Source organism: Helianthus annuus, chromosome 7, assembly GCF_002127325.2.
Source record: "Helianthus annuus cultivar XRQ/B chromosome 7, HanXRQr2.0-SUNRISE, whole genome shotgun sequence".
Classification (NCBI taxonomy): Eukaryota; Viridiplantae; Streptophyta; class Magnoliopsida; order Asterales; family Asteraceae; genus Helianthus; species Helianthus annuus.
Window position 1 is genome coordinate 131,146,390 of NC_035439.2, and position 72,089 is coordinate 131,218,478.

Consider the following 72,089-nt stretch of genomic DNA (forward strand, 5'->3'; position numbering starts at 1 on the left):
CAAACAGTTTAAATAATCCATAAACACCAAATACTTAACAAGTTTAAAACAAAAATCCATAAACGGCTTCATAGTTGGGTGATAACATGTGATTCTAAAACATAAACTATAAAAAAACATAAACTATAAACAGTGCTTCATAGTTGTGAATTCCTATAAAAAAAATCTAACTATGATTCTTGGATCCGGTAATTGGGGTCACCACATAATCCGGTAAATTACCCACAATTCTACAAAACATAAACTATAAACAAAACAGTGAAGCACTGTTGTGAATTCCTAATTTCCTATAAACAAAACATAAACTATATGCTTGTGCATCAAAACATAGTTGTCAATTCCTCATAGTTGACACTTAGTCATTTACAGAAAGACATCAAAACAGTATATACAAAACATAAACTATAAAGCTTAAACTATATACAAAACAGTATCGACTCCATCTGATACTACAGACTCGAAATTAAACAAGACTCGAAATTAAACAGGATCCGGTAACTAAACAAGACTCGAAATTAAACAAGACTCGAAATTAAACAAAACAGTATCAACTCCATCTGATACTACAGTACATAAATTACCTTTTTTTGAAACAAGACTCGAAATTAATCAGGATCCGGTAATTGGGAGCGGCTGTGCGTCGTGGATGAGCGGCGGTGGATGCAGGCGTGGTGGATGAGCGGCGGTGGATGACAGGCGGTGGCGCTGGATCTAGATGATGTTGACGAAATACTTGAGAGAAATGAGAGAGATTAGGTCATTAGAGTTTCTTTTTTTTTTTTTTTTTTTTTTTTTTTTTGAACTGAAGAAGATTAAGAGCTATTTGAGTAAATTAGTACTGGCATATTTTTTATTTAATTAAAAGTAAAATCTTAACATGTCTTAACAGGTACATAACAGGTAAACAAGTATATAACCTGTTTAGACACGAAAATTAACAGTTTGTTTCGTGTCTACCTGTTTAGTACACGATACCTGTTAAGGTCGTGTAGGTTTGTGTCATGTATTCGTGTATTCGTGTAAAATTGCCAGCCCTAGGTAAGGGTGCTAATCACCCCAAACCACAGGGAGTAAAATTGCAGTTTACTCTATAAAATTATTATTTTTTTCTACAAGTTTTTATCTAAGGAAATATCTTGTCTGAAAATCGCTTTTAGTAATGAAATGATTACAACAATAATATTTCATCATCGTTATAATCTAAAATGGTATGAATTTTGAAACGCTTTTAGTAACTCTCAAACATATATGTTTGTTTTATAATACTATGATTTAATAAACTAAAAATAAAGCTGTAACCGTAGCAGCTAAGCTTAAGTTTGGACGTACTTAAGAAAAGAAAGAAAGAAAAAAGAATCCGACAAGGTTGAAGCAAACGATTATGAATAGAATCTATAGATAGTAAAAAAATGGAGGTTGCATCCATGTTCCATGACAAACCTGTAATCACCATGAAACCTAAGAGAGAGTTCGGGAATCGAATCTGGATCTATTGTACGATAACAAGGCACTTAGCCAAGCCTTATCGTAAGTAACCAACAAATAAATATAAAATGGCTCTTTCATTTTAAAATAAAAGAAAGTGACTAGGGCAACCGTCCACACTATCCAATCAAACAAAACTATTGTATACACACTTCTCTTTACAGGTATGCATAATGATATATGACTTTTGTTGTTAAGACTTACTCGTAATAAGACCTGCGCGCGTTGCGACGTGGGTACTTTGCAAATATCGAACAGATTAGTCCAAGTGTTATGTGATGTGTTAACCATATGAAAACGCACGTTTTGACGTATCCGATTGAAGTCAATGAATCCTATAGTTGCATTGCGATTAGATTAAAGCGTAACGTAAATTGAATTTATATCGTACAATCATAACGTATTACAAGCGACCCGACTAACCCGAATTTATATCGTCAAGCCAAAAACTCTCGAGGGGTCAAAGTGGCATTTACAAAGTTCATAAAAAGTTAAGTGGTTAAAAATTACATTTCCTAAACTTAAGGGCTAAGAAAGGGTAAAGATAAAATTTGATAAAGTTTTGGGTAAGAAGGAAACTATAACAAAGTTGGAGCTGAAAAGAAAACTATCAAAAAGTTGGGGTGTCTAAAGCAAACTATTTATAAAATGGAGTAGTAGTTTAGGGACTAAATTTGTCATTTTATGAAACTTTGAAGGTACCAAAGTCAAAGGGCTAAAATTGCAACATCGTGAAAGTATGGGGGATGGGGAGGCAAAGCAGGTGGGGTTTCCACAGACTTTGTCTTTTGACGGGTGGAAACATAAAGTAAGACAAAACACGATTCATAAAATACAGTGTGTAAAAGACAATTACAAAAAAAAAAAATGTAAAACACAAAGGTAGACACAAAGTGTAAAACAAAATACCTAAGACATTTCGTAAAATACAATGCATTGGCGTTTGCAAAAGTAGAAGTTGTAGTCTAGGGGTTACAATTGCAGTTTTTTTTTAAAGTTGGGCGCGTGTAAAAATGGAATAATAAGAGCTAAGAGGGTGTTGGTGGAAATGTATAAAAGATGACGGGGTGTTGGTGGAAATGTAAAAAAAGAGGGTTGGTGCGTAATTATGTAAGAGCTAAGAGGGTGATGGTGGAAAACCAAAGTAGAGAGGTTGGTGCTGACAAAGTTTGAAAGATGAGTTGTGGTTTTGAAAATTCAAAGTAGAAGGTTTAAGAACTAAATTTACCATTTTATGAAATTTTAAAGGTTATAAAGTCAAATGGCTAAAATTACAGTATCATAAAAATAGGAGGGCATGAAGGCATAGTTGAAATAGAGTGTGAAAACTGTCATACTGATGCCACGATCATTCCCGTATAGTTTCCACATATTAAGGAGGTTTTTACTTTCGACGCCCGACAAAGGTTTTTATATTGATAAAAAAGAAAAGAAAAGAAATATAAATGTAATATGCTTTTCTTATGCTTCCACGCCTCATATCCGTGTGGTACACCATCACAATCACGTTATGGCCATGCGGGGTTCTAAGCAGTGATGAAGCTTGAAAATATTTACTAGGGGTCAGAAGTTACCATACCTAAAAATCTATATAAGTAATTTTTTTATAAAATCGGGGTCGAAAACGTATATACCTAAAAAATTCTATACGAAACATACATACATAACACTACTACTGAGCGAAAAGTTCAGGGGTTCGGACGCCCCCCTCGACCCCTTGAAAGTGCCGCCCTGGTTCCAAGCAGTGGCCGAAAGCCACATAGGGCCACAACCCCTTCCACTTCTCCACACCCCCATAATCTTATTCAACTTTTCATAGCAAAGTCTTGTTTAGCTTGACAAATGTACATACAAAATATAGAATAAACAAAATAGTGTATAACAGAGTACTTAAGATGATAAATGTAAAATGTATTGCATTTTTAAACAAGAAAATACTCGCTATAGAAATAAACAATAAGTATGGTAAATTAATAATCAAGAATTAAAATATATACTTAAAATCAAGTATGAATAATATTTTGTTAAGAGAAAATATGTTGAAATATAATGACAAATTGAGTCTTCTAACCTTTATTTACAAAACATATGATATAATTCGACTCTCCTACTGAGAAACAACAATAGTCTAGTGTTACTTTTATACTTTAACATGTTAAAACTCTCGTGTTCTCCCAAAAGCTAGCATACACCATCATTTAAAAAACTGAATGGAGGATACAATTCCCCCCTACGACCTCGACCCATCATGACATCGTTGATGATGGCGAATACCTGACACTTGGATTGTAATAAAACACAAAAATAATTAGTTAACAATACGATAAACCCAACTATAGATGCCAAATTCGGACCGAGACAGTCATTTATTAGTTGGAATATATTTATAGACCACAATCTAAGATTAGGGGTGTAAATAAGCCAAGTCGCTCTTGGAATATATTTATAGACCACAATCTAAGATTAGGGGTGTAAATAAGCCAAGTCGCTCATGAGCTACTCATTGGCTTCCTAATTGCTTGAATCGAGACGGAGCTTAAACGAGCTCGAGCTTCACATATCAGCTTGACTAGGCTCAGGGGGCTAAACGAGCTTATTATCTATACAAATTTTCTTTAATAATTATTATATGTGTAAAATTATGATAAATATAACTAAAATAATACATAATGTGTTACCTAAGAAAAACTGTAATTACAAATATAAAAAAAACTTATAAATAAACAATTGATAATAAACGAGTAGAGCATGAGCCGAGCTTAAGCTTTAGAGACGAATCTCTAAAAGACTCAAGTTAGAGCTTATTAGGCGAGCTCGGCCTCGGCTCGTTAAGCCCCTACTAAGATAAATGTTTCTATACAGAATATGTAGTTCAAGAATTGCATTTCTTAAAAGCCAGGTGATGGAAAAAAGGACAAGATGTGGACTGAACAGGCCCCACAGGCCAAGCTTACCTAAGCTCAGGCCCATACATTAAGCCCACTCCAGCGGTTATCAGTTACTACCAGGGTTATAGAGTATTTTTGGTTTTATAAGTTTATAACACCATGAACTATAAATCAAAAACAAAAGATTGAGATGAGAAGTCACCTGTATTGTGGTGAGCCATGCAGTTAATGCGGTAAAATATCCGATATCGGTGATTTTAATATGATGCAGAATTTATATATATATATATATATATAGAGTGCGGTTAACATACATTAGGCCTTATCGTACTTCACGTACGCGAGCATAGTAACCGTCAGATCAGGTCCGTGCGTGATTAATCATTCCCATGCGTCATTATTTGAACATGCGTGATTTGAACATGTGTGCGTAATAACGCACAGAACTACTCTCCATGCGTGATTAGGTCAAATTATAACATCTCATGCGTGATTAGGTTCCATTTATAACGTGCGTTATTTCGTCGCGTACGTTTTGTAGGATAAGCCGTAATGTACATTATACTTTCTCTCTCTCTCTCTCTCTATATATATATATATATATATATAGTGTGAGGTTCATTGGGGAACAGCGGGGAACCGACTCAAACGAACTCCGATTGGACTCATTCCAGCGGCGTTGGAACCGTCTCGTCGAACCCTAACTAGGACCTTTTAACCCTAAACCCTAAATCATAACCCCTAAACCCTAAATATATTAGGGTTTGGCTTTTAGGGTTTAGCTTTAGGGTTTAGCCTTAGGGTTTAGCTTTAACGTTTAGCTTTAGGGTTTAGAGTTTAGCTTTAGGGTTTAGGGTTTAGCTTTAGGGTTTAGCTATAGGGTTTAGCTTTAGGTTTAGCCTTTAGGGTTTAGCTTTTAGGGTTTATAGTTTAGATTTTACGGTTTAGCTTAGGTTTTAGCCTTATTTTTTAGCTTTAGAGTTTAGAGTTTAGGAGTTAGGATTTAGGGTTTAGGGTTAAGAGATCTTAGTTAGGGTTCGACGAGCCGGTTCCAACGCCGCTGGAATGAGTCCAATCGGAGTTCGTTTGAGCTGGTTCCCCGCTGTTCCCCGCTTTTTAAGTGTTCCCCAATGAACCTTCCCCTATATATATATATATATATATATATATATATATATAGGGAGAAGATCATGCGAGAACCACCTCTTATTGTGAGAACCCCGAGAACCAATGTGAACACACAAAAAATGCCTAAAAATAGCTAAAAATCAAACAAATTTTTTTTGAATTTTTTAATATTTTTTATAAAAAAATCGCTACTTTTCGAAGCCAAAAAAAAAATTTAAAAAAAAAAATTTTTTTTGGCTTCTAAAAGTAGCGATTTTAACATAAAAATATTAAAAAATTCAAAAAAAAAAATTTTAGATTTTTTTTTGATTTTTTTAGATTTTTTTTAGATTTTTTTAGGTTTTTGGGGGTTTAGTTTTTAGCATTTTAGCTTGGGGGGGGGGAGTTTAGGTTTTTGGGGGGTGGGGGAGGCGGGTTTAGTTTTTTTTTTTTTTTTTTTGGGGGGGGGGGTGGGGTTAGGTTTTTTTTAGGTTTTTATAGCTATTTTAGGTTGTGTTCACATTGGTTCTCAAGGTTCTCACAATAAGGGTGGTTCTCGCATGAGCCGCTCCCTATATATATATATATATATATATATATGTATATATATATATGTATGTATATATATATATATGTATGTATATATATACTAGGTTATCACTCGCGAACTTCGCGGGTAGGAAAATTTACTTTATATTAATCAAACTATGTTAGAAAGTTGTTTTATAATTGTTTTGAATTGAAAGTTGTAGTCATTAGGGTTGCGAACAAACTTGTTTTTTTAATTGTTTTGAATTGAAAGTTGTAGTCGTTAGGGTTACGAGTAAGGTTAGAAACTTTGGGCAAGAACCGGAGGCAGAAATTTGCCTCACTGAATGACCCACGACAAAAAAAAAACTTTTATTTATTATAACAGATTATTAGAACTTTATTAATATTTTGTCCGTTCTTTATTATAACACTACACATATACAAAAAAAAAATAAAAAAAAAAACTATAATGAATTCTCCAAGCCTTTAACACCACCATTGTCACCAACCTTTGAAACACACAAACACAATATCTTTTGATATGCACAATCACATTGGTTGAGTACCACACATATAGGCCAAACAGGTTGAAAGTTGACTGTAGTGCAATCCAAATTTCAAATGCATAGTTTTCAAATGTATTTATTATTGTTGTAATATTATTTACGTAACTATATTTGACCTATTAATTATTATTTACAAAACATACTAAAAGTGGTTTTTGAAACTTTAAAAGTTAAACATATGAGGTAAAATCTTACTTCATAATAATAGATTGTCAATTTGTAAACAAAATTATTAACTCAAAATTATAAAATAAATCTATCTATGGAGTATGCATTGGTAAACATACACAACATACTCAAAATTACAGAGACAAATTTCAATAGTTTGTTTGATTTGCAAAATATTTTATAAATTGATATTAACAAACGGGAAAAAATAAAGATAAAATATAAATTATTAATGTTTAGTTTATTAACAAATTCGAAACCTTAAATTTTTACCTACTTTGATTTTAAAAATATCAGAAAGTACTCACGGTTACGTTATTGATGGTTTTAAATTCAATTTGTTTGTTTTTAAAAATAAATTAATTTGGAAATTCAAATTGTTTGTGTAAAAAAATATTCATGTATTGATCAAATAAAACGTTGTATCCAAATGACTTGTTTTTGTATAATAAAACATAAATGATATTAGTTTGTATTGATACAAAAATTTCCATGATCACAACATCAAACGGAATTTGATCCATTATACGAAACACCTAGTAAAATGGAAACGTATAATAAAACATAAATGATATTAGTTTGTATTGATACATGAAAAAGAGATTGTGTATTACTTAAAAATTTTGCAAGGTACCTGGTTGAAGAAACCAAAGAATAGATTGAAAGTTGATATGTAATGGAGATGTATGTTGTAATTTATATAAAATGATATTATAAATGGAATGTTCTTTTATGATGAGAAATTTAATAAGATACATTTTTAAATCCTAGACTTAATAAGATACCTTTTTAGGTTTTAACAGCACCAAAATGAACAGATTTGACAACATGGGCTTCAAGATCTTGACTAAGCATGTACGAACACATGTCCTTCGCATAATCATCCCAAATAGTCAAATCAACCTCAACATCTCTAAAAAAAGAATATAGGCAATTAGTTTCAGATTAACAAAATTAGGTAATATTTATAAAATATAAAGAAAAAAAATGTAAATTGTATTACTCGAGATCTTGAAGCTTAAGATTGAGGCGTTTTCAAATTAACATGAGATTTAACACTTACCTGCATAACCCAACTTTGATCAAAACAAAACCTCATTTTCAAATAGAAAACTGTGACAATAAAAATAAGGATTTTTTTATTAGTACTCAACAAATGATCGTTAAATAATTAATTAAAAGTGTAATACCATAGAACAAAACAAATATTATATTTATTTTGATAAAAAATAAAATATCTACATCAAAATTATTTGTCATTCTATTGTAGTTTCCATTTTACTTAAAAATGATTGTCAATTAATAAAGAAACAAATTTATCTAAAATTAATTTGGATATGTTATTGCATTATAAATGGAAATATTAATTTACAAAACTTTGGAAATTACAAGTAGACAAAATCGACCAAATAATTTAACATAAATAAATTATCATTGTTTTGTTAATTATTATAAATATTTATAAGTTTCCTAGAATAAATAATAAGTTAATAAAAATATAAGATATACATCTAGAAATAAGTCAACATACAAATTCAAACATCAACTTATTTGGTAATTTGACTGTTATGTTTTATCGTATGCAAGATATACTCCCTCCGTCCCATTTTAAATGTCCAAATTTCCACTTTTGGTTGTCCCAATTTAATTGTCATTTCCAAAAATGTAAATATAATTTCCAGTTTTGCCCTTACCATTACAAACTTTCATTTTTTGTTGTCCCAAAAAATAAAATACTCAAATATTTCTTAAATTGTGTGAATGTGGGTCCTATGACATCTAAAATGGGACGGAGGGAGTATTCAGTTGTTATATTTTTTAATAAAAATATATAAAACTAACATTCGTATTGAAAAAAAATTATATATTCGTATTAAAATAACATATGTAGAGGTTCGGATGTTCGCGTTGGATACTTGGATATTAAAAAAGTAATATGATTGGAAAAAAGAGTAGTACCAAAATTATGTTCTAAATTAAAACAAAAATTAACTTGTAAACTTTCTTACAAAAGAGGGCATGTTTAAGTACTAATTGTCCAAACAGAAAACATAACTGACATCCAACTTGGGCCATACGAAGATCAAGTAGAAACTATGCAAACAACTGTAAACCCACCATCAACTAATAACTACCAGTTCACGAAAACATATACAAAACCAACTAACAACCACAAATGCAAACAGTCACGGACGACCTCTTTCTTTGTCGTCTTGTGTACAAATTTGGTCAAAATCAAAAGCTGCGAAGACTTGACATATTTAAAGAAAAGAGTAGCGCCATGTGTATTTGATTTGATTTCAAGAAAGCCGACCACTTGGAAAAACCATACCTGTAACCATCTCCATTCTTTTCCGCTATCGTCTTCATGTTTGTTACCTCACATCTAATGTTTTGGATTGAAACATCACGAAGGTTGTGAAAAGAAAGAGACAACTCATCGGAAATAGCAGACGGTAAACGCTGAAAGTCACAAAACAAAAAATTGTCAAAGTAATCTAAAACATATGCTTATTACTTGAATAAAATATATAAATTTTAATAATATGAAAACACATACCATTATGTTCTCGACGACTTTGGTGAACTCAATGATTGAAATTGTTTTCGACCTTTTCAATGTAGAACGTTTACGGCTAACAGATGTGGTTTCAGCAGCCATAAACTTATCAACAACCACATATTCATTTTTGTTTCTAAACTTTGAACGTGTACAATGAGCGATAAGAGACTCATCGGACACCAACATAACTACTTTACATTTCTGAGTGGCCTAATAAGTTCAAATAAAATAATAATTAGTTCTTTTTTAAGAAATAAAATTAAAAGTAAAAAAGTTATATATGATACTATACCTTCCTCTTTATCGGCAAAACAATTTGACCAACATCAACTTTATATTTCGGAATGGTTTAAAACAGGTAAATAAATACATAAGTAACTATCATAATTCGAACAAAATATCGAATCAGAAATACTCACATCAGAAACAACTATGGAGGACAGACTCGGTTCAGAAATAAAAATATTTGTTTTTCGTGTAGGATCAACCTATAAAACAAAAGAGTATAAAAATTATTAATATAGAATGAATTAATACATTGAATTATATAATACTTAAGTAATCAGATATACATGGGAGTTATTCTTCGGTATCAAAAATTTGTCCAGGTCCATCTCAAAGTTGCTTTTGTCCTGAAAAAAGGTAAACGTATAAATAAAAAAAATGTAAAGTAATCAACTTAAATTCATGAAAATATAATTAAGTAACTGAACCAAAACCTTTAAACTTAGATTTTCATCAACAACAACATTTGTTTTCCCCTTCGGATCATCGTAAGAAACATAAAACATTAACGGTTTAAAATGAAAAAATATAGGTAAAACAATTCAGTTAATTACAAACTCCTATAAATGAACACAAACTTTTAAACTTTGATTTTTATCACAAACAACACTTGCTTTGCATATCGGATCGGTTTTTTTATCTCAATCATCTTTGAACTACATATAAGGGAAAAGTGTTTAACAATATAATAAGAATAATAATTAAATTTAATAAAATACGAAAAAAAACAATGACAAAAAATTACCTTCTTCTTAAGGTCTTCCATTTCAAGTAGAGATGAGAAAAAGTTATCAAACTTCGAATCATCGATATCCTACACAATTAACAATAAACAAATGTATAAATACAAAAAAAAATTATTTATGATAAGTTTTAATAAATTAGATTAAAATATAGGGGTTTACATTGAACACGGACTCAAAACTTGCCAACTGAAATTTGTCGTCTTCACATTCCACAACAACACTTTCCTGAAAGTCAGTTTCGGCAGTACTACACTTCTCCTTATGTTCGGACTACAAAAAAAGATAAAAAATAACAATGTGTGAAATTCAAGATCTACTTGTAAGCTCGCGTTAATAACTAAATAATAGTATAGATGTATAATTCTAACCGCAATAACCAAATCATCACCATCATCACCATAGATGGAGTCATCCAAAACAACTAACTCAACCTTGTTGTTCTGAATTTGAGTACTGGTTTGATGATTAAAGACTGAAAGCTCGAAAATTTTATTTCCAACCATTGAAAAGACAAAGATAGATCGGCTGTCTAAGGCAAGATCGTTTACCATCTTAGAACATCCATGAGTAAAAACACAGCTGTCAGTTAATCCGTTCATCTTAACGTTCCAAAATCTATCTCCTAAATAAAGAGTTGATTGACCACCTTTGAAATTTTTCCCATAAAATTGCCTCCAAAATTCATCAGCCATGACCTGCATAGGCAGTGATAATTAAAAATTAATTTAAAAACCAATATACAAAAAGAAAATATTATTCATCATACTGATTGTATAATATACTACTTACAATAACGTCTTTTGTCAGGTGTGATTTTGGATATAAAGCAGTATTGATGAACAAATGATTTAAACACCATTAGAAAGAATGATGATTGTCCAAATGACTGAAACATAAGATAGTTATTTTTTCTTATACAACTATCCCGAACAACTTTGGTGAAGCCATCAGCAAGAACATGGCCAACATCAGTTTTTTTCAGTCTTACAAACCATAACTTGTTGCCATCAACAATCTTAACTGAATCTTTGTAAGGTAGTTGGTCTCCCCAAATCATTGAAGCAAAGTCATTAGGTATTTGCTATGAGTTTAAAAAAAATAAAAAAAAAGACAAACATCAGTTTACTAAAAAAAGGATTAGTATTTAGAATACCAATAACCGTACCAAAAATATCTGGTCATCTTCCTGAATAAGCTTTAAAAATGAAGGACTGTTGTTCATTGGATCCATGTCTGAAAATTAAATATGAAGGTTTTTTACAAAATTAAACGATAAAGTATTTATAGAAACACAATCAATATTTCTCAAAAAGCTTTAAAACTTATCTCAATAGTTTTGTTATTACTGATTCACCCACTATTGTTGGTAGGGTAGCCAATGCAGATGCAGCTTGTATTCTTATCTTGAAAATAGAATAATTACTGAGCGAAGTAAAAGAATACAAAAAACTGAAGGAGCCCCATGCAGAGCAAAGTAAACACAAAATTCAACCACCTATTAGTTCATCAAAGCACTTATTCTGCAATCCAAATAAAAAAACTCGGTAAAATAAGTTTAAAATATACCTTCACATTATGTTTTATATCCAAGTCAAAACACAAAATAATACATTGAAAGAAATTATAAAGCAAGAGAATTCAAGTAATAGAAATATTGAATTTTGATGTTAATTACCTTAGCTCTATCCCCTGTAAGCGGAAGAGAATAATCAATTAACAAAGAAACCTTCTTATATCACTCCATCAATTCTGTCACATTAAAGATGAATTAAGTTAATTGAAAAAGGAATGGCTAAATGGATGAAACACATTAATGGTTTACTTCCAAATTTAAATTTAAAAAAAAATGATTGACTTCCAAATTTAAAATCAAACACATTAATGACAAACTTCAAAATTTAAATTTAAGATAATGATTTTTTTTTTTTTTCCTCAAATCTGTTTTAATTTTTCATTCATACTTGCCAAGTTACATCAAAACAAAAGGTAGACGGGCAACAAGCTGCGCCGCCACCCCTTTCTGAATTGCAAACCCTAATCTGCCAAAGACAAAATCCCGTCCCCCTGGTGCCGAGCAATTGTTGCGGATGACCTGTTGGACCCTGGTCAGGAATTGGATAGCTTCTGGCGCTAGGGAGCCAAATGTGTCAAAGGCAAAAGGGACAAAAACATGCTGGTTCTCTGCACAAGCTTTAGCGTGCTTGTCAACTTTCTTCGATTCTGCTTTTCTTGCTGCTTGTCCAGCTACAAACCCGTTTTCCCTTAAACCAACCAGAGGGGAAACCCCCGTGAGGTCAACACAAGCATGTTTCCCCCTAGCCCACCCAAAGACGAGCAGATCTGCTGGTCGCAGAGTAGATCTCCCTTCCATAGGGTCCGTAAGGAAATTCACAGGAGCCTCTTTCTTAGATGAAATCCCAGCTCTTCTCAGGATGTCCCACAAAACATCTCGCACCCAGTCATGCCGATATTTGAACCCAGGGAGCTCTTTACAATGCACTGCGTGCTCTCCGTATTTATCCATACAAGCTTTACGACATATTGGGCACGTTTCATCTTCTGGATACATAGGGATCATCAGCCGGTATTTAAGGATTGCTCTGTATTCTACTGCTGACATACATTGTCCCAGCCCCTCAATTGGGATAACAGTCAGAAAATCCTGAGCATGGGGACCCTTCAGACACTCCCACACCGCCCTCTGGCGAGATGACAAATCAAAATTTTCTCCCAGTCTTTGAGCGATTTTGCTAAATAGAGCATTCGCCAAAGTTGTTTGTGGTTTCGAGGGGGCGGTGTCCTTTTTAGAGAAACCGCCGATATCAAAGTCTGGGAGATGGACATTTAATCGTTCAAGCGCCTGCAGATAGTCCCCGTCGAGCCCGACAACCCCACTGTTCCGAAGGATATGATCCTGTAGTTCCCAAGACTGAGCTCTGGACGCCACAAAAGCATAAACCCCAACATCTCGAGCTGAGAGCAGGCCCAAACCACCTAGACGCATTGGCAGTGATGCCAAACGCCATTGGAGGTCCCCAAAGAATGGGCCACCACCCACGACTATGTCTTCTATAGCCTCTCGGAGGCCATCATCGAACCGGAATGATGCATCCTCCATCAAATAAGGTTGACAAGTTCGCAGCCCGAAAAGTAACTTAGCAACCCCCATGCAAGATCTTAGCAGAAGGAGTTCACATTGAGGGTCCCTAAGGCATGGCAAGAGTTTCATGAGTTCAACCGCCCCCGTCGCCCGCCGCCCTGCCAACTCGCCAACAAAGCTAGGGTCACGGCTAACAGCTCCACCCAGTAGCTTAACCCCCCTCTCTGGTCTGCCAATCCCTTTCGGGAAAAGCCCGTCCCGAAGTTTCTGCCCATCACATGTCGGCCAATAAACCTCTGTTTTCTTAATGTTGAGGTAAAGTCCTAGAGATGACCCTTCCTCGTTAATAATATCTAATGCCCTAGCAACCTCTGTCGCATTGCCGATAATCGTCCCATCATCCAAGTACCAAGCATGAAACGGAAGGTTACATCGGTCCTGCACCCTGAGAATGAGTGGGTGTAAGGCAAGGGAAAAGAGAAGGGGCCCCAAGGGATCCCCTTGTTGCACTCCAGTAGTAGCCCCCAATACACTCATTACCAACATACAACGGTTTGTTAGAGTGAAAAACCTTAACAAACGAACACGAAAAAAGCCTTGTTTGTGTTCGTTTGGTTCGTATACAACCCTAATTTAAAGTGAAGTTTTATAAAATCTTGATGTGTCATTTTTGCATGCTTATTCGAAGTCTATGTTTTGATATTACTTTTTATTTTGGGCTTTTTATATATTTCCCCCTCCTAAGCTGCCTTATATGTTTCATACAATTTGTTTTTCAACTCTTTGACATTTTTTTTCAAATTGTACTTCATTTTAAAATCTTATCCCTAAGGTTTTCATTCACCTCTTTTATATTTGCAAGTGCAATGATGCATTTGTCTGATCACAAAATTTTCAAGACCCGAGGTGATACCTTAGCTGCAGCCATCATGGCACAGTCACATTCATCCTCACACACTCTACCATCCCATGGGTCAGCAAGAGGTTCCACAGTGGTTCAGATTCTTTCTTCTCTAACAGCTGTTCACCAACAACAGCAGTAACCACTACTTCAGCAACTTCTTTTTTTGGTTCAGCTCCCTCTCATAAGTGAGGAGCCTACCATGAAGTTGGGTCAGACTTAACTCTTTGAAACCTACAGAATTTCTGGTCACAAAAGCTATAGTGTCCCGCTTGTCTGGTAATGATCTAAGCAACCTACTATTTAAAGTGGACTTTGCAAATTCAACATTAACCGGTTTAAGTTCACTAATGAGACAACGAAATCTTTCAAACTGTTGGGTTAGTGACTTTCCTTTGACATGACAGAACGTTTCGTATTGCTGGTTTAAAACCTCCTTGTTGTTTTCTATAACCTCTTCTGTTCCACCGAACTTCTCTTTCAGTGCATCCAAAAGCTCTTTGGCACTATTACACTGTAATAGTCCAGCATATATGTCATTTGGAAGAGCTGAAGCCACAATGCTAAAAGCCTTTGCATCTAATTCAATTTTTTGAAAATCCTGATCTGAGTAATTTTCAAGGCTTTTAGGCACTTGGGCCTTGGGATCTTCCGTGCTTGGCACCATTGGAACATGAGGTCCAAAGATGACAGACTTCCAACAGTCGGTGTTTTGCTGAGCTAACACATTTGCATGCTTATTCTAAGTCTATGTTTTGATATTACTTTTTATTTTGGGCTTTTTATATATTTCCCCCTCCTAAGCTGCCTTATATATTTCATACAATTTGTTTTTCAACTCTTTGACATTTTTTTTCAAATTGTACTTCATTTTAAAATCTTATCCCTAAGGTTTTCATTCACCTCTTTTATATTTGCAAGTGCAATGATGCATTTGTCTGATCACAAAATTTTCAAGACCCGAGGTGATACCTTAGCTGCAGCCATCATGGCACAGTCACATTCATCCTCACACACTCTACCATCCCATGGGTCAGCAAGAGGTTCCACAGTGGTTCAGATTCTTTCTTCTCTAACAGCTGTTCACCAACAACAACAGTAACCACTACTTCAGCAACTTCTTTTTTTGGTTCAGCTCCCTCTCATAAGTGAGGAGCCTACCATGAAGTTGGGTCAGACTTAACTCTTTGAAACCTACAGAATTTCTGGTCACAAAAGCTATAGTGTCCCACTTGTCTGGTAATGATCTAAGAAACCTACTATTTAAAGTGGAGATTTAGAGAGAAGACTTTCTAGAGAATTTGTTAGTGCAGTTGTCTGTCGACTACATCTTTGTTCGAGTCTTAGAGAGAGAGAGAAAGACAAGTCGTTATGAGTTTTCACTACGAGATTGACTACGGCAATATCCAAGGGGGAGATTGTTGATGCATATTTTGTCTATCGCCTTCGTCAATCCGGTCAATCCAAGTCATAGTGAAAAGCCGGGAAAGAATCAAGTGCATATTGTCATATTTAGTTAGAAATGGCAAGGTGGCAAACTTGTAATTAGTGGGAATTCTCACTAAGTAGCCTTGACCATATAAATAGGTAGTTATGTCATATTTTTAGATAGACTTTGAAAGATGCTTGGAAGACTTTGAGTTAGAGATTTAGAGAGAAGACTTTCTAGAGAGAGAAAGTAGAGAGAGAAAGCTGTAAATCTGTGATTCGTGTATCAATCTTGTCAAGTTATCAATGGAATCACGTTAAAAGTACGCTATAGTGTGTTCGGTCACGTTCGTTCACGGATTCCGCACGTGAAACGAACGTTACGCAATCGAACGGTCGCCAAACCGATCCTACAAGTGGTATCAGAGCTAGGAGCTCGATTGCTTGATCAAACACGTTGTTTTCGTACTGATTTCAGCCGTTTCAAAGCAGATTCAGATCCAATTTCGTCGATTTTTCATATTCTACTCGTTCTTTTCTGAAAAACGTTAAATTGAACAGGTAAATACGGTCCGTTTCGTCTGATTTTTGGATATGTTGTGCGTTTAGACCCGATCTACAACCCTACCAAGTTTCAGCTCGAAATTCCGAGCCGTTTAGGAGTTATTGCGATTTTTCTGTTCGAATTTGCGTCACATTTCAGGTCTGGTTCGCTTTTACGAACATTTGTCGTGGATCGCTCATGAGAAATGTCTGAACCGCTCGAAATTGTAGTCTGGATCGCTCGTAAATTGATTGGTGTGAACCGCTTGTATGTCACCTTCTGAATCGCTTTTGTGTCATAAACATTCTGAATCGCTCTAACGTCAAGTTCTGAATCGCTCAAAGTGTCACAACTTTCTGGTCCGCTCATAACCAACATTCTGAACCGCTTTTAGGGAATTCACTGAACCGCTCCAAGTGTCAGTCTGAATCGCTTTTAGAAATTCTCTGAATCGCTTATGTGACAGAGTGTGGTTCGCTCTTAGGACGTCTTCTTCACGTGAACTGTGTCTGAACATTACAGGTTGTCGGCCATTTAAAAAATACTCATCATATCACCGCCCCATTATCGGAGAACAGGTCACCAACAAATTGTTTGATTATTTGTGTTGACCGACCAAATCAAATGGCAGCTCATTGAGTTCACTGCACAACCGTTAAATTACCCAATCATCTTTTGATTGTTGTTAGTCAAATAAATGTTGTAAAAAAGGTTGTCGGCTGCATTATATCAATTTAACCCACCGCCCAACCACCCAATCCAAGCCCATTAGAACCGCCCAAATTGTCAAATACTTGCCGCCCACTTCAGCCAATAAGCTCACACCGGCCCATGTGCTCATTCTAGCCACTGTTGCACCACCCATATTAATTTGAAGACCAAATCTCATTGGTTAAGCCCACCACCCATCACCGACATTTATCATTGATCACAAGTGCCATTTTTAGCCAAGGTATCGCCCAAGTGACCCAATCAAGATTAAAGGAGGTTATTTTTTTAACATCGAATATCCGAAAAAGAAACATGACAATAGTGTTTAATGAACAAGAGAATCATTATTTCGAAAGATTTAATGATTGGCATCACGGATTTCTAGATGAGGGTTATAGAAAAGTGAGCAAAGATGGATGGGCAAAAAGGTTCAAATATTTCGTGTGTCTGAAAGACGAAACGTTGGAAGATCTTGAAAAACGATATGGAGTCTTACTTGAATATCTAAAAGAACATGAGATATTTCTATCAAATAGTGAAAAGATAGAAAAGTTTGCAGATGCATTACCTGTCGAGTGGAGTGAATGTTTGGAAAATTTGAGAAAAGATTCAAAGTTTTCAAAATTACATCTAAACAAATTCATCAGCAAACTTAAAGCTCATGAACTTGAAACCAGAAAGAAAAAGGTAGAAATGATCAAGGTTTTGGAGGTTAACATGCTAGATCTGGATTCAGATGTGATTGAGGAAATACACAAAAGGGTTACTAAATGTATCAGGGCAAAACATGTGCTGAAATACGATTTCAAACGAGGTTGTTATATTGATAATAATGGAAATCCTTTTGATTTCGTTAAATTGTTTTGTGCAGGTACATTGATAGCAAAGGAAGAAGAAACTTCAAAAGTTGAAGAATCGGTGAAGAATGAAACAATGTGCTCAACATGCGATAACTTTAAGACTGACAATGACAAACTTGTGAGAGACATAGAATGTTTGACATTTGAAGTCAAAAAGTTGAAAGACGAGAAGCACGTTGCTGAAAACCAGATTCTTTCTCTGGAAAAAGATTGTGAGAAGTTGAAAGCAGAAAATGACAAACTGTTGATTGATTTTAACAGTTTGACTTTGAAATATCAAGAATTTGAGGGGCAAGTGAAAATTCTTGAAGATGGGAAAAATGTGTTTAGTAAAAACAACATTGAAAAACAAAAGATGATAAATTCCCATCTTCAGAAGATTGTCGAACTTGAAAAAGAAGGTGAAAGCGCTCAAAAGAGAATCAAAGAGTTAGTGAAAGAGATTGAAAGCAAAAAGAAATCGTCAGAAGATGAGGATTTCTGGATAAAGCTTGAAAACAAGAATCTAAAAGCCAATGAATCAAAATTTCAGGAACAGATCAAAATTTTGATAAATGAAAAGTCTGTTCTTGAAAGTTTGAAGGTTGAGAATGACAATTCCATCAAGTCTCATCTTGAGAGAATATCTCAGCTTGAGGAAGAAGCTAAGAATTCCAGGACCAAGATAGATAAACTTGAGAAGAAATTGATCAGTTTTGCGACTAAATCTGACAAGTTGAATATTCCTTGTCCAAAACCGATCAATTCAGTTCCGATGAGTGAAAAGGCTACGAACTTTGACAAAGTCAAAGTCAAAGATTGTGATGATAAAACTGATGAGGAAAATGAGAATTTTTATTCAGCAGATGAGTCTGTGACAGAGTCTGATGATGAAAATGTTAAGAAAGAAAAACAAAAATTGTTTTTAAAGTTGAAAGAAAAATTTCAGAAAACTGTTATGCAATCAACTGAAAAAGGTGAATGCTCTAAGCAAAAACCTGTGAAGAAGATTGTAAAACAGAATCAAAACTTTAAAAATGAAGGGAAAAACTCATCAGTGCGATCATCCAATCAAAAGAAAAAATTACAAAAAATAGAAAATGAAAATTCAAAATTTGTTGTGTGCAGAACAAACCACAGTGCAAAAGCGTCAAAACCAGCACATTTGATGAAGGAATATCACCAAGCCAGACAATGTTATGATCTGAGCGTTTGGTGTGAAAGTGGTAACTGGTATGATAACAGGGTGTGCTATAGTTGTGGATATCAGGGGCATATCGCTGTTAACTGCCAGTATTGGAACTATGAGACCAGGAGGTGCTATAATTGCAATATCAGAGGTCACATCGCCAGAGATTGCCCAAGGAGATCGCATGAAAGATTGAGGGCTAATTCTCAGAAATTGGCAAAGAAACCAGTCACTGTCAAGCCAAAGGAACTGAGAGTTTCAGACCAGAAAGTCAAAGAACAGAAGGTCCAAGAACCTAAAGTTCAAGAAAAGAAAGTGAAGCTTTCTCAGGGGCAAAAAGACAAACTGCGAAAGAAGAGGAAGAAGGCCAGAGAATATCTCGAAAAGATTTTGTCCTCGGGTTCACCCGACAGATCGAAGAAGAGTTCTGATGAATCTACTCCCTCGGTTGCAAAGACAAGCAAAAAGAATTCATCAGATACAAATCTGGGGACAAAAGAGGAGAAAAAGAAGAAAGTGAAATTTTCACTTCCTGGCAATGAATCTGTTTCTTCAAAAACAAAGGAGCCACATGTCGGCGATGAATCTGACTCATTAAAGTCAGACAAGCCACATTCAGGCAATGATTCTGGTATGGTAAAACCAGAAGAGCCATGTGTTGAGGTAAAGGTCGAGAATTCTAGTTTAACAATGGATGAGAAAAATTTTCCACCATTGTTGAATAAGAATTCAAAATCACCCAAGGCTGGTCAGGCTTGGGTGAAACTATTCAAATAGAAAAAACCTGACTTGCCGGAGATCCCAGGTTGGTAAGCGTGGATCATGAATCGGCATCTTTCTTGAATTTTATTCGGTAACGTCAATCATGCAAACGGTAAAGAGGTTTGGTTATGTTTGTGAATGTTTTACAAGTGGTACAGAGGATTTTGGACTGCATATGGTAAATCAAGGACATTAACTTGTACTTGGATTTTCCTACTTTTGTGTAGAAAACAAGATGATGAAGTAACCCCGTACCTAAAATGTTTGGTAAACAAACTAAGTTTTCCGGAAAAGCCATTTTGATTAAAACAAACTTAAGTGTTTTGAAATCATAATGGGAAAATAGTTTGTTGTGAGGGGGAGTTCTGATTGTTTATGCCAGGTGGATGGAGAATTGAAGTGATTCTCATCAGGTTGTCAAGTTTGTACAGTTTGTTTCAAATTTTCCCAGAAAATCAAAATTGAAACATATTTTGATTTTAGGGGGAGAATAATTTTAAAAAAATTAGAAAATTTGAAAATGTCAAAAACATTGAAAAAGTCAAAACGAGTTTTGTTGTGAAAAAGAGGAAATGATAGTAAATCAGTGGACTATCACAGCACGCTAAAGAAATGTAATGCCAAATGTGATAAACGGTCTCACTGATGATGTGACGATAGGTTTTTGTACATTTAGTAGATTTATTCGGGATATAAACCTAAAATTTCAAACATGTGAAATTCGTGGGGAACACTACTTGGATATATAGGTAACCCCTGAAATCTCGTTTGAAAGGTCTCGTATTCTGATATACTAGGTGTTTATACTCTATGATGTCTGGGGTATTATTCCGGGACTTCTGCTGAACGGTAGTTCTGACCTAGTCCTTGGCTAATACTTTCCACAAAATGCTTGAAATATAGCATAAAGCCCTCAGTTGATTAGACAATAAAATTGATAATCATCTGTTGTAGCTGAAAAGATCCTCTAAAGGGGACAACACTGCTAAGTCGAAGCTGATATCTCTCTGCTGAACGGAAGTTCTGACCTGAGATCCCTCAGTTCTCGCATCTTTCCCCTAATTTATGTACAGACATCATTGTAGTGTTCATATCTGTAAGACTGAATATTGGGATTCTGGATACGGGAGTATATTCAAGAGGTGGGACACATGAATTGAACTAAGTTCATAAAATACCTAAATAGTATCCTGAATAGATTGAAAATTGTATGAAAATTTAAGAGGACAACTATATCGTCAATCTATGTGAATCGTTTAGAACTTAAAACGATTAAAAGCTTAACGGTGCTTGTGTTATGTCTCAAAAACTGATATGATCCTCTTGCACAAACTCACAAAAATATGTTTGTACATATTTCATTTCTGCATTTAATTTCTGTCTTTTCATTTACATTTCATATTTTGAAAAATCCAAAAAGATTTTCGACAACTGATGGTGAAGAGCTGATTTTCAAAATCTCAAAGGCTAAACTTGATGAACAGACAGGTTGGTTAAATCGTTTGAAATGTTTAAAATGATTCATTAGGTTGAATCAGTAATTGAAATGTTTCAAATTTGTGAAGCAGTGGTTAATTGTAAACGGTATCACATGATTAAGTTGATTCATTAAATTGAATCACAATTATTCTGTTTTGTGATAGAGTGGTTGAGTTTTGCAGGTTTCTGATCCTGTTGCTACAGATAGCCAGGAGATATATCAGAACCAGAGATGATGAACTGAACAGAGAGAAGCCAGGAGATAATTTCGATGGTGGTAACAAAATCCCAGACAACTATCCTAGCAGAGTGATAGGGGGAGTCTGATGAAGGTTATAGCCAAAGAAAGTTAGATCCAGGCAGAATTCTTGAAGAAGACCGAACTATATCCGAGAATGTTATGTTGAAGACTCTCACTGAAGATTCCGTCAACATTCAAGGGGGAGTTTGTTAGTGCAGTTGTCTGTCGACTACATCTTTGTTCGAGTCTTAGAGAGAGAGAGAGAAAGACAAGTCGTTATGAGTTTTCACTACGAGATTGACTACGGCAATATCCAAGGGGGAGATTGTTGATGCATATTTTGTCTATCGCCTTCGTCAATCCGGTCAATCCAAGTCATAGTGAAAAGCCGGGAAAGAATCAAGTGCATATTGTCATATTTAGTTAGAAATGGCAAGGTGGCAAACTTGTAATTAGTGGGAATTCTCACTAAGTAGCCTTGACCATATAAATAGGTAGTTATGTCATATTTTTAGATAGACTTTGAAAGATGCTTGGAAGACTTTGAGTTAGAGATTTAGAGAGAAGACTTTCTAGAGAGAGAAAGTAGAGAGAGGAAGCTGTAAATCTGTGATTCGTGTATCAATCTTGTCAAGTTATCAATGGAATCACGTTAAAAGTACGCTATAGTGTGTTCGGTCACGTTCGTTCACGGATTCCGCACGTGAAACGAACGTTACGCAATCGAACGGTCGCCAAACCGATCCTACACGGTTTAAGTTCACTAATGAGACAACGAAATCTTTCAAAATGTTGGGTTAGTGACTTTCCTAATTTCCTTTGACATGACAGAACGTTTCGTATTGCTGGTTTAAAACCTCCTTGTTGTTTTCTATAACCTCTTCTGTTCCACCGAACTTCTCTTTCAGTGCATCCAAAAGCTCTTTGGCACTATTACACTGTAATAGTCCAGCATATATGTCATTTGGAAGATCTGAAGCCACAATGCTAAAAGCCTTTGCATCTAATTCAATTTTTTGAAAATCCTGATCTGAGTAATTTTCAAGGCTTTTAGGCACTTGGGCCTTGGGATCTTCCGTGCTTGGCACCATTGGAACATGAGGTCCAAAGATGACAGACTTCCAACAGTCGGTGTTTTGCTGAGATAACACATTTGCATGCTTATTCTAAGTCTATGTTTTGATATTACTTTTTATTTTGGGCTTTTTATATATTTCCCCCTCCTAAGCTGCCTTATATATTTCATACAATTTGTTTTTCAACTCTTTGACATTTTTTTTCAAATTGTACTTCATTTTAAAATCTTATCCCTAAGGTTTTCATTCACCTCTTTTATATTGCAAGTGCAATGATGCATTTGTCTGATCACAAAATTTTCAAGACCCGAGGTGATACCTTAGCTGCAGCCATCATGGCACAGTCACATTCATCCTCACACACTCTACCATCCCATGGGTCAGCAAGAGGTTCCACAGTGGTTCAGATTCTTTCTTCTCTAACAGCTGTTCACCAACAACAACAGTAACCACTACTTCAGCAACTTCTTTTTTTGGTTCAGCTCCCTCTCATAAGTGAGGAGCCTACCATGAAGTTGGGTCAGACTTAACTCTTTGAAACCTACAGAATTTCTGGTCACAAAAGCTATAGTGTCCCACTTGTCTGGTAATGATCTAAGAAACCTACTATTTAAAGTGGACTTTGCAAATTCAACATTAACCGGTTTAAGTTCACCAATGAGACAACGAAATCTTTCAAACTGTTGGGTTAGTGACTTTCCTTTGACATGACAGAACGTTTCGTATTGCTGGTTTAAAACCTCCTTGTTGTTTTCTATAACCTCTTCTGTTCCACCGAACTTCTCTTTCAGTACATCCAAAAGCTCTTTGGCACTATTACACTGTAATAGTCCAGCATATATGTCATTTGGAAGAGCTGAAGCCACAATGCTAAAAGCCTTTGCATCTAATTCAATTTTTTGAAAATCCTGATCTGAGTAATTTTCAAGGCTTTTAGGCACTTGGGCCTTGGGATCTTCCGTGCTTGGCACCATTGGAACATGGGGTCCAAAGATGACAGACTTCCAACAGTCGGTGTTTTGCTGAGCTAACACATTTGCATGCTTATTCTAAGTCTATGTTTTGATATTACTTTTTATTTTGGGCTTTTTATATATTTCCCCCTCCTAAGCTGCCTTATATATTTCATACAATTTGTTTTTCAACTCTTTGACATTTTTTTTCAAATTGTACTTCATTTTAAAATCTTATCCCTAAGGTTTTCATTCACCTCTTTTATATTTGCAAGTGCAATGATGCATTTGTCTGATCACAAAATTTTCAAGACCCGAGGTGATACCTTAGCTGCAGCCATCATGGCACAGTCACATTCATCCTCACACACTCTACCATCCCATGGGTCAGCAAGAGGTTCCACAGTGGTTCAGATTCTTTCTTCTCTAACAGCTGTTCACCAACAACAGCAGTAACCACTACTTCAACAACTTCTTTTTTTGGTTCAGCTCCCTCTCATAAGTGAGGAGCCTACCATGAAGTTGGGTCAGGCTTAACTCTTTGAAACCTACAGAATTTCTGGTCACAAAAGCTATAGTGTCCCACTTGTCTGGTAATGATCTAAGAAACCTACTATTTAAAGTGGACTTTGCAAATTCAACATTAACTGGTTTAAGTTCACTAATGAGACAACGAAATCTTTCAAACTGTTGGGTTAGTGACTTTCCTTTGACATGACAGAACGTTTCGTATTGCTGGTTTAAAACCTCCTTGTTGTTTTCTATAACCTCTTCTGTTCCACCGAACTTCTCTTTCAGTGCATCCAAAAGCTCTTTGGCACTATTACACTGTAATAGTCCAGCATATATGTCATTTGGAAGAGCTGAAGCCACAATGCTAAAAGCCTTTGCATCTAATTCAATTTTTTGAAAATCCTGATCTGAGTAATTTTCAAGGCTTTTAGGCACTTGGGCCTTGGGATCTTCCGTGCTTGGCACCATTGGAACATGAGGTCCAAAGATGACAGACTTCCAACAGTCGGTGTTTTGCTGAGCTAACACATTTGCATGCTTATTCTAAGTCTATGTTTTGATATTACTTTTTATTTTGGGCTTTTTATATATTTCCCCTCCTAAGCTGCCTTATATATTTCATACAATTTGTTTTTCAACTCTTTGACATTTTTTTTCAAATTGTACTTCATTTTAAAATCTTATCCCTAAGGTTTTCATTCACCTCTTTTATATTTGCAAGTGCAATGATGCATTTGTCTGATCACAAAATTTTCAAGACCCGAGGTGATACCTTAGCTGCAGCAATCATGGCACAGTCACATTCATCCTCACACACTCTACCATCCCATGGGTCAGCAAGAGGTTCCACAGTGGTTCAGATTCTTTCTTCTCTAACAGCTGTTCACCAACAACAGCAGTAACCACTACTTCAGCAACTTCTTTTTTTGGTTCAGCTCCCTCTCATAAGTGAGGAGCCTACCATGAAGTTGGGTCAGGCTTAACTCTTTGAAACCTACAGAATTTCTGGTCACAAAAGCTATAGTGTCCCACTTGTCTGGTAATGATCTAAGAAACCTACTATTTAAAGTGGACTTTGCAAATTCAACATTAACCGGTTTAAGTTCACTAATGAGACAACGAAATCTTTCAAACTGTTGGGTTAGTGACTTTCCTTTGACATGACAGAACGTTTCGTATTGCTGGTTTAAAACCTCCTTGTTGTTTTCTATAACCTCTTCTGTTCCACCGAACTTCTCTTTCAGTGCATCCAAAAGCTCTTTGGCACTATTACACTGTAATAGTCCAGCATATATGTCATTTGGAAGAGCTGAAGCCACAATGCTAAAAGCCTTTGCATCTAATTCAATTTTTTGAAAATCCTGATCTGAGTAATTTTCAAGGCTTTTAGGCACTTGGGCCTTGGGATCTTCCGTGCTTGGAACCATTGGAACATGAGGTCCAAAGATGACAGACTTCCAACAGTCGGTGTTTTGCTGAGCTAACACATGGCCCATCCTACATTGCCAAATATTGTATTCAGATCTGACAAGCATTGGTGGCTCGAATAGTGTTTCGGTGTTGTGAGGGTCCTGTGAGTGTGAAGTCAACTTGGTTATTTTATAGAAATTTTCGAATAATCAACTTTAGACGTGGTTACACTTGTACTCTGTTTTTCAACTGATACGAACAACTTTAAGATCAATGGATTTGAGCTGAACTTTTATGTCAAATTGATTGTTAGATCAAATTTGACTGTCCTAGGCTCTGATACCAATTGTTAGGATCTGAGTTTGACTTGATTGTGTTGTTTTAATTAATTTGGTAAATGAAAGAAGATAGATCAGAGAATAATTGCAGCGGAAATGAAAGTAAAACTTTACAAGACAATCATGGAAAGATAGTTTCATCATACATGCTTTCATTAGTCGAAAGATTCAACAGATTACAAAAGATCAACCTATGCATGTATGAACACTAAACTCCCTCTCAGCCTGAGCTCACTAGTTGTTCGTATAAGAGGAGTGTGTGCAAAGAGCTAATAGAATAGTACAAGTATCGTTCTATTTATAGTACAAATCTAACCACTGAGCATTTTAGCTGACGTCACCTAGACAGTGACATCTAACAGTCTAACAACCTCTAAACACTGATACTAGACAAACACTGTTATAGAAATACTGATAAGTAAAACACTAATGCTTCTATCTGCTGTTGATTGCTTAAGCTTTGATGATGCTGAGCAGTGCTTTCCTCTTAGGTTGACCAGGCCTTTGATTCAGCAGTACTTTGTCTTCAACAGTACTTTGACAGTCAGCAATTGATAGGTCTTGACAGTCTTTGTAATCATCAGCTGTAGAAACCACTGCCATTGGAGGGAATTAAGTTTAGGCATTGCTTATTGTGGATCAACTGTTGAGAACTAGTTTTGGTTTTCTGTATCATCTGTTCTTCAAGGAATGATCACAACATAAAAGAGAAATTAAATAAGGTACTCTTGTCAAGATCAAACTCACAAAAATTGTGGTAAAAAATAAAACCTTAAAACTTTGTGATAGAAAAAAATATCAAAACTTTCTTTTAGATAAGGAGATGTGATTTAAAATATACTAGGATTCCCTTACCGCACGTTGGCGAAAAATCCATATACGAACCAAATGGTAGAAATCCGTTTTTAAACCAGTTATATATTACATTTCAATATATACTTAAAACCAACTTGTTCTAATTAATAATGATTGTTCAAAACATCAATTCTAGATAACGTAAAAGTATGTATATATTTTTTTTTTCCGGTGGGTACCGGATTGGTATGTTTTCTAAGAATATTTTATCGCGAATTAAGTTGTAAAAAAATTAACAAATGGAAGTTATAAGAGGAAAATAAAACTATTGCGTTAAAGGCCTACAATATTCAAAGTGTAAGAGATTAGTTTGTAACTTAAAAAAATATTGTAGCACTATATGAAAAAGGGGTAATAATAACTTTATCAATGTTCAGGGGAGAAATTTAGTTAAAATTCAAGAGGTCGGAATGTAAGTTGTTTTAAAAAAAATAACAAAAGTTGAGGGGACACTTAATAAATGTAGTTAAAATTCAAGGGGTAGGAATATAAATTGTTAGAAAAAACTAACAAAAGTTAAGGGGTCACTTAATAAATTAGTTAAAATTTAAGTGGTAGGAATGTAAGTTGTTTTAAAAAACTAACAAAAGTTGAGGAGGTACTTAATAAATTAGTTAAAATTTAAGGGGTAGGAAAGTTGAGGGTAAAAATAGTAAGAACCAAAACCTAGGTGGTTAAAACATAAAAATAAAAAGAAGTATCGTGACATAGTTACAAATGTCACTAAAAGAGAAGTTAATTACAAAAATGCTATGAAGAACAAAAGTTAAGTTTGTGAGTTGATGTCAATCTTGTAATTAAAAGAAAAAGGAAGATTATAATGAGTATTTTACATCAATCAACTCGTATCCTTGTTTTGATTAAAATCCCTAAGACATCGGTTTGTAATTCGGAAAAAAACTTAACTCCGTTAAGCTATTTTAATGGCGGACTATTTTACAAAAAAATTGACCAGTTCGGATTATTATCGGCCAATAACTGACTTGAGATTATTATCGGCCAAATTGATTGAGGTGAGATTATTTATTTCTAATTCGCCTATAACAAAACCACTAAATCATTGTACAAAACAAACTGAACACAAAAAAGAAATTAGCAACGCTTGGGATCAGCTAATTGATGTGCAAATAGAACAATATTTTGTTCAGCAGAGCACGTAGTAATATTAACAAATGATGGTTATGTTTTACATAAGCAGATGCAGTTCAAAAGGTTTTATTCAAAAAGTATAATATTAAGGAGCACTAGTCAAATAACAAATAACAGGTCCATTGATCAAGACAGTCTATGTTAAAAAGACATAATGTAACTCTAGGTCAACACCTTCATAATTGAAAATAACAATATAACCACACGTAGATATACACAGACAAATCAAGAGAGTAAGTAGCTAGGTGAAAACAGGAATGAATTATTTCATTCAATGTTAGTTACGTCACCAGGACCCTAATAAATAAACCTTGGGGGGGGGGGGGGGGTGGGGTGGGGGGTTCAAGTTTAAGCACTTGTTGAAGTACCTACTCATATGTGATAAAACACATACAAAACATCAAACATGAGAGACAGGGAAAGAAACAAAAGTTGTTAATTCTTCAAAGTCACAAAACCAACTTGCTCAGCAGCATCTGCAGTAGGTTGAGTTCTTCTATCTAGTGCATCACCCGTGACACTAGAGCAAATACAAACACACACACACTGATTAATGAAAAGAGGTAACTAAAATGACATAGCTTCATTTGCCACGTTTACTATAGATATGAATATTAAATAAGAAAACAAATTAAAGACAAATAAAACCTGATGGCAAATAAACCCAAGACTGATCTCCATCTTGTTCTACCAGAATTACCCCTTCCAAGATATCCAAACTCACTGGCCTTTCTAACATTGCTATATAACCCCAAAGATCCATAAAATTGTGGATTTCCATCCTGTTGTCGTTCAGTTTTACTAGCCATCATGCAAGTTCCACCCGGACCCGTTTGGCATCCAATTCCCAAACCCTCCCATCCGCTGTACTAGCATAAAGTTCCAAACAATGGCGTGCAAGAACTCGAGAGAATCTACAATAGCCCACTAGATATTCAAAAATCTTATTTCCATCAAGTGGGTCGAAACCCGCGTAGCCAGATACAATTTGGTATAGCACTGCATGAAAGCACAAATCATTAACAATTCTCCAATACCCATAATCTCTACTGCTCCAACAAACCTAAGAGCAGATTTTAGTTCTTCATCAGTAGCGTAAAGCATGTTCTTTAGGTAATCCCATTTATGCAAACGGGATGGCGGACCGGCCTCAAATCCCGCTTCTTCTGCAAGTGTGTAAGGATTTTGTAGAAGTGTCTTAAGTCTCTGCTCCATGGTTCCAACATCTTCATCTCTTAAGCTTAGTCTGATCAGGTATTATTATATTATTACTATTATTATTATTAAATATAACTAAATTATGATTCAGCCAACACAAAGTTAAGAATAATTAGACAACGTTATTAGCTTTGTTTAAAGACATCAAGTTCAGCCTCATCAAGTTCCATTTCATCACACCTGAAACGTATGGAAGCATTAACCGAAGCGAACATCTCATAAAACCAAATTTCATCCATAAATATAACAACCCTCGGTAAAACCAACATCCTCATAATAATTCTGACACCCTAATATATCTTAAAAATAGCCCAATATGTCTTTATATGTGCCCCTTATGTGAAAACCGAGCCCAAAATAGGTTATAATATATATAATAAATAAAAACAATAAAACTTAAGCTGAGGCGGGCCGCGTAGGGCCTCACCTCAAAACCAGGCGGGCCGCGCGAGGAGATAACCAGACTTTGCCAAAACCATAAGTTAAGGCGGGCCGCGTACAAGTTTGGTCAAGCCCATGCGGGCCGCGCGCGTCCTGAATTGTGGCATGACCCGGAGCCGACACGTGTCATCATCGTGTCGAAGCTAGTAGGTGATCCGGACAAGCTACGCTTTGACCGCCTGTTGACGCGGGCCGCGTGAACCCGGCCCAAATCCCACGCGGGCCGCGAGAAAGTCCAATTTCAGCACTATAAAGAGAAGGCAACGGGCCTTCAGTCTGCTCGCTCACATTTTCGATTCTCAACCACAATTTCTGTAGGGAGTTATTATACCCGGGCGTTATACCCCCTAAATTAGCGAGGTTCTGCTCTGTTGTAAGTATTATAACCCCTGGATACGTATTAGGTACTCTGCCCGATTGATCTAGGGTTCCGTAACGGCTGTCGTGGTTCTGCCCGACGTAGTCGTTGGAATGCCGTCTCGGGGAGGGTATTACTAATGTTAAAATGGGTTATTATACTAACACACGTGTATTTGTGTAAATTATAGATATTCACCAGGAAATCATAAAGGAAAACCCTAAAATAGCAATGTGAGTAATCTCCTTTTTCAATACTCATTTTTGTGAGTAATCTCCTTTTTGTTAACAGTTTTTACAAAACCTTAACCTTTTTACAATGCAATTTAGCAGTGATTGAGTCTTTGTAATTCTACAATTACTGCCGGTATGTTGGGGTTTTGTATACAAAATTGTAGTAACGTTACCATTGGACGACGAGTTAGCCAATGTGTAATATGACCCTCAGTCAGATGTGACACTACTGAATGAGTAATTGGGTAGATATAAACATTGTAATCGCCCTCAATACTGTTTAAATTAAATTATCAATACTTGATTAAACTGAGATTCATTCACCAGTATTTTCCACTGACAAAACCTTTTTAAAACGCGTTTCAGGTAACAAAATGTGAAAGCCAAATAGAAGCCAGCTGGAGAGCACTGGAGGCTTGGAAAAGTGGCTATAAAAGTTACCTAAATAAAAGAAAGCGTTTATTTCAATAAAGTGGGATTTATCCCTGTAATTCAGTTTGTAATAAAAACTTGGGTTTTACCCATGTGTTTAATATTATAAAATAAGGTGGTTTACTTTGATATAAATATTTCCTAACTACGGTCCTGATGAAAATTTCCGCTGCCAAATAAATCAATAACGTGATACCACCGCAACTGGCTCACGGCCGCCCGTTCCCGGGAAATAGGGATCGGGGGTTGTGACAGGAGGTGGTATCAGAGCTATGCCACTGATTCAGCCACAGAAGTGTTCCACTGACATCAAAATTTAAATTGTTAGGAAATAAATTACGAAAATACGTGCATAATTGTATTTACTTGTTATGTGTTATCTGACTATCTGTTAGTTTACAGTATGAGCGACCAAGGACCCTCTGACGCGTATCGTCAATTGTCTGGTTCGCCTAGAAGCGAAGGCACCTCTTCTCAGCCTGCCCTCTCAGGGTACTCTGCTGATACGGAAGAAGGAATCTTTGTGTTTAAGGCTCAGTCTGAAGAGCCATTTCCTCAGAAAAAGAGGGGATGGTTCAGTAGGGGAGCACATGAGCGTAGGAAACGTCTGAAAAAGTTACAGGATCAGCGAGTGTTAGCCGCAACCAAAAGAGAAACCGATGCCTATGCCCAGGATATGCCCAATAGGGGTATAGCCAACATCCACATTTTAGCAACCACTGCAGCTGACCCAAACCTGGAACAAATGCTTGCACCCCAACCACAATTACCAAATCCTGACCAGCCCATGGAAGTAGAAAACCCTGAAGAAAACCCAGAAATGCATAATTTCAACCCAGAAGAGATACCTAGGGTACCTGCACCCAATCCCCTAGACCCAGATAATTACGACCCCTGGTGGAACGAGGTTAGGGATTATGTGCAACAAAACCCAATTCAGGAAAACGTGCCAATACCAAATCTAGGAGCCTACCCAGGGTTAGATCCTCAAGATCCCTACAATACTAACGACGCATACATTAGGGAAATATTAGAAAACCCATACCCTTACCAGGCCCCGTACCAGGAACCCGTACCTCAGATTCCAAACCCAGTCCTAGAACCTGCACCCCCAATGAGTGCAGATAATGTCCAAGAACTTAGGACGTTTGGGGAGGAAATTTTAGAAAGTAGTGAGAGAATGCGACAGGTGGGAGAGCGTCTCGTCTGGAAGTACGACGAGCGCAATATGGATTTCTGGATGAATCCATATCAGTGAACGTGATAACAGGACGGTAGTAGTAATAATAATATAATAATATAATAATATATGCGTGTATGTGTTAGAAAAAAAAAAACTACGGATGCATACTACTAGTATTGTAGCTTTACATTTCATTCGGTACTGTAATTTTAATTTCTGTACTAGTGTGTATTGATGCATACTATATAAATAGAGTAAAAGTCGCAATGCTCGACGCTTTTGGTTAAAAAGTGCGCGTTATGTGATTGGCTATATGCAAATATTATTTGTGATATTAATATTTGGTAAATGTCTAAAATTCAGATGGCCGACGCAGGAAATCAAGAAAATCTGAATAACGATAACCAGAGTAACAATAACGTGGTTAACGAAAATCTGAACAACGATAACAACGGAAACCAAATGGATAATAGTGTCGTTCAGCATATTGTGGCACAAGGAATTATAGATGCAATGCCATTTATTATTCAAACAGTTCAAGAAGCGAATAATAAAAGTAAGCATAGCAGTAAGCGACCAACTGAACCAGAAAACAGCGTGAACAATGGACTTATACTTCAAGCGCCCATCCCCAAAAGAAGAAGAACCATGCCACTTGGTTGTTCTTACAAAGAATTCTGGTCCTGCAAACCAATAGAATTCTCGGGCAATGAAGGACCCATTGCAGCTTTACGCTGGATAGAGAAAACTGAGGCAGTTCTGAAAATAAGCAAGTGTGCGGAAGAAGATAAAATAATGTTTGCTTCAAATCTGTTTAAGAATGCAGCCTTAGAATGGTGGAACACTATCCTCCAATCCAGAGGAAGTGATAGGGTTTATAACATGGAATGGGAGGAATTTAAGAACATGGTGGAAAGGAAATTCTGCCCTCCTAATGAAAAAGAACAGATAGCAAATAAGTTTCTAAATCTTAGAATGACCGGGGTAGATAGTAAAGGTTACACTACCACATTCTTTGAATATGCTAGGATGGTACCAACCCTTGCCTCACCCGAACCGGTATTAATCTCCCGATATATTTGGGGATTAATTGGAGAGATTAGACATGTAGTCAAGGCAGCTAGACCTCAAACTATAGAAGAAGCTGTAGAACTAGCCAATACCTTGACCGATGAACTAGTAAGAACTAGGGAAGAAGATCAGAGGAGAAACTTAACCCAAAGGCTTACTCAAGAATTCCGTTCTAGGAATTTCAACCGTAGGAATGTAGGTTCTACATCTGCACCTTATTGCAAGTATTGCAAAAGGAAGCATTCTGGAAAATGCTCCATATACTGCAATTTCTGCAAAATATCAGGTCACAAGGAAGAGGATTGCAGGAAGAAAGCTAATAGCAGGGTATGCTTCAACTGTGGGGAAACAGGTCATATCAAGACAAACTGCCCAAAATTGACTCCAGCTGCAAACAACAAGAACCCTAGAAATGCTAGAGCATTCGTTTTGACTGCAGACGAAGCCAAGATGATCCCAGACGTCATTGCTGGTACGTTTTTAGTTAATGATATTTTTGCTAAAGTATTATTTGACTCTGGTGCAAACCAAAGTTTTATTAATACTTCATTTTGCAAACTCCTAAATCAATCATTAACTAAACTACCACAAGAATGTCTAGTAGAAACCGCAAATGGAGAAACTGTTAGGATTTCTGAAATATTGCAGGGAGCAGGAATAGAAATTTTTAATCAAAAATTTATGGCAGACCTTTATCCAATGAATCTGGCTGGATTTGATGTTGTGTTAGGAATGGATTGGTTAATAGCCAATAAAGCCAGTATTTTATGTGATCAAAAGACAATTCAATTAAAATCACCAAGAGGTGAAAAGATCTCAATTAAAGGAGATAAAACCTTTAGGTCCACAAAATTCATCTCTGTGATGAAAACTGCAAGTTGTATAAGAAAAGGATCTATAGTGTATTTGATTTCTATAATCACTAACACTAAAGGAAAAGAATTAAAAGATATCCCGGTAGTATCCCAATTTTCAGATGTCTTTCCAGAAGAATTGCCAGGATTACCGCCAGACAGAGAAGTTGAATTTAGAATCCACCTACTACCAGGAACAGCACCAATTGCTAAAGCACCTTACCGTTTGACACCCGCTGAAATGCAAGAACTGAAGAAACAACTAGAAGAATTACTGGAAAAAGGATTTATACAGCCAAGTTCATCGCCATGGGGAGCACCAATATTGTTTGTCAAAAAGAAGGACGGATCAATGCGTATGTGCATTGACTACCGTGAATTGAACAAAGTCACGATTAAGAATCGGTACCCATTACCGAGGATTGACGATTTGTTTGATCAACTTCAAGGAGCTCGATTTTTCTCTAAAATCGATTTAAGATCAGGATATCATCAATTAAAGGTACAGGAAGAGGATATTCCTAAAACCGCTTTCAGAACAAGGTATGGTCATTATGAATTTACTGTCATGCCATTTGGTTTAACCAATGCCCCAGCCGCATTTATGGACATGATGAACCGAATATGTAAGCCATATTTGGATAAATTCATAATTGTCTTTATAGATGATATTCTAATTTACTCTAAAAGTAAAGAAGAGCATGCAAAGCACTTGCACTTACTTTTAAGTTTGTTAAGAAAAGAAAAGCTTTATGCTAAGTTTTCAAAGTGTGAGTTTTGGTTAGAACAGGTACAATTTCTCGGACATTTAGTGAATCATGAAGGAATTCATGTAGATCCAACAAAGATCGAGGCAATTACTAAATGGAAAACCCCTGAATCACCAACCGAGGTTAGAAGTTTCTTAGGATTGGCCGGTTATTATAGAAGATTTATTCGAGATTTTTCTAGAATAGCCATTCCTTTAACTAAGTTAACCTGTAAATCTGTTAAGTTTGAATGGGGACCAAAACAAGAAGAAGCTTTTAGAATCCTTAAGAAAAGATTAACCCATGCACCTATATTAGCATTACCAGAAGGAAATGAAGACTTTGTAATTTATTGTGATGCTTCTAAATTAGGTTATGGATGTGTGCTGATGCAACGTCAAAAGGTTATAGCTTACGCCTCTAGACAGCTTAAGAGTCATGAAGAAAATTATTCAACCCATGATTTGGAATTAGGAGCTATAATTTTTGCCCTTAAGATTTGGAGACATTATCTTTATGGTAGTAAGTTTACCATATTCACAGATCATAAAAGTTTAAGATATGTTTTCGGGCAAAAAGAATTGAATATGAGACAAAGACGCTGGATGGAATTGCTTAGCGATTATGACTGTGATATCCAGTATCATGCAGGAAAAGCCAATGTGGTGGCTGACGCGTTAAGTCGAAAATATTATGAAAAGCCAAAAAAGGTACGTTCTCTTAAATTAAATCTGCAAGTAGATTTAAATGAACAGATTAGAGAAGCACAAGAATCAGTAATCAAGGAAGATACTGAAAAATTAAAAGGAATGATTAAAGAATTAGAACAAGGAACGGATGGAATTTGGAGATTCCATAAAAAGAGAACCTGGATACCTAAATTAGGAAATTTACGTCACCGTATATTAGAAGAAGCTCATAAATCTAAATATACGATGCATCCAGGAAGTGATAAAATGTACCAGGATTTAAGGAAGAACTTCTGGTGGATAGGAATGAAAAAGGATATAGCAGCATATGTTTCTAAATGTTTAACTTGCTCACAAGTTAAAGCTGAACACCAGAAACCCTCAGGTTTGTTACAGCAATTAGAAATGCCAGTCTGGAAATGGGAATTGATAACAATGGATTTTGTTACCAAATTACCCAAAACAAGAAAAGGTAATGATACAATCTGGGTGATTGTAGATAGGCTAACCAAATCAGCTCATTTCTTACCAATGAAGGAAACCTTTAGCATGGAACAATTAGCCAAATTGTATGTAAATGAAATCGTTTCTTTACATGGCATTCCTTTATCAATTGTTTCTGATAGGGATAGCCGTTTTACTTCTCATTTTTGGTCAAGTTTTCAAAGAGCAATGGGAACCAGGCTAAATCTAAGCACCGCGTATCATCCTCAAACAGACGGACAAAGCGAAAGAACAATTCAGACGATGGAGGACATGCTTAGAGCTTGTGTAATTGACTTCGGAGGTAATTGGGATGAACACTTACCTTTGATAGAATTTTCTTATAATAACAGTTATCACACAAGTATCAATGCTGCACCATTCGAAGCACTTTATGGACGAAAGTGCAGAACCCCAGTCTGTTGGGCAGAAATTGGGGAAAAGCAACTATCTGGACCCGAAATAGTACAAGAAACAACCGACAAAATTATTCAAGTCAAGGAACGACTAAAAGCAGCACGTGATTGACAGAAGAGTTATGCTAATAACAGACGCAAACCATTAGAATTTCAAGTGGGAGATAAAGTATTATTGAAAGTCTCTCCCTGGAAAGGAGTGGTAAGATTCATCAAAAGAGGAAAGCTAAGTCCCAGGTATATTGGACCTTTTGAAATTGTCAGAAGAATAGGACCTGTAGCTTATCAGCTACAACTGCCAGAGGAGATGGCAGGAATACATGATGTATTTCATGTATCTAATCTTAAAAAGTGTTTAGCTGATGAACAACTCGTAGTACCTCTTAAGGATATAGAGATTAATGAACAACTCAAGTTTGTGGAGAAGCCTCTACAAATTGAAGATAGGAAAATTAAGAATCTCAAACATAAAAGACTAGTTCTGGTCAAAGTAAAGTGGAACTCCAAAAGAGGACCCGAGTACACGTGGGAACTTGAATCAAAAATGAAAAAGAAATATCCACACTTGTTCCAGTAGATCTCGAGGACGAGCTCTAAAACAAGGTGGGGAGGATATAACAACCCTCGGTAAAACCAACATCCTCATAATAATTCTGACACCCTAATATATCTTAAAAATAGCCCAATATGTCTTTATATGTGCCCCTTATGTGAAAACCGAGCCCAAAATAGGTTATAATATATATAATAAACAAAAACAATAAAACTTAAGCTGAGGCGGGCCGCGTAGGGCCTCACCTCAAGTCCAGGCGGGCCGCGCGAGGAGATAACCAGACTTTGCCAAAACCATAAGTTAAGGCGGGCCGCGTACAAGTTTGGTCAAGCCCATGCGGGCCGCGCGCGTCCTGAATTGTGGCATGACCCGGAGCCGACACGTGTCATCATCGTGTCGAAGCTAGTAGGTGATCCGGACAAGCTACGCTTTGACCGCCTGTTGACGCGGGCCGCGTGAACCCGGCCCAAATCCCACGCGGGCCGCGAGAAAGTCCAATTTCAGCACTATAAAGAGAAGGCAACGGGCCTTCAGTCTGCTCGCTCACATTTTCGATTCTCAACCACAATTTCTGTAGGGAGTTATTATACCCGGGCGTTATACCCCCTAAATTAGCGAGGTTCTGCTCTGTTGTAAGTATTATAACCCCTGGATACGTATTAGGTACTCTGCCCGATTGATCTAGGGTTCCGTAACGGCTGTCGTGGTTCTGCCCGACGTAGTCGTTGGAATGCCGTCTCGGGGAGGGTATTACTAATGTTAAAATGGGTTATTATACTAACACACGTGCATTTGTGTAAATTATAGATATTCACCAGGAAATCATAAAGGAAAACCCTAAAATAGCAATGTGAGTAATCTCCTTTTTCAATACTCATTTTTGTGAGTAATCTCCTTTTTGTTAACAGTTTTTACAAAACCTTAACCTTTTTACAATGCAATTTAGCAGTGATTGAGTCTTTGTAATTCTACAATTACTGCCGGTATGTTGGGGTTTTGTATACAAAATTGTAGTAACGTTACCATTGGACGACGAGTTAGCCAATGTGTAATATGACCCTCAGTCAGATGTGACACTACTGAATGAGTAATTGGGTAGATATAAACATTGTAATCGCCCTCAATACTGTTTAAATTAAATTATCAATACTTGATTAAACTGAGATTCATTCACCAGTATTTTCCACTGACAAAACCTTTTTAAAACGCGTTTCAGGTAACAAAATGTGAAAGCCAAATAGAAGCCAGCTGGAGAGCACTGGAGGCTTGGAAAAGTGGCTATAAAAGTTACCTAAATAAAAGAAAGCGTTTATTTCAATAAAGTGGGATTTATCCCTGTAATTCAGTTTGTAATAAAAACTTGGGTTTTACCCATGTGTTTAATATTATAAAATAAGGTGGTTTACTCTGATATAAATATTTCCTAACTACGGTCCTGATGAAAATTTCCGCTGCCAAATAAATCAATAACGTGATACCACCGCAACTGGCTCACGGCCGCCTGTTCCCGGGAAATAGGGATCGGGGGTTGTGACAGGAGGTGGTATCAGAGCTATGCCACTGATTCAGCCACAGAAGTGTTCCACTGACATCAAAATTTAAATTGTTAGGAAATAAATTACGAAAATACGTGCATAATTGTATTTACTTGTTATGTGTTATCTGACTATCTGTTAGTTTACAGTATGAGCGACCAAGGACCCTCTGACGCGTATCGTCAATTGTCTGGTTCGCCTAGAAGCGAAGGCACCTCTTCTCAGCCTGCCCTCTCAGGGTACTCTGCTGATACGGAAGAAGGAATCTTTGTGTTTAAGGCTCAGTCTGAAGAGCCATTTCCTCAGAAAAAGAGGGGATGGTTCAGTAGGGGAGCACATGAGCGTAGGAAACGTCTGAAAAAGTTACAGGATCAGCGAGTGTTAGCCGCAGCCAAAAGAGAAACCGATGCCTATGCCCAGGATATGCTCAATAGGGGTATAGCCAACATCCACATTTTAGCAACCACTGCAGCTGACCCAAACCTGGAACAAATGCTTGCACCCCAACCACAATTACCAAATCCTGACCAGCCCATGGAAGTAGAAAACCCTGAAGAAAACCCAGAAATGCATAATTTCAACCCAGAAGAGATACCTAGGGTACCTGCACCCAATCCCCTAGACCCAGATAATTACGACCCCTGGTGGAACGAGGTTAGGGATTATGTGCAACAAAACCCAATTCAGGAAAACGTGCCAATACCAAATCTAGGAGCCTACCCAGGGTTAGATCCTCAAGATCCCTACAATACTAACGACGCATACATTAGGGAAATATTAGAAAACCCATACCCTTACCAGGCCCCGTACCAGGAACCCGTACCTCAGATTCCAAACCCAGTCCTAGAACCTGCACCCCCAATGAGTGCAGATAATGTCCAAGAACTTAGGACGTTTGGGGAGGAAATTTTAGAAAGTAGTGAGAGAATGCGACAGGTGGGAGAGCGTCTCGTCTGGAAGTACGACGAGCGCAATATGGAATTCTGGATGAATCCATATCAGTGAACGTGATAACAGGACGGTAGTAGTAATAATAATATAATAATATAATAATATATGCGTGTATGTGTTAGAAAAAAAAAACTACGGATGCATACTACTAGTATTGTAGCTTTACATTTCATTCGGTACTGTAATTTTAATTTCTGTACTAGTGTGTATTGATGCATACTATACAAATAGAGTAAAAGTCGCAATGCTCGACGCTTTTGGTTAAAAAGTGCGCGTTATGTGATTGGCTATATGCAAATATTATTTGTGATATTAATATTTGGTAAATGTCTAAAATTCAGATGGCCGACGCAGGAAATCAAGAAAATCTGAATAACGATAACCAGAGTAACAATAACGTGGTTAACGAAAATCTGAACAACGATAACAACGGAAACCAAATGGATAATAGTGCCGTTCAGCATATTGTGGCACAAGGAATTATAGATGCAATGCCATTTATTATTCAAACAGTTCAAGAAGCGAATAATAAAAGTAAGCATAGCAGTAAGCGACCAACTGAACCAGAAAACAGCGTGAACAATGGACTTATACTTCAAGCGCCCATCCCCAAAAGAAGAAGAACCATGCCACTTGGTTGTTCTTACAAAGAATTCTGGTCCTGCAAACCAATAGAATTCTCGGGCAATGAAGGACCCATTGCAGCTTTACGCTGGATAGAGAAAACTGAGGCAGTTCTGAAAATAAGCAAGTGTGCGGAAGAAGATAAAATAATGTTTGCTTCAAATCTGTTTAAGAATGCAGCCTTAGAATGGTGGAACACTATCCTCCAATCCAGAGGAAGTGATAGGGTTTATAACATGGAATGGGAGGAATTTAAGAACATGGTGGAAAGGAAATTCTGCCCTCCTAATGAAAAAGAACAGATAGCAAATAAGTTTCTAAATCTTAGAATGACCGGGGTAGATAGTAAAGGTTACACTACCACATTCTTTGAATATGCTAGGATGGTACCAACCCTTGCCTCACCCGAACCGGTATTAATCTCCCGATATATTTGGGGATTAATTGGAGAGATTAGACATGTAGTCAAGGCAGCTAGACCTCAAACTATAGAAGAAGCTGTAGAACTAGCCAATACCTTGACCGATGAACTAGTAAGAACTAGGGAAGAAGATCAGAGGAGAAACTTAACCCAAAGGCTTACTCAAGAATTCCGTTCTAGGAATTTCAACCGTAGGAATGTAGGTTCTACATCTGCACCTTATTGCAAGTATTGCAAAAGGAAGCATTCTGGAAAATGCTCCATATACTGCAATTTCTGCAAAATATCAGGTCACAAGGAAGAGGATTGCAGGAAGAAAGCTAATAGCAGGGTATGCTTCAACTGTGGGGAAACAGGTCATATCAAGACAAACTGCCCAAAATTGACTCCAGCTGCAAACAACAAGAACCCTAGAAATGCTAGAGCATTCGTTTTGACTGCAGACGAAGCCAAGATGATCCCAGACGTCATTGCTGGTACGTTTTTAGTTAATGATATTTTTGCTAAAGTATTATTTGACTCTGGTGCAAACCAAAGTTTTATTAATACTTCATTTTGCAAACTCCTAAATCAATCATTAACTAAACTACCACAAGAATGTCTAGTAGAAACCGCAAATGGAGAAACTGTTAGGATTTCTGAAATATTGCAGGGAGCAGGAATAGAAATTTTTAATCAAAAATTTATGGCAGACCTTTATCCAATGAATCTGGCTGGATTTGATGTTGTGTTAGGAATGGATTGGTTAATAGCCAATAAAGCCAGTATTTTATGTGATCAAAAGACAATTCAATTAAAATCACCAAGAGGTGAAAAGATCTCAATTAAAGGAGATAAAACCTTTAGGTCCACAAAATTCATCTCTGTGATGAAAACTGCAAGTTGTATAAGAAAAGGATCTATAGTGTATTTGATTTCTATAATCACTAACACTAAAGGAAAAGAATTAAAAGATATCCCGGTAGTATCCCAATTTTCAGATGTCTTTCCAGAAGAATTGCCAGGATTACCGCCAGACAGAGAAGTTGAATTTAGAATCCACCTACTACCAGGAACAGCACCAATTGCTAAAGCACCTTACCGTTTGACACCCGCTGAAATGCAAGAACTGAAGAAACAACTAGAAGAATTACTGGAAAAAGGATTTATACAGCCAAGTTCATCGCCATGGGGAGCACCAATATTGTTTGTCAAAAAGAAGGACGGATCAATGCGTATGTGCATTGACTACCGTGAATTGAACAAAGTCACGATTAAGAATCGGTACCCATTACCGAGGATTGACGATTTGTTTGATCAACTTCAAGGAGCTCGATTTTTCTCTAAAATCGATTTAAGATCAGGATATCATCAATTAAAGGTACAGGAAGAGGATATTCCTAAAACCGCTTTCAGAACAAGGTATGGTCATTATGAATTTACTGTCATGCCATTTGGTTTAACCAATGCCCCAGCCGCATTTATGGACATGATGAACCGAATATGTAAGCCATATTTGGATAAATTCATAATTGTCTTTATAGATGATATTCTAATTTACTCTAAAAGTAAAGAAGAGCATGCAAAGCACTTGCACTTACTTTTAAGTTTGTTAAGAAAAGAAAAGCTTTATGCTAAGTTTTCAAAGTGTGAGTTTTGGTTAGAACAGGTACAATTTCTCGGACATTTAGTGAATCATGAAGGAATTCATGTAGATCCAACAAAGATCGAGGCAATTACTAAATGGAAAACCCCTGAATCACCAACCGAGGTTAGAAGTTTCTTAGGATTGGCCGGTTATTATAGAAGATTTATTCGAGATTTTTCTAGAATAGTCATTCCTTTAACTAAGTTAACCTGTAAATCTGTTAAGTTTGAATGGGGACCAAAACAAGAAGAAGCTTTTAGAATCCTTAAGAAAAGATTAACCCATGCACCTATATTAGCATTACCAGAAGGAAATGAAGACTTTGTAATTTATTGTGATGCTTCTAAATTAGGTTATGGATGTGTGCTGATGCAACGTCAAAAGGTTATAGCTTACGCCTATAGACAGCTTAAGAGTCATGAAGAAAATTATTCAACCCATGATTTGGAATTAGGAGCTATAATTTTTGCCCTTAAGATTTGGAGACATTATCTTTATGGTAGTAAGTTTACCATATTCACAGATCATAAAAGTTTAAGATATGTTTTCGGGCAAAAAGAATTGAATATGAGACAAAGACGCTGGATGGAATTGCTTAGCGATTATGACTGTGATATCCAGTATCATGCAGGAAAAGCCAATGTGGTGGCTGACGCGTTAAGTCGAAAATATTATGAAAAGCCAAAAAAGGTACGTTCTCTTAAATTAAATCTGCAAGTAGATTTAAATGAACAGATTAGAGAAGCACAAGAATCAGTAATCAAGGAAGATACTGAAAAATTAAAAGGAATGATTAAAGAATTAGAACAAGGAACGGATGGAATTTGGAGATTCCATAAAAAGAGAACCTGGATACCTAAATTAGGAAATTTACGTCACCGTATATTAGAAGAAGCTCATAAATCTAAATATACGATGCATCCAGGAAGTGATAAAATGTACCAGGATTTAAGGAAGAACTTCTGGTGGATAGGAATGAAAAAGGATATAGCAGCATATGTTTCTAAATGTTTAACTTGCTCACAAGTTAAAGCTGAACACCAGAAACCCTCAGGTTTGTTACAGCAATTAGAAATGCCAGTCTGGAAATGGGAATTGATAACAATGGATTTTGTTACCAAATTACCCAAAACAAGAAAAGGTAATGATACAATCTGGGTGATTGTAGATAGGCTAACCAAATCAGCTCATTTCTTACCAATGAAGGAAACCTTTAGCATGGAACAATTAGCCAAATTGTATGTAAATGAAATCGTTTCTTTACATGGCATTCCTTTATCAATTGTGTAACACCTCGAAAAATTTCGTCCATTAATGTCTTGACACGTGTCATAAGGTTCCGTTATGTGAAAACATACTTTAGAGGGACTAAAAGTGACAAACGGTGAAAACTATGGAACGTAAGGGTCCAAAGTGTCAACAATGGATAAATAGACTCTATGATAACCCTACATAATGTTTATAACCTTAAACGGATGGTTCATGGATCATACGACGCGGAAATTGCACAAAAGTGAAGTATTTCAAACTATAGGGGCCAAAAGTGTCAACATGTTTAATTTATACCTCTGAGTGAACTTTTGGCAGACCCGAAGCTTTGTATAGCTAAAATATACTCACTAGAATATGTGGTTAAAATTTCATGAAGTTTCGTCAACGTATGAGAAAGTTATGGCCAAAACCGTACTTGAAGGACTAAAAGCGTCAACGTCGAATTTCAGGGCTTTTTCGGTTGAGCGCAAAATGTTCCGAGGACATTTCCATGTTGGTAAAAGTCCTAAGGTTCTTAGAAACCAAGTTTGGGGGTTTACGGGTCGAGAAAAGTAGCCGAAACATCGCGTACAAGCTCAGGGACCAATTCTGCCAAAACTGAAACTTGTTTGGCTGAACCAGGGGTCAGGCGACCCGCCTGGTAAAGCCCAAGCGGGCCGCGTGGGTCTGCCAGCGACAGAAATCGTATTTGGGGCTGATTTGGGTCCGAAATTGAGTTGTAAACAGCTGGTCTTGCCTCCCAAATGCTCCAATACGTGCCCTTGCATGCCTACATCAACAGTAGCCTACTCCAACCATCTAATTACACCATAAATCAGATCAAACATCATTGTTCTTGGCACTTGAAGTTGTGAACAAGGAGCTCTCTACATTCAAGAACTCTCTCAAGCTTTCTGGAGTTAATCTGATCATCAAGGACAAATTCTAGTGTTCACTAAACACCTATAGGACTCTTGTAAGCTTTCAATTCGTTCTCTAATCCGTTATTACTTTGATTATTGTTAAAAGTCAAACTGTTTGTTCATAAGCTTTGACTTTCTGATTAAACGGATTTCAATCAGTCATTTCTCGAATTGAAACCTGATTTATGTTGGTAATATTAGGGGAAACAAACCCTTAAAGGGTACTCTCTGATTTCCCACTACATGCATGCTAAATGTCGAGTCAAACCTATTTCTAAAAAGTCAACAGAAGCGATTTTTGTGAAAAATGACATGAATAATGATATAGATGACATGCAATCTGTTTGATCTTCATAGAAAGCTTTATTATGAATATAAGAATGTATTTTACCACGATCAACTCGACAATCTTTAGTGTAAACCCGGATTGGAACCGAAAGTCTTAATAAACGATTATTTCGTAGACTATCGATTCGGATTCGTACATGCATGTTCGAGATCTGTATTGGAAAGTATTTTTGACTATTTTTATTTTAGTTAAACTTTCTGGAATTTTCTTTGATTGAGTCTATGCTTAGCCGATTCGAATGCATGCTTCCGATTTATGCATAAAGTTGACTATTTTGCCCTTTTCGATCTAAAACGGGATTTTTTTTGGAAAAGTGAAAGGATAGAGATCTTTATTTCTAATATATGAACTTGCACCGAAAATTTCGGATCAGTTGGTGGTCCAGATTGTGAGTTATGGCCATTAGCGTAAAACTATATTATAAATTTACATAAACGGTCCTTTTATCGTAGAACCCGTTTCTGGCCACGTTTTGATACGAAACTTTTTACCAACTGATGTATTATAATATTCTGGGAATTTTGATGATTTTTAATTAATTTTTGGCTGAACGGATCCTAGATCGCCTAGTCATTTCGGCTTATGTCGGTTTTGACCGTTTTAGCCATAAAATGAGTTTTATGCATTCTTTTGACCCGAAACCTTTTTCTACTGATTTTATATGATGAATAAATTATTTTAAGTATTCTGGAAATATAAAAATCTCAGGTTTAATTTGAAAACCCGAAAACGCCCTTAAATCGCATATTTAGCGTTTTAAGCGCATAGTGAGCGTTATACTTGTTTTAAACATATAAGACCTATACCTACTGATGTGTTTAGCATATTTTTATATAAAAACAGTAAGTATAAGTATATGATCTCAGATTTCCAGTTTTGGCATTTTAGCCCTTGTGAAGTTACTAAATTGCCCCTACGGTGCATAGTTTGGTTTTAAATGATAAAATTTGGTACATGGGTCATACCCTACTGATATAATATGTTATATCAAGTATATTTACTGTATGAACCAGACCCGAAACTCAGATTTCTAATTTTACTCTTCTATTATCTTTTAAATGACCAAAATGCCCTTCTAAGGCATAAATTGAGTTTAAAATTATTCCGAGCAATATAGAACATAACTTACTGATATAATATCATATTTTAAGCATATTACATCAGGGAACTTGCATTTGAATCATTGGTCTACCCGTATCGCCCTTTTCGCGTTCGGTTCGGTTTACGTAACTAGTTTGCGTAAATTGACCGAAACGGGTCAAACGATATCATTTTTATTTCAAAAATCCAGAATGTATTTAGTATACCCATATTATACAAGTATTCAAACTTGTCGGGTCTAAATCACATTCTATCCGGTCTTTCGCTTAATCGTGCGTAAACGTTTCATCCTTAAAACTAACCGGTCAAAGCTTAGGCTTAATTAAAGACCCGTTAGTATTCTAATTGGTTATTTATACCATCATTCCAGACTAGAGCTTTCCGGTAAATTGTACCTACGCTTACTTAGGAATACGGCTGAGTTATTATTCTTGCTATTTGAGACAGGAGCTAGCTCAGGTAAATACATTTTGACTTATTTTCCCTATACGGGCTTGGGGTACGGTATTTAAAATACCGCTTGATCGGGCGCACAAGTCCTGCACCTTATGGGTGTACAGTCTTGAATAGCTTGTGCGACTTCGTTTAAACAGTCTCGTCTTACTTAAAGGCTTTGGGGGGTTATTGACCGTGTCCCGGATATCCTTGGCATTATCTTACGAGATGGCCACGACCAGAGCACGGGGTGTAGGCGTACACTCGTCGTGTATAACTCTTTAATGTGGTGTGTCATTTAATTCTTAGCCCGGACAGCAGATCCCGGGCCACCAAAGATACGAGTGCATGTAAATCGTTCACAAGTTTATATTATATAATTATCCCAAGTTAATAAAAATATTTATGCCTTGTGCATTTAAATCAATTTTTAACCATTTTCAAAATGAGTCAGTCGATTTGTATTTACCAGTGTAAACTGACGTATTTTCCAAAAGGTTAAGTGACAGGTACTATGCGTAATTGGCTGGGAGCTCGGGGCGTCACTAGGGAATCTTGCACGTCCTAGATGCCTAAGGTCTAATGAACAGTTTTCTATTATTGATCCGCCTGTGGATCCTTAACCTTCCGTTGTAATACTTTGACATTACTTATATTCGGAATGTAATATATTTATCTTTTGCTTCCGCTGTGCATTATTATATTGTGTTGTTTGTCTATGATGACGCCAACTACGTCACTATACTCCCCACCGGGCCCACCGATGACACGTGGAAAATTGGGGTGTGACAGGTTGGTATCAGAGCCAACGCTGAGTGAATTAAACACTATCCTAATGTGTTTAATCTCAGTGACACGATTGCACATACTTGAGTCTAGACTTAACATAGGAATACTCCCGATTCTAATCTGGAATTTATTGCTTCCAATTATTTTATATATTGGATACGTCGCCAAGCGAAGGGGCCGTAATAGGAGTTCTCCACACCCGGAGCCCCGAGATGCTGAGCTTCGTACCACGGCTAAAATGAAATGAACATCCAAGGAGAAAGCATTCAGAAATAAAATATCGAGGAAGAGACCCCTTTTACTGAAGATCGTCTCCTTAGAGGCCTTTATAGCGGTATTTATCTTTTGGTCCCTTTGAGGACAACATCATTTCTTTTAAGTCCCTTTTTGGGCAATTCTATACCCCTTTTGAAACCATTGGGATGTTTTATCTAAATTTCATTTATATTATTATATATGAATATAATATATGAAGTAAATTAAAATAACAATTCTGTTATAAGATCTACCATCATAATAAAATAGAAAAAAAAAAAAAATCTAAAAAGGACAAGTCCTAGCCTCGTGTCATATTAAGACCCGGCCAAGATGGCAGTTCCTCAATTTAGATTCAGATCCTTATTAACATTTCAATTTAAAATTGTTCTGCGTTAATCATAAACTAAGAATCTTAAGAGTGAAACCTAGCCTCCGGGTCAATTATAAGACCGGGCCAAGATGGTAAGACATGTTTAAAAGATTCGTATCCCTGTTAACATCCGAAAATATGTTAACACTCCTGACAAACGTGGTTCGATGAAATCACGTAAATCATCCCTAGAATGGGTTATTCCAAACCTTCCTTATTAAAATAATCATCCCTTAAAGATGAAGTGCCACGAGTTATAATACACTGTCCGATTGCGACATCGACAGTTGTGATCTTTTGAGATTCCCCGTCCTAAGGGGGTGAGCTATGCTCAAAGCCCTCCAGACGATAATCTGGTCGTCATGTCATTATTATGACCACTGAACGACAATTGATTTAAATTAAAGTACTAATCCTGTCGTTATGTCATTATTATGACCGCTGAATGACAGTTGATTTAAATTAAAGTACTAATCCTGTCGTTATGTCATTATTATGACCGCTGAATGACAGTTGATTTAAATTAAAGTACTAATCCTGTCGTTATGTCATTGTTATGACCGCTGAATGACAGTTGATTTAAATTAAAGTACTAATCCTGTCGTTATGTCATTATTATGACCGCTGAATGACAGTTGATTTAAATTAAAATACTAATCCTGTCGTTATGTCATTATTATGACCGCTGAATGACAGTTGATTTAAATTAAAATACTAATCCTGTCGTTATGTCATTATTATGACCGCTGAATGACAGTTGATTTAAATTAAAATACTAATCCTGTCGTTATGTCATTATTATGACCGCTGAATGACAGTTGATTTAAATTAAAGTACTAATCCTGTCGTTATGTCATTATTATGACCGCTGAATGACAGTTGATTTAAATTAAAATACTAATCCTGTCGTTATGTCATTATTATGACCGCTGAATGACAGTTGATTTAAATTAAAGTACTAATCCTGTCGTTATGTCATTATTATGACCGCTGAATGACAGTTGATTTAAATTAAAATACTAATCCTGTCGTTATGTCATTATTATGACCGCTGAATGACAGTTGATTTAAATTAAAATACTAATCCTGTCGTTATGTCATTATTATGACCGCTGAATGACAGTTGATTTAAATTAAAGTACTAACCCTGTTGTTATGTCATTATTATGACCACTGAACGACAGTTGATTAAGTTAATGGCACTGATCACGTCGTCATGTCATTACTGTGACCGCTGAACGTATCATCAGTGCAATGACTATATGTCTTAACATCTTACGAGATGTTAATTGATAGGCCCACGGGCCAGAAATTTTAATAAGGACAGTCGTAACCTACAACTCCATGTCAGGAAAAGGTAATGAACTTTGATTCAAACCTTAATGCCACAATTCTCTGAAATCATGGCTTAAAAATCTAACTTGTCTACGTGACTAGGCTATTTGTGCCATAGTTATATTTTAAACAATTTAGGATAATTATAATGAAAATCCTGAATAAAATAAATATCTTTCCTTCTCTGCCAGTATGCAGTTTAAAAAGAATCTTAAAGGTAAGACCTAGCCTACATGGCCAAGATGGTGAAACCTACTCAAGGGATTCAGATCCTTGTTAACACCTAAAAACGTGTTAACCCTCTTGACAAATGTGATTCGAAAAATCACAACAGTCATCCTTATATTGGACTCCTCCAATTCTCTTGTCTGGCCTAGTAATTAGAAATCATGGCTTAAGTCATCCTATAAGATGATCATATTATAAACATCCGCTAGTAATGAAGTGCCTGTGGGCTAAACCTGTTGTCCAATAAGATAACACGACGGTTGTGGTCTACGACTCCCTGTCTAAAAACATTGGACTAGGTCCGAACATAATAGTCTATAAGATCAATGCGATCATGACTAAGATCATCTAATAGGATGATCATGTTATTTAACATCCCTTGTGATATTTTGCCTATGGGATATAATATATTGTCCGATAGTGACAAGACAATTGTAAAATTTTTTTTTTTTACATAATTTTTGCCCAAGGGGGTGAGCTATGCTCAAATCCCATGGTCTATATGGTCAACGCGATCCTGACCGGTAACATCAGTATGGTCACCATAATATTAACATCCCTAGGGATGAAAAGCCTATGGGCTATACTTTGTTCTATTTGAGATAGGACAAAGCTGGTAGTGGACTTTATGACCCCTGTTCAAAGTGGCGGGTTATACTCAACCCTAACAGTATACATGATCAGTACGATCATGACTAATATCATCTGATACGATGATCCTATTATTTTATAGAAAATTTGAAGTACAATCTGGGGCCTCCCTATCTTCATAAGGAGACTTCAAGAAGTACCTTCCGACCCAAGGGTATGATTATATGCATCTCGACGGGAATTAGATAACAAAACTAGAGTAATACAATAAACACATGGTGGATACGCTGCCGGTACTTCCTATATATAAGTGTGGTTATTGTCCTACCCTTCGTGGTGTTATCCTGAATCACTGATAAGATCTATACCACCCACGGGTTATATGTTATATTGTCCATTAGAGACATTGTCAATTATGACCATTGCGGTACATCGTCGAAGGTGATGGGCAATGCCCAAACCTTAAAGTCTATGAGATCGATAAGATCATGACTGATATACTCAATTCCGATAATTATATATACATATATGTATATGTGTAAACATCCATTAATGATGCCCTAGGAGTTGCCTATGTGCCAAAATAAAAATAAATCGCCTTTCAAGACGATGACGAGAGTAGCCTATGACTCCCTGTCCAATGGTGAAGAACTAGATTCAAGTCTTAAAACCCCTGATCTAATAAGATTGCGGATTATAAATTAATGTCCTCTATGGCAGGCATTTGTTGCCATATCTTATAACGTCGTGTGCAACAAGGCCTTCGTGCCATATGATTATTTATGTCCTCCCTGACGGACTAATGTTTCATATTTTAGAAAGCCATTATGACCAGCATTCGAGATACCTAAAATCATCTATATGCCAAAGACAGCTGGGACATTTTGATCCCCTGTTAAAAGGGTAACGGACTCGGTCAAAACCCTAAAGGCCATTAATGATCCTTGTGTGAATTAGGCCGAATATGATTGAAGTACACTCAGATAACACTCCTTAGGAATGTTTATATGGTTTAATAATACCATGGTTAATGTATGATGAGTCATCAGGGCGATGACAAGCTGCTGAAGGGCACACAATAAATTGTTACATTTAGTACTTAATACCAAAGGATTCGAGTAGAGAAAACTCGTAATAGACAACAATAGTCGCAATGCTAGAGATGCGACAAATATTAATGGTGTATCAAGAGGGAACCTCAATGTTAAGGGAGTTAATCTCCAAGACCAAAGTTAACGCAGTTGTTGGAAGGGTTATGAGAAAACACATGAGGCGATTCAAGAAGCCAAATGTTGGTTACTCTAAACACATGTCATTACTCAAACAAGAATTTTATTCATACTCCATATACGATGAATGACCCAAATAAAATCATCTGTGGCAAGGAGGCCATTCTTTTTAGAATGTACTTAAAAAGTACTTCGTCTCTTGGAAGTCAAGAGACTTCAATAGTTAAAAAGGGGCCACTGATTGCAAGGGAAAGTTGAGAGAAGTAGAAACCATTAGATATAACAATGGTTATGCTGCAAAGCACGCAGTAAGGTATGTGTCACAAACATTCGGTGGTAATACCCATAAATTATGAGGACAATAATGGAGTCCCCTTATATGCAGTATCGAGATGGTCCAAAATTTAAGGACCTCATTAGAAAAAACTTGGTATCCACTTTGCAAAGTGAAAAAGATGGAATAGGAATTTTTCCGACCCCCATAAGAGCTAGAAACTATCGGCAGTAGGTTGCAAACATTAATTCATTAGTTGAGATAGTGCTCTTATTCGGTTAACCTAAAATTTAAGCATAATGCTCTATATATATATATTAAGATTTAAACATCAGCAGCGAGAGGGCACATTAAGGTTTCAAAGCCTGCCTGCTATGAATCCATTATGGACCCACCTCCGCTACTTATGATTGTATAAATTAAGGAAATAACCAGTCAAGCCTAGAATGCCCTACAAATTGTCAAAGATCCTATAGCTAAGTTTAAGAGGAGTAAGAATGGAGGCGTTTAACCTTCCTGGTGAATAATTGGAGGCAGTTCACATTAATAATGACGCCAGGTAAACCCTTATTGTGATTCTTTTGGTTAAGGGTCACGTTCGGATTCAAGTACTGCTAAGTCTCTCATAAGATTTTAAGCTTAGCAAACTTTTAGAAAATATCCCGTAATAACTTTGAGATACTAAGTGTAAGGTAAAACTTACAAGCAAGAGCGTAAGAACCATTTCTGCTGTTCTCATCAGAAACCTTCAGCCGTAAAATTTTGAAATACCTTCTCTATAAAGGAGGTGCGTCAGCATGTACAGTTGATATCTCCTTGATCTCAATCGATTACGAATGTCAGATGGTATGATAAAAAGCGCCATATGGGGATTTGTATATCTTAACATGTCCCATCGATTGCTTCCATGCCTGATCAGTATGGAGGTTTAATGCATGAGGCCACAAAGATATCCCGATAGTCATATGGTACTAAAGTCAACTAATGGATTTCATCACCAAGTTGCCGAAGACGAAAAAGGGAAATGATACCATATGGGTCATAGTAGATAGACTGACTAAGTCAGCTCATTTTCTACCCATCAAAGAGACGTATAGCTCCGATATGTTAGCTCAATTATACGTCGATAGGATTGTAGCGTTGCATGGTATACCTGTATCTATTATCTCCGATAGAGATACTAGATATACATCGCATTTTTGGAAGAGTTTCCAACAATCGTTGGACACTCGTTTGAATTTTAGTACGACTTATCATCCTCAGACTGATAGTCAGAGTGAGCGTACTATTCAAACTTTGGAAGACATGCTTCGTGCATGTGCGATCGACTTAGGTGGTAGTTGGGATAAGAACTTACCACTGATTGAATTCTCCTACAACGATAGCTACCATTCCAGCATAAAGGCTGCGCCTTTTGAGGCCCTATACGGTAGAAAGTGTAGATCGCCCATTTGTTGGGCAGAAGTTGGAGATGTCCAGTTGTCTGGACCAGATATCATCTTTGAGACGACAGACAAGATCGTTCAGATCCGTGATCGTTTGAAAGCTGCCAGGGATAGGCAGAAAAGTTATGCGGATCCTAAGCGCAAAGATTTTCACTTCGATGTAGGTGAAAAAGTGTTGCTTAAGGTTTCACCTTGGAAAGGTGTGATGAGATTTGGAAAGAAAGGCAAGCTAAGCCCGAGATACATAGGACCTTTCGAGATTATCGAACGTGTCGGGTCAGTCGCTTACAAGTTAAACTTGCCTGAAGAGCTTAGTGCTATTCATAATGTGTTCCATATCTGTAACTTGAAGAAGTGTTTCGCTGACGATTCACTGGTTATACCGCATACAGATATACACATAGACGAAAGTCTAAAATTTGTGGAAAAACCTTTGTCGATTGAGGATCGACAGGTAAAGAAGCTTCGAAGGAAGCATGTGCCTATTGTTAAGGTCAAGTGGGATGCCCGTAGAGGTCCCGAATTCACGTGGGAAGTGGAATCCACGATGAAAGAAAAATATCCCCATTTGTTTGATTAAATCTCGGGGTCGAGATTTCTTTTAAGGGGGTGAGGATGTAACACCTCGAAAAATTTCGTCCATTAATGTCTTGACACGTGTCATAAGGTTCCGTTATGTGAAAACATACTTTAGAGGGACTAAAAGTGACAAACGGTGAAAACTATGGAACGTAAGGGTCCAAAGTGTCAACAATGGATAAATAGACTCTATGATAACCCTACATAATGTTTATAACCTTAAACGGATGGTTCATGGATCATACGACGCGGAAATTGCACAAAAGTGAAGTATTTCAAACTATAGGGGCCAAAAGTGTCAACATGTTTAATTTATACCTCTGAGTGAACTTTTGGCAGACCCGAAGCTTTGTATAGCTAAAATATACTCACTAGAATATGTGGTTAAAATTTCATGAAGTTTCGTCAACGTATGAGAAAGTTATGGCCAAAACCGTACTTGAAGGACTAAAAGCGTCAACGTCGAATTTCAGGGCTTTTTCGGTTGAGCGCAAAATGTTCCGAGGACATTTCCATGTTGGTAAAAGTCCTAAGGTTCTTAGAAACCAAGTTTGGGGGTTTACGGGTCGAGAAAAGTAGCCGAAACATCGCGTACAAGCTCAGGGACCAATTCTGCCAAAACTGAAACTTGTTTGGCTGAACCAGGGGTCAGGCGACCCGCCTGGTAAAGCCCAAGCGGGCCGCGTGGGTCTGCCAGCGACAGAAATCGTATTTGGGGCTGATTTGGGTCCGAAATTGAGTTGTAAACAGCTGGTCTTGCCTCCCAAATGCTCCAATACGTGCCCTTGCATGCCTACATCAACAGTAGCCTACTCCAACCATCTAATTACACCATAAATCAGATCAAACATCATTGTTCTTGGCACTTGAAGTTGTGAACAAGGAGCTCTCTACATTCAAGAACTCTCTCAAGCTTTCTGGAGTTAATCTGATCATCAAGGACAAATTCTAGTGTTCACTAAACACCTATAGGACTCTTGTAAGCTTTCAATTCGTTCTCTAATCCGTTATTACTTTGATTATTGTTAAAAGTCAAACTGTTTGTTCATAAGCTTTGACTTTCTGATTAAACGGATTTCAATCAGTCATTTCTCGAATTGAAACCTGATTTATGTTGGTAATATTAGGGGAAACAAACCCTTAAAGGGTACTCTCTGATTTCCCACTACATGCATGCTAAATGTCGAGTCAAACCTATTTCTAAAAAGTCAACAGAAGCGATTTTTGTGAAAAATGACATGAATAATGATATAGATGACATGCAATCTGTTTGATCTTCATAGAAAGCTTTATTATGAATATAAGAATGTATTTTACCACGATCAACTCGACAATCTTTAGTGTAAACCCGGATTGGAACCGAAAGTCTTAATAAACGATTATTTCGTAGACTATCGATTCGGATTCGTACATGCATGTTCGAGATCTGTATTGGAAAGTATTTTTGACTATTTTTATTTTAGTTAAACTTTCTGGAATTTTCTTTGATTGAGTCTATGCTTAGCCGATTCGAATGCATGCTTCCGATTTATGCATAAAGTTGACTATTTTGCCCTTTTCGATCTAAAACGGGATTTTTTTTGGAAAAGTGAAAGGATAGAGATCTTTATTTCTAATATATGAACTTGCACCGAAAATTTCGGATCAGTTGGTGGTCCAGATTGTGAGTTATGGCCATTAGCGTAAAACTATATTATAAATTTACATAAACGGTCCTTTTATCGTAGAACCCGTTTCTGGCCACGTTTTGATACGAAACTTTTTACCAACTGATGTATTATAATATTCTGGGAATTTTGATGATTTTTAATTAATTTTTGGCTGAACGGATCCTAGATCGCCTAGTCATTTCGGCTTATGTCGGTTTTGACCGTTTTAGCCATAAAATGAGTTTTATGCATTCTTTTGACCCGAAACCTTTTTCTACTGATTTTATATGATGAATAAATTATTTTAAGTATTCTGGAAATATAAAAATCTCAGGTTTAATTTGAAAACCCGAAAACGCCCTTAAATCGCATATTTAGCGTTTTAAGCGCATAGTGAGCGTTATACTTGTTTTAAACATATAAGACCTATACCTACTGATGTGTTTAGCATATTTTTATATAAAAACAGTAAGTATAAGTATATGATCTCAGATTTCCAGTTTTGGCATTTTAGCCCTTGTGAAGTTACTAAATTGCCCCTACGGTGCATAGTTTGGTTTTAAATGATAAAATTTGGTACATGGGTCATACCCTACTGATATAATATGTTATATCAAGTATATTTACTGTATGAACCAGACCCGAAACTCAGATTTCTAATTTTACTCTTCTATTATCTTTTAAATGACCAAAATGCCCTTCTAAGGCATAAATTGAGTTTAAAATTATTCCGAGCAATATAGAACATAACTTACTGATATAATATCATATTTTAAGCATATTACATCAGGGAACTTGCATTTGAATCATTGGTCTACCCGTATCGCCCTTTTCGCGTTCGGTTCGGTTTACGTAACTAGTTTGCGTAAATTGACCGAAACGGGTCAAACGATATCATTTTTATTTCAAAAATCCAGAATGTATTTAGTATACCCATATTATACAAGTATTCAAACTTGTCGGGTCTAAATCACATTCTATCCGGTCTTTCGCTTAATCGTGCGTAAACGTTTCATCCTTAAAACTAACCGGTCAAAGCTTAGGCTTAATTAAAGACCCGTTAGTATTCTAATTGGTTATTTATACCATCATTCCAGACTAGAGCTTTCCGGTAAATTGTACCTACGCTTACTTAGGAATACGGCTGAGTTATTATTCTTGCTATTTGAGACAGGAGCTAGCTCAGGTAAATACATTTTGACTTATTTTCCCTATACGGGCTTGGGGTACGGTATTTAAAATACCGCTTGATCGGGCGCACAAGTCCTGCACCTTATGGGTGTACAGTCTTGAATAGCTTGTGCGACTTCGTTTAAACAGTCTCGTCTTACTTAAAGGCTTTGGGGGGTTATTGACCGTGTCCCGGATATCCTTGGCATTATCTTACGAGATGGCCACGACCAGAGCACGGGGTGTAGGCGTACACTCGTCGTGTATAACTCTTTAATGTGGTGTGTCATTTAATTCTTAGCCCGGACAGCAGATCCCGGGCCACCAAAGATACGAGTGCATGTAAATCGTTCACAAGTTTATATTATATAATTATCCCAAGTTAATAAAAATATTTATGCCTTGTGCATTTAAATCAATTTTTAACCATTTTCAAAATGAGTCAGTCGATTTGTATTTACCAGTGTAAACTGACGTATTTTCCAAAAGGTTAAGTGACAGGTACTATGCGTAATTGGCTGGGAGCTCGGGGCGTCACTAGGGAATCTTGCACGTCCTAGATGCCTAAGGTCTAATGAACAGTTTTCTATTATTGATCCGCCTGTGGATCCTTAACCTTCCGTTGTAATACTTTGACATTACTTATATTCGGAATGTAATATATTTATCTTTTGCTTCCGCTGTGCATTATTATATTGTGTTGTTTGTCTATGATGACGCCAACTACGTCACTATACTCCCCACCGGGCCCACCGATGACACGTGGAAAATTGGGGTGTGACAAATTGTTTCTGATAGGGATAGCCGTTTTACTTCTCATTTTTGGTCAAGTTTTCAAAGAGCAATGGGAACCAGGCTAAATCTAAGCACCGCGTATCATCCTCAAACAGACGGACAAAGCGAAAGAATAATTCAGACGATGGAGGACATGCTTAGAGCTTGTGTAATTGACTTCGGAGGTAATTGGGATGAACACTTACCTTTGATAGAATTTTCTTATAATAACAGTTATCACACAAGTATCAATGCTGCACCATTCGAAGCACTTTATGGACGAAAGTGCAGAACCCCAGTCTGTTGGGCAGAAATTGGGGAAAAGCAACTATCTGGACCCGAAATAGTACAAGAAACAACCGACAAAATTATTCAAGTCAAGGAACGACTAAAAGCAGCACGTGATCGACAGAAGAGTTATGCTAATAACAGACGCAAACCATTAGAATTTCAAGTGGGAGATAAAGTATTATTGAAAGTCTCTCCCTGGAAAGGAGTGGTAAGATTCATCAAAAGAGGAAAGCTAAGTCCCAGGTATATTGGACCTTTTGAAATTGTCAGAAGAATAGGACCTGTAGCTTATCAGCTACAACTGCCAGAGGAGATGGCAGGAATACATGATGTATTTCATGTATCTAATCTTAAAAAGTGTTTAGCTGATGAATCACTCGTAGTACCTCTTAAGGATATAGAGATTAATGAACAACTCAAGTTTGTGGAGAAGCCTCTACAAATTGAAGATAGGAAAATTAAGAATCTCAAACATAAAAGACTAGTTCTGGTCAAAGTAAAGTGGAACTCCAAAAGAGGACCCGAGTACACGTGGGAACTTGAATCAAAAATGAAAAAGAAATATCCACACTTGTTCCAGTAGATCTCGAGGACGAGCTCTAAAACAAGGTGGGGAGGATATAACAACCCTCGGTAAAACCAACATCCTCATAATAATTCTGACACCCTAATATATCTTAAAAATAGCCCAATATGTCTTTATATGTGCCCCTTATGTGAAAACCGAGCCCAAAATAGGTTATAATATATATAATAAACAAAAACAATAAAACTTAAGCTGAGGCGGGCCGCGTAGGGCCTCACCTCAAGTCCAGGCGGGCCGCGCGAGGAGATAACCAGACTTTGCCAAAACCATAAGTTAAGGCGGGCCGCGTACAAGTTTGGTCAAGCCCATGCGGGCCGCGCGCGTCCTGAATTGTGGCATGACCCGGAGCCGACACGTGTCATCATCGTGTCGAAGCTAGTAGGTGATCCGGACAAGCTACGCTTTGACCGCCTGTTGACGCGGGCCGCGTGAACCCGGCCCAAATCCCACACGGGCCGCGAGAAAGTCCAATTTCAGCACTATAAAGAGAAGGCAACGGGCCTTCAGTCTGCTCGCTCACATTTTCGATTCTCAACCACAATTTCTGTAGGGAGTTATTATACCCGGGCGTTATACCCCCTAAATTAGCGAGGTTCTGCTCTGTTGTAAGTATTATAACCCCTGGATACGTATTAGGTACTCTGCCCGATTGATCTAGGGTTCCGTAACGGCTGTCGTGGTTCTGCCCGACGTAGTCGTTGGAATGCCGTCTCGGGGAGGGTATTACTAATGTTAAAATGGGTTATTATACTAACACACGTGCATTTGTGTAAATTATAGATATTCACCAGGAAATCATAAAGGAAAACCCTAAAATAGCAATGTGAGTAATCTCCTTTTTCAATACTCATTTTTGTGAGTAATCTCTATTTTGTTAACAGTTTTTTACAAAACCTTAACCTTTTTACAATGCAATTTAGCAGTGATTGAGTCTTTGTAATTCTACAATTACTGCCGGTATGTTGGGGTTTTGTATACAAAATTGTAGTAACGTTACCATTGGACGACGAGTTAGCCAATGTGTAATATGACCCTCAGTCAGATGTGACATTACTGAATGAGTAATTGGGTAGATATAAACATTGTAATCGCCCTCAATACTGTTTAAATTAAATTATCAATACTTGATTAAACTGAGATTCATTCACCAGTATTTTCCACTGACAAAACCTTTTTAAAACGCGTTTCAGGTAACAAAATGTGAAAGCCAAATAGAAGCCAGCTGGAGAGCACTGGAGGCTTGGAAAAGTGGCTATAAAAGTTACCTAAATAAAAGAAAGCGTTTATTTCAATAAAGTGGGATTTATCCCTGTAATTCAGTTTGTAATAAAAACTTGGGTTTTACCCATGTGTTTAATATTATAAAATAAGGTGGTTTACTCTGATATAAATATTTCCTAACTACGGTCCTGATGAAAATTTCCGCTGCCAAATAAATCAATAACGTGATACCACCGCAACTGGCTCACGGCCGCCCGTTCCCGGGAAATAGGGATCGGGGGTTGTGACAATAAATCATACCTACACTTACGTACATGAATCTACACATAGTGAAGCTTAGATCGATTACTAAACATTCCACTGGATTTTGAGGTACTCACCTTCACGATGTTGTTTCTGATCATCGACTCGTTAGGGGCGGAACGCAGAGTTTGTGATATTATGGCAAGGAAAAAGGTGAGATGGGGGAGGTATATATAGGGGTTCAGTATAGGTTGGGGAATGTATGGGATGGAGTGAGTTTTTTTAACCGCAAATTTGGATCACTGACGGACCACTGGAGTATTATCGTGGCACCAGCGGAACCACTCGATCACATCCATCTCCACTAGGCAATAATGCATATGGGTGAGTTTTTATATGACTTTTTTCTAAAAATTACATGAATGGGGGGGGGGGGTGGGGATTGCAATACTCAAATCACCCAATGAAAGAAGTGACTTGTTTCCCCGTTTTTTGCTATGCGGTTTGACATTTGCTATACTCAATTTCAAAGTCGCATAACAATTTGACCACGAGTATATGATTTTGGCTTCAAGTTGAAAATGTTTTTACACGCTTATGCACTCTTGTGCTTATTTTTCTGTTTATGCTATCTTGATTTGGGTTAGTTTATGTGACTTCATTTATGTTTTATCACCTTGCCTTCTCCGATAACTGATTACATATCTAGTGGTTGATGGGTCAAACATGGTAAGTGATGTGTAATAACTCTTGAATTTTAACCAGGATTAACGACCTGGCATTGATACCCCTTATTTAGATGGATGGTCTGGCTGAAATTCCACTGCTTCTTCACATTGTGCCAAGTCAATTGCCCAATCACACAAACTTTATACACTTATAAGTGGTCTTGATTTCGTAATGACCGGATAGTCCTCTGAATCGTGTTATCACTTTCAGATTAAAGTATTTTGCGTGTACGGAATCTCAAACCGGATAAGACAAGAATTAGTCCAATTCACATAGAAGTAAACCATTTTGGCTATAAAAAAAGTATTTGCAGCCCACAAATTATTTTGGAGTTACTCTTCCACTCTCTTTTCTTATTATGTTTTAATCATTCTATGTTTACTTCAGTTCATTCAACATAGATACTATATGAAGATCTCTCTATTGAGCAAGAAGTTTCATCTCAAACACCTTGTATTATTGAAGCCTAGTCGGTTTGTATTCATCTGTCTTACCGTATCCGATTTTCTTTCATTCCACTTTAATTTCCTTCTTTGCTTTTGTTTGCAGCGATTATCTCTTCAAACTCTTGCTTATCGGAGACTCTTCATAGATCACCGCCATAACTACTAGTCTCTTGCTGCCACCACCATGCCATCGCCCACCAAAATCACAGCTCTCTATTCTCTCTCTAAACAGGGTACGACGGTGGTACCTCAGTAGCAGATTTGGTTCACTTGCAATCAAATTTTAGAATTATCAAGTATCCCTAAATTTTCGTTCGACGACAGATCTAGACCGGAACATTTTTAAATGAATAGATCATCATTAGACCATCAAAAATCAACGATGAGATCCTAATTTACTGCTAAAATTCGCCCTTATAGACCAAATCAAATTGCAACATTAAGATCAATGATATGCCAGTCTTGATAGATCAAGCGCCGCCATTTCCTCAAACATTTATCAAGTCATTTAGTTAAACAATAACCGTTTTTAGCGTCGTTGCGTCGCTTCAGCTTCCATTTCTTTTCCTACATTACCATCTTAGTTCTACACTTACTAAAACAACAACGAACCGTATTTTTTTTTAAATAGATACATGATCTATCACCTAACACTTTAACATAGCACAAACATCCAAAATGACATCTTTCACATTGCATCCAACCATGAAAACAATTTGATATAAAACTAAATAAATATATTGATTAGAGCTTGTTTCTATGGATGATTAAACTGATCATACCAACTTGAAGTTGTAACGCATAGTCGTGAATGTTTCTATGGGAATTACACTGATCAAATAAAACCGATAATTATCGCATTTCAAGAGACACATGCATTAGAAGTGTTCCTTATAACAATTAGTCGTGAATGATTCTTCACCATTACTACCACTTCACCATTTTATCTCGGGCTATAACCCGAGAACTTCCCGGGCATGAAAAATTACTTTATATCAATCGAATTATGTTGTAACATAAAATAAAAAAACATGTTTTCAAACGGTATTAAGTGTATGCTCACAAGATCCTGCATTTGGTGAAATGCAAGAAATCATAATAGCTCGTGAGTTTCCAACAAACGAGTCCCTCAAAAAGTCAGTTAATTTACTTCCTCTAAACGGAATGACTCTAATCATTGTCTAGAGGTCTTATGCATTCATTCAATGTAAGCAAGCTCTGATTAGTCTCAACACCTTCTGTTGATGCAACAAACACGGGACCAGGGATGGTAGCTAAGCTGGTCAGGCAAAAGGGCTGAAGGGTTTAGTTTTGCCTAACGCAGGTCGCGGGGTCCCTCCACGTTTGCAAAACGTGGAAGGAGGTTCACTAGTATGTTTGAATTATTTGCTTTGAAGTTCTTTCTCCGAGGCCAGCTCGAATCCAGAAAAGAAAGCAAATAGAATGAATGAGATGAATCTGATGAAGAGTTATTTGGAAGTGACAAAGAACTCTTGGAATGACAAGAGATTAAGGAATCTCTGTGCTTTTCGGAATGTCTTAGAAGTGTTTATGAGCTGTCTTCTTATAGTGGAAGACACCCCTCGAAATGGTATGGACTATACTAGCGAGACCTGTTTGCTTATGGAGGGTTTCCCCTTTTGGGGTTGAAGGCTTTGGACCCCTGGTTAATAGCGTGTGCTTGTGCAGACCTGCTCTGACTTTGTGAGTTGGTGAGCGTGAGTTGGTGAGACGAGCCTTTAGACATGACTAGTTACTGTTTCTCGATTCTCTCATTTGACAGCTTTTCATCCAATGAACCTTTCAACCTTTTAAGCCCTTTGCATATTAGTAATTTTATTTATCCTTGGGCTACCCCCGTCGTCAGCCCCCCAAGTCAGAGGTTTTTGGGGTATCATGCTCAAAGACTTCTGACTTTTATGCATGTCTTTTAAAGGCTTCAAGGGTTCGTTGTTTGGAGGCTTGAAGGGTTTGAGGCAGTTACTTTTTTGAATTTTGAATTTTAATCGATTTGACAGTTGATTTGACATGTGTCAGGCGGCGGATTGGCAGGGATTATTTATTTACCTTTAATACCCTTACTTTACTTTCATATTTATATTATCAATTGCAAAATTCCTTCACTTTTCTTACAATCATTCACAGTTTTCCTCTCTCAGGTTAGTTTCTCTTCTTCCATTTTCGCTTTTACTTTGTTCTATCATGGGTGCCCTTAAGGATTTAGGGAGGTCGTTCTCTCGGATGACACAGGAAGAGGTAGACCTGTTCTGCCTTGAATATGGTATTGATAAACAGTTTAATCCGACCGCCCCTGCTTGTGATGTTTCTATTGACAAACCGATTCCTGGTTCTATTGCTTTGTATTGTCGCCATTTTCAATGGTCGAATCTTCGTTATCCTTTTTCATTTTTTGTTTTGAACTTGCTTGAGTATTATCGAGTGTCCTTTGGGCAAGTTCATCCAAAAGGGATGGCTAGGGTTTTACATTTTGAAGTGCTTTGTCGTGCTCTTGGTTATGATCCCTCCCTGTTGCTTTTCCGGAGGTTTTTTCGTTTAGCCAAAAATGGCGATTGGTTCACTTTCGAGACAACAAAGGTTGATACTTGTCTCATTTCATCTATGGTTACAACCCTTGGATCCTGGAAGGATACCTTTTTTTGGGTTTCTGAATCGATCGTTCCATTCAAAATGGTGTGGAGGCATCCGGATGCTGTTCTCAATGATCCGGAGCCTTTTGAGTCTGAACTGAACGATGCCTTTCTTTCCGCCATTCGGGGGTGCCCTTCGAGGGTTCGTCCCTTTCCCGAACACTTGTTAGTGCTTTTAGGGGTTAGTAATATTTGGGCAAAAGTTGATCGGGATCCGGTGTTAATGAGAAATGGCCTTGGTATGCATTTTCTCCCTTATGCCTTTTTATTTTACTTTGGTTGTGACTTATTTTTCTTTGTTTGTTTCTTGGCAGTTATGTCTGCTTTAGACTTTATCAAGAGCGACGATACGTCCGATGTTGTTTTTGAAGATGCCCCAACTGTTCCGGGTGAGAATGTTGTGGTGAGAACCTCTGAGCAAAGGTTTGAGGGTTCGGGTTATGTCAGTGTTGCAAATGTGAAGGGTTTTACCAAGTCCAATGTTCCCAAGTCTTCAACTCGCCGGTCATCTCGTCGTTTACTGAAAGCTACTCCTCAATCCACTTCCACTGAGCCAGTGGATTTGAGTGATGATATCGAGGCTTCTGAGGATCAAGCTGAAGTGGAGGTTGAGAAGGAGAAGGAGTTGGTTGTTCATGGTAAGAAGGTTCGAGGGAAGAAGGGTGTTGCTACCCCTGTTCAAGAATCGTCAAGCAGGGATGTTGAAGGGTTGAACCCTGAGGGCACTTATGTGCCTGCTTGGCTGGTCAAGAATGATGACACTTTTAAAGATGCTGCTGTTTGCGAGGATGCTCTTAGCCATCTTGCTCCTCCCTCTGTTCGTGAAACCATTGCTGAGATGGATGATGACTGTATGTTATCTCGCATGGTTTTAACTACCTGCAACCTTGCTGCCATGCTTCCCCAAGGGATTACACGCTTTCGTCAAAGGATGCGGGAGTATGAGGATTTCTCTAGGAAGAAGGACAAAATGAAATCCTCCCTAGCATCGATGAAGAAGGAAGTGGCTGGGTTTGCAGAGAAGGAGGCAGCGTGGAAGAAGGAGGTTGATGATCTGAAGAAGATGCATGCCATTGAGATGGGTGATCTGAGAAAGAGTTTTGAAGCTAATTTGCTGAAGTTGAAGGCTGATCGAGAGGCCTTGTCTGTCCAACAGCAGGCTTTTCGTGAAGAAAAGGAGGGGTTGAAAGCTTCAGTTGGTCAGGTGACTGCGGATAATCAATGGTTGATCGAGCATGGGTTCCAGCAGGTTGTGACTTACCTTTTGCATTCCAAGGAATTTAACTCTGCCCTTGGTGATGTTTACACAAAGCTGCTGAACCTGGGGAAGCATCAAGGCCTTACTGCTGGCTATAAACTTCATGAATCTGGGCAACCTTTGGAGAAGTCACCCATGTTTCGCCCCGAGGCTTCTGATATCTTCAAGGCTTCTGTTGAGCAGATGGAGAGGCTAACCTACCCTTTCATTCATGAGGTATCCTCTTGCTTTGGTAAGCCTTTGTCTGTTTTACAGGGATTGAAGCCTGATGGGTTGAATGAGAAGGTTTGTGCTGAGGTCTTGGGTTCTTTATCGAGGAAGAGGTCTTACTCTGGGGATAGTGATGATACCCTTTCGAGTCTGCCCGAAACCTCAAAAGATGCTGGTTTGGAAACCTCTGCGGTTGGTGGTGAAGAAGGTGTGAAGGTGAAGAAGACCAAGAAATCCAAAAAGTCTAAGGGTGAAGGTTCTAAGCCCTCTGATAACTGACATTTATTCGTAGCTTTCTTAGCAAACACTTTGATGTTTTGTAATGTTTTAAACAATGTTTAGGTTTTGGGAACCCTTAAGGTTCCTATGGTTGGTTAGGCCTATATGGCCGTTGAACACTAGTTTTATTTGCAAGTCACTAGGGCTTGCTTTGACTATCTTATGAAGGTCTGTTATGGCCTTTCTGACTATGACATGATGGTTGTCGTTGGTGTTTTTGTTTATTTCATTTGCTTGGTTTGTTTTGTGGGGTTTCAACCCTTCAAGCTTTTTGTATGGTTGCTGCCGGGTTGAAGCCTTTAACCTTTCAAGCTCAGTACCTGTTGGTTGGACTTTGGATAGCTTCTGATTTGGTTTGTATGTTTGGTTGATAGGCTTGTTTATTTATTCTTGCCTTGTCTTTGTTTACTTTGTCCTTATGTTTTTTACACTTTAAAGGGTTCAGTGCTGCAGTCACTTTACCTTAGTGTTTATCATCAAGACGCAGTATCTATCCTTTGTAATTTATTTGATTTCGTAAGTCTATTTGTTCATTATGTTTTTAAGACTTAAGGAACGATTGGTGTAGGCTGTTCAAACCTGTCTATGAGACATTATTGTTTTTTAATAGCTCTCATGGAGTTGTATTGATTTAGGAACTCACCCCTTATATAGGTCCATTCAACCCTTGAACCTATTGAGCGATGTGGCCTGGGAGCTCATCCCCTTACATGGCCCTTGCCATGGAGTTTTTTGCTAGGTTCTCAACCTGATATTGGGATAGAAAGACAACTTTGACAAAATGATTTCATTCATTCAAGCAATATTTGCTTTTACAAAAGGTTTCTTGTTTTCATACAAACCAAAGATTCTAAACATAAAACCTTCTAAGGGTTTTTCCGTTCCAATGCCTTGGAAGCCTTTTGCCTTCTGAATCTGCCAGCTTGTAGGATCCGCCCTTGTGTGCTTCGAGGATGGTGTATGGACCTTCCCATTTTGGGCCTAATTTCCCTTGGTTTTCCTTTTTGCTGGCTTCATTGTTTCTGAGGACTAGGTCCCCTGGCTTGAATCGTTCGTTCTTGACCTTTTTGTTGTAATAGGCCTCCATCCTTTGCTTGTACTTGGCCTCTTGTATTGCTGCTTGATCCCGGGCCTCTTCTAGGAGTTGTAAGTTCAACATGGTCTCTTGTGTGTTTACTTCGGGATCCATGTTGACAATTCGTTGGATTACAACTCCTATTTCAGCGGGGATTACGGCTTCGGATCCAAATACCAAGCTATAAGGTGTCTTTTTGTGACTTGTTTTTTCCGTTGTTCTGATTGCCCATAAAACGCTAGGCAATTCCTCCAGCCAATTACTTTCGTATCTCCCCAATCTCGTTTTGATGCCTTCTACAATACTTCTGTTGGTTCTTTCAACCTGGCCATTTGATTGCGGGTAGGCCACTGAGCTGAAGATTTGGTTGATCCTGTACTCCTTGCACCAAAGGCTGAAGGGTTTCTCGGCGAATTGTTTCCCATTATCGGTGACAATTACCCCTGGTAACCCATAGCGACATATGATATTCTCCCAAACAAAGTCTATGACTTGTTTTCCTGTGATCTTGGCAAGGGGTTTAACCTCTGGCCATTTGCTAAAGTAGTCAATTGCTACCAATAGAAATTTCACTCCCCCTTTGCTTGGAGGGAATGGACCAACAATATCCATTCCCCATTTATGGAATGGCCATGCTGAGGTTATGGGGACCAAGTTGTGTTTGGGACTTTTTGGTATCGGTGAGTGGATTTGACAGGCATCACATTTCTTTAATTGCTCAGCGGTGTCACGATGCATTGAAGGCCAGAAATATCCCAGATTCATGAGCTTTGCAACCACCGATCTAGCTCCGAAATGAGCTCCACATATTCCTTCATGCACTTCTTTAATCAAATACTTGCTTTGTTCAGGGCCCACACACCTTAGCAATGGTGCAAGGTATCCTTTTTTATAGAGGATTTCTCCTTGCAACACATACTGTCTTGCTTTGATCTTTACCCTTTCAGCTTCCATTTGATCATTGGGTAGTTCGTTGTTTTGAAGGAACTTCTTTATGGGAGTCATCCAATTTGGATCTTCCTCGGTGACTACATCTTGTATTTCCAATTCATCAATTGAACGAGCCTTCAACACTTCAACCAACACCTTTTTTGTGAGGTGGGCGAATGTGAGGGACGCTAATTTGCTTAAGGCATCCGCCTTTTTGTTTTGGGATCTTGGAATTTGTTTGATGTTGCATGCTTGGAAGGTGTTCATTAATTCCTTGGATTTTTCTTTGTATCTTCTCATGTTGGGCTCCTTGGCGACATAGCTGTCATTGACTTGGCTTGATACTAGTAGTGAATCAGTGAACACTTCAAGCTTTTTGACTTTCATTTCTTTGGCTAGCCGGAGACCAGCGATTAGTGCTTCGTATTCAGCCTCGTTATTGGTGGTCTGAAAGTTGAAACGAAGAGCATACGTGAATTCTAGCCCCTCAGGGTTGATTAGGATTACACCAGCTCCTGACCCTTCAACGCTTGAAGCCCCGTCTGTGAACAGTTTCCAGGCTTCAGGGTTGGAGGGTTCAGTGGTTGTGGTGTTTACTTCTTCAGTCTTTTGGCTTGGGATTTCTACTAGGAAGTCAGCCAAAACCTGAGCTTTGATTGCTTTTCGTGGGACATAGGTGATGTTATGTTCACCTAGTTCCACTGCCCATTTTGCCAATCTACCTGAGTTTTCAGGTTTTTCAAGCACGTTCTTGACAGGTTGGTCAGTGACCACTTGTATAGGATGTGCTTGGAAGTACCTTCTAAGCCTTCTGGCTGTTTGGACCAAGGCTAGGGCTAGTTTTTCAAGGGGAGGATATTTGGTTTCAGCCAGTTTTAAAGTTTTGCTGAAAAAATAGACGGGTACCTGAGCCTTGTCTCTTTCAATGGTGAGGACTGCACTGATGGCTTCGTTGGCGACTGAGAGATATACCGATATGAGCTCCCCAGTTTCCGGTGCTGCAATATCCGGTAGTGAAGCAAGGTGCTGCTTCATTTGATTGAAAGCTTCTTCAGCCTCATCGGTCCATCTGAAATCTTTCTTATCTGAGCAATTCTTGAGCGTTTTGTAGAATGGTAGAGGCCTTTCGGCCAGTTTAGAGGTAAAACGCTTCAAGGCTGCAAGCTTCCCATTCAAGCTTTCAACCTCCTTCTTGGTTCTTGGTGGTTTGGCTTCGAGAACGGCTTTCACTTTGTTTGGGTTGGCCTTGATGCTTTGCTTTCCAACAATATGACCCAGGAATTTTCCTTCATCAAACCCAAACGAGCATTTTTCCGGGTTAAGCTTCATGTTGATTTTTCTAAGATTCTTGAAGGTTTCTTGGATGTCGTCGAGCATCTGGTATTCTGTTTTGCTTTTGATTACCAGGTCATCGACATATGCTTCCATGTTTCTACCAATTTGGCTTTCAAAGGCTTTATCGACGAGTCGCTGGTAAGTGGCTCCTGCGTTCTTGAGGCCAAAAGGCATTTTTTGGTAACAGAAAATGCCCTTGTCGGTGTGGAAAGCCGTCTTTTCTTCATCCTCTTTTTTCATGAGGATCTGGTGATAGCCTTTGTATGCATCGAGAAAGCATTTGAACGGGTACCCTGTGAGGGAATCAACCTTGAGATCAATTTCTGGGAGTGGGTAGCAATCTTTAGGACAAGCCTTGAGATCAATTTCTTCATACACATTCTCCAAGAGTTGTCGGGTTTTCGGACCATGACAGGATTAGCAATCCATGATTGGTACTTAACTTCTCGGAGAATGCCAGCTGATACAAGCTTTTCAACCTCTTGACAAGCTGCCAGGCTTCTTTCGGGTGCCAGACTTCTTTTCTTTTGCACCACTGGCTTGACATTTGGTGGTATTCTTAGCTCATGTTCAGCAATGTTTCGGGGGATCCCGGTCATGTCCTCGGGGGACCAGGCGAATACATCGCTGTGATGTCTTAGCAGCTTTTCAAGGTATGAAAGAGTCTCTTGAGAAAGGTTGGGGTTGACCCTTATCCGTTGTTCGGGGTACTTAGGGTTGATGATTAACCCCTGCTTGTCTTTCTCGTCATTGGAGCTTTCTCCTTCAATTAGGTAAGCTTCCTGAGAGGGTTGAAGGGTTGCAATCCCTCTCTCAGTGGGAAACTTGACAGTGCCATGGCCAACAGATACAGCCATGTAAAATGCACATTGTCCGGGCCTCCCTATGATCACATCGTAGTTGGAAGGGATATTGATAACCACGAAGGTTAGTGATCGAGTCCTTTCCTTTAAACCTTCCCTGAAACAGACGTTAAGAGTTATTTGCCCCAAAGGCTTCAAAGTTATATCAGCGATACCTTTTATGGAAGTCCCGGAGGGTTGAAGCCTTGAACGCTCCTCATCGCTTAATCGGTTAAAAAACTTTTCGAACATGATTTCAGTGGCTGCTCCCGTGTCTATGTATGCTTTGCATGTTTGTAAGGTCCCCACGAGGGCTTCGACCACAAGAGGGCCAGGAAGGGGGTCCTTCTTTGTTGGGGGGAAGCAGACACACTGAAGCTCCCAAGCTTCTAGACGCTGTTTCTTGTAAGGGGCCTTGTCATCAGAGTACACCATGTTTACTTCCTTTCCTTTGCTTTCAGCCATCTTGTCTCGAACTCCTTTGACCAAGTGGGCAAGTTCTCCCGACTTGACAGCCTCTTCAATTCTCTTTTTCAGTTGGAAGCAATCATTGGTGTGGTGTCCCTTTTCTTCATGGAATTCACAGAACTGAGTGGAGTTCTCGTTTTTCCGACTTTTGGGAAGAGGCCTGGGAGGTCTGAAGTTTTGCTTGACCTCTTCCGTTGCCAGGATTTCCTGAGGGGTTTTGGTGAGAGGAGTGAAACTCATGTTTTTATCTCTGCTTGAAGGATTACGCCCTTCAACCTTTCGAGGGTCTGAACCCTTTGGGCGTCTGTCGTAAGAGTTAAAGTTGCCTCTCTTTCTAGCTGGGCTGCTACTTCGCCAACCAGAACCCCTTTTTCTTTGTTCCTTGATATCAACAGCTTCCTCTCCTCGAATATGAGCCTCGGCTCTTTCAAGGGCTTCTTCCAAGGTTTTGGGTAGAGATTTGTTGAAATCTCGTGTGAGGTACTTAGAGGTTATGGCGTTCATAAAGCCAGCCACCCTCATTTTCTCATCGGCCCCCACGTAGGTTAGCCCTTCTTTCTTATATCGCTCAATGAATGCTCGTAGGCTTTCATCATCGCGTTGTTTTATCTGGAAGATTACAGTCGCGTCTTTGACGTATCTCCTTTGTTGGGAGAAGTTTGCCAGGAAGCCTCTGCTGAGATCATCAAAGCTTCGAATGCTTTGAGCAGGTAGGTCGTTGAACCAAATTCTAGCGGACCCAATGAGGGTCTGCATGAACATTAGGCAACATTCAGCATTCGACCATTTTTCTATTCGAGCAGCACCAGTGAAGATCCGAAGATGATCTTCCGGATCTTCGGTCCCATCATACGTTTTGATGTGGGCAGGCATTTTGATCTTTGACTGAAAGTCATAATCAGCTATCTGTCTTGAAAAGCATGAAAGGTTACTTGGCTTGTAAGGTTTAGCCAAGTCCTCTTCAGGTCTCGTGCCTCCGTTGTTATTATTGCCGTGGTTTCCCTGGTGGCCAGCACTTGATTGATGAAGTGTTGCCAAGGGAAGTGGGCCATCATCTGAGACATCACATTGGGCACGAAATTGAAACCTTGAAGGCTTCCAGGACCAACCGAGCAACTTACCCCAAGAGGGGTGCTGGCAACAGCACTTCGTGCTAAAGGGAGCACGGACAGGGCTTGCTCCCATGTGGTAGTTAGAGAAGTGGGACAACTAGTCACCGGGGATTGTAGGAGTTGGTCGAGTGTTAACTCGTGTCCCAGAGGAGTACCACTAACAGTTGGTTGGGAAGAGAGAATAGGGTGAACAGTGGGATTTGTCATAGTGGACAGGTAAGGGTGAAGGTTTGAAGCGTTGCTAGGACCGGCTTCCTCTCTTGTAACGAAGGGTGGTAGAGGTGGTCCGGGGGACAACGTTGGCTCAGGTTCGTCGTAATCTAGACGAATCCTTACACCTTTTTCCCTTTCTCTGTTCACATGTTGATTAAGAAGTGATCTTAGCTCAAGGAAGTTATTAGCGACCCCCTCGGGGGTAAGTTCAACGCGTGTAGGAGTGTCAGACACACCAACGTTGGGAGACGGAGCCCCAGATCTGGATGGGGTTGGTGTGTTGAAGGTAAGAAACTCGGGTGTACTCCCCGGAGTTGAGAAAGGCGTTGTTACTGTTGCGTGAGCTTGACCACTTCCCGGGGTAGAGGTGTTAGGGATCTGGTTCACCTCCCCCGGAGATCCACTTTCTGACATGGTGGTTTTGAATGAGAGGAGCTACACGTACCGGGTCTCTTTTGAGGAGAAATAGCGGCGTAGCCCCACGGTGGGCGCCAACTTGTTGATGCAACAAACACGGGACCAAGGATGGTAGCTAAGCTGGTCAGGCAAAAGGGCTGAAGGGTTTAGTTTTGCCTAACGCAGGTCGCGGGGTCCCTCCACGTTTGCAAAACGTGGAAGGAGGTTCACTAGTATGTTTGAATTATTTGCTTTGAAGTTCTTTCTCCGAGGCCAGCTCGAATCCAGAAAAGAAAGCAAATAGAATGAATGAGATGAATCTGATGAAGAGTTATTTGGAAGTGACAAAGAACTCTTGGAATGACAAGAGATTAAGGAATCTCTGTGCTTTTCGGAATGTCTTAGAAGTGTTTATGAGCTGTCTTCTTATAGTGGAAGACACCCCTCGAAATGGTATGGACTATACTAGCGAGACCTGTTTGCTTATGGAGGGTTTCCCCTTTTGGGGTTGAAGGCTTTGGACCCCTGGTTAATAGCGTGTGCTTGTGCAGACCTGCTCTGACTTTGTGAGTTGGTGAGCGTGAGTTGGTGAGACGAGCCTTTAGACATGACTAGTTACTGTTTCTCGATTCTCTCATTTGACAGCTTTTCATCCAATGAACCTTTCAACCTTTTAAGCCCTTTGCATATTAGTAATTTTATTTATCCTTGGGCTACCCCCGTCGTCACCTTCCATTCTGCATACATATTTCAGATCAAACATCTAAAAAAACCTGACAATTAAACCAAAAAATATAATAATAATAATTATATTAACTTGTTTGCGTATCATTGTCTGTAGTATCTGCAACACGTTTAACTCCAGCATTATCTTTTACACATGATAAATCTAGCATTATGTTCAAGTAATGGTTACCAAGCGTTAAAAAGCACCTTCAATTTATGACCCTACTTCAATAAAGTTTATAGTATTTTTTGTGATTATGTACAAACTAGCACAACTTTCATTGAGAAGAAACCTGCAAACAAATCAAATTCATGTAAGCGCTTTTAAATCATGTATATTTGTAACTATTACTACAATGCAAATACTTGAATTTGGATCTCCATTTAGATACGACATGCAAAAGTAAATTGTGATAATATGGGACGACATACATAATCCAAACTTGCTCATTTATAAGTTAGCGGGTGAAACATGCCAACTGTGCACATGATTTTCATGAGTGTCATAAATTATTGGGTTATTACTTAATTATACCTATTAATACAGGTTTTATACATGTGATTTGCCTGCAAAGCCTCAGCAGGTTCGTCCTTAAGTGAAAACGAACCTAAAGTTCTTTCATAAATTTCGGTTATTTTTTCTAGACTTTGTATAAAGAATCATAT

At 37.8% G+C, this 72,089-nt stretch overlaps 1 protein-coding gene across 3 annotated transcripts; it reads right to left on the bottom strand.

Annotated features, from left to right (window-relative positions):
- Positions 1-8,722: 8,722 nt before the first annotated feature.
- On the bottom strand, positions 8,723-12,090 carry LOC110867319. Of its 3 annotated transcripts, XM_022116409.2 has the most exons (11): positions 12,015-12,090; positions 11,505-11,859; positions 11,129-11,420; positions 10,986-11,034; positions 10,708-10,890; positions 10,499-10,609; positions 10,339-10,407; positions 9,881-9,940; positions 9,728-9,796; positions 9,306-9,518; positions 8,723-9,208 (listed from the first exon to the last, which is right to left on the bottom strand). In XM_022116409.2, the coding sequence occupies exons 4-11, from the start codon at positions 11,022-11,024 to the stop codon at positions 8,981-8,983; spliced, it is 972 nt and encodes a 323-aa protein (XP_021972101.2). In that variant the 5' UTR covers positions 11,025-11,034; positions 11,129-11,420; positions 11,505-11,859; positions 12,015-12,090; the 3' UTR covers positions 8,723-8,980. The 3 variants fall into 3 exon arrangements, with proteins under 3 accessions (XP_021972101.2, XP_035831175.1, XP_021972100.2); XM_035975282.1 differs by having other exon boundaries at positions 10,888-11,034; XM_022116408.2 differs by having other exon boundaries at positions 10,708-11,034.
- Between the last annotated feature and the right edge of the window lie 59,999 nt (positions 12,091-72,089).

What these genes read in the sequence shown, in the direction of transcription:
- LOC110867319 (XM_022116408.2), bottom strand. Translation starts at nt 11,031, where the DNA reads ATGGCTGATGAATTTTGGAGGCAATTTTATGGGAAAAATTTCAAAGGT. An exon ending in CCTCCATAGTTGTTTCTGAT is followed by an intron (nt 9,519 to 9,727) that starts GTGAGTATTTCT and finishes TGAACTTATTAG; the next exon opens with GCCACTCAGAAATGTAAAGT. An exon ending in AAGTCGTCGAGAACATAATG is followed by an intron (nt 9,209 to 9,305) that starts GTATGTGTTTTC and finishes TGTGACTTTCAG; the next exon opens with CGTTTACCGTCTGCTATTTC.